At 33.1% G+C, this 72,089-nt stretch overlaps 5 protein-coding genes and 1 long non-coding RNA gene across 8 annotated transcripts in view; 1 reads left to right on the forward strand and 5 right to left on the reverse strand.

The window, feature by feature from the left end:
- LOC114388338 (translation initiation factor IF-2, chloroplastic-like) overlaps window positions 1-562 on the reverse strand; it is a 9,598-nt gene extending 9,036 nt beyond the window's left edge. The window contains exons 1-2 of one of the 2 annotated variants that reach the window (XM_028348761.1): window positions 370-562; window positions 1-283 (exon numbers count right to left, since the gene is read on the reverse strand). The exon at window positions 1-283 is cut by the window's left edge and continues 1,330 nt beyond it. In XM_028348761.1, the coding sequence (XP_028204562.1) occupies window positions 1-173 (173 nt within the window). In that variant the 5' untranslated portion in view covers window positions 174-283; window positions 370-562. The other variant, XM_028348760.1, reaches the window with a different exon arrangement.
- Window positions 563-15,349: 14,787 nt separating this feature from the next.
- On the forward strand, window positions 15,350-22,688 carry LOC114386475. 2 transcript variants are annotated; one of them, XM_028346491.1, is made up of 7 exons: window positions 15,353-15,557; window positions 15,734-15,935; window positions 16,023-16,143; window positions 17,137-17,483; window positions 17,605-19,357; window positions 19,762-20,012; window positions 22,255-22,688. In XM_028346491.1, the coding sequence occupies exons 1-7, from the start codon at window positions 15,475-15,477 to the stop codon at window positions 22,324-22,326; spliced, it is 2,829 nt and encodes a 942-aa protein (XP_028202292.1). In that variant the 5' UTR covers window positions 15,353-15,474; the 3' UTR covers window positions 22,327-22,688. The 2 variants fall into 2 exon arrangements, with proteins under 2 accessions (XP_028202294.1, XP_028202292.1); XM_028346493.1 differs by lacking the exon at window positions 19,762-20,012 and having other exon boundaries at window positions 15,350-15,557; window positions 22,255-22,359.
- Window positions 22,689-24,174: 1,486 nt separating this feature from the next.
- LOC114386764 lies at window positions 24,175-28,807 on the reverse strand. The gene is made up of 7 exons (XM_028346806.1): window positions 28,606-28,807; window positions 26,864-26,980; window positions 26,500-26,562; window positions 26,358-26,405; window positions 26,224-26,277; window positions 24,591-24,645; window positions 24,175-24,468 (listed from the first exon to the last, which is right to left on the reverse strand). The coding sequence occupies exons 2-7, from the start codon at window positions 26,951-26,953 to the stop codon at window positions 24,425-24,427; spliced, it is 354 nt and encodes a 117-aa protein (XP_028202607.1). The 5' UTR covers window positions 26,954-26,980; window positions 28,606-28,807; the 3' UTR covers window positions 24,175-24,424.
- Window positions 28,808-35,156: 6,349 nt separating this feature from the next.
- LOC114387523 lies at window positions 35,157-40,788 on the reverse strand. The gene is made up of 2 exons (XR_003661334.1): window positions 40,648-40,788; window positions 35,157-35,682 (listed from the first exon to the last, which is right to left on the reverse strand). It is a non-coding gene; the product is annotated as an uncharacterized LOC114387523 (long non-coding RNA).
- A 3,722-nt stretch (window positions 40,789-44,510) lies between these two features.
- LOC114387907 (dnaJ homolog dnj-5-like) lies at window positions 44,511-51,088 on the reverse strand. Its single transcript, XM_028348165.1, has 9 exons — window positions 49,799-51,088; window positions 48,357-48,486; window positions 47,483-47,991; window positions 46,990-47,070; window positions 46,741-46,845; window positions 46,142-46,255; window positions 45,955-46,038; window positions 45,802-45,873; window positions 44,511-45,342 (listed from the first exon to the last, which is right to left on the reverse strand). The coding sequence occupies exons 1-9, from the start codon at window positions 50,117-50,119 to the stop codon at window positions 45,073-45,075; spliced, it is 1,686 nt and encodes a 561-aa protein (XP_028203966.1). The 5' UTR covers window positions 50,120-51,088; the 3' UTR covers window positions 44,511-45,072.
- Window positions 51,089-69,544: 18,456 nt separating this feature from the next.
- Window positions 69,545-71,216, reverse strand: LOC114386436 (cucumber peeling cupredoxin-like). The gene is made up of 2 exons (XM_028346440.1): window positions 71,014-71,216; window positions 69,545-70,137 (listed from the first exon to the last, which is right to left on the reverse strand). Exons 1-2 carry the CDS (start codon window positions 71,183-71,185, stop codon window positions 69,812-69,814), a joined length of 498 nt encoding a protein of 165 aa, XP_028202241.1. The 5' UTR covers window positions 71,186-71,216; the 3' UTR covers window positions 69,545-69,811.
- Between the last annotated feature and the right edge of the window lie 873 nt (window positions 71,217-72,089).

Consider the following 72,089-nt stretch of genomic DNA (forward strand, 5'->3'; position numbering starts at 1 on the left):
AATGACACACAATGCCATCTCTTTCTCCCCCTACAGTTCCCTCTTGAAAGAGAGACCCTCCTCACCATAGAATGGGCCCTTCCAGATGAACTCACACCCATGAGGCTCCCCAAACTCACTGGAGAAGCAAGAGAACTCATTGTTCCCTGCACGTTCCCCACCAAAATTAACATATTGAGCCCCACCTCACTATACCAAAACACTAGAATGTTCCAAAATTAAAGTATCTTCTAAAACCTCATCAATACCCCATTACACCACACACTTCAATTAAGAACTCAACCTACCCAGAAACAAATTTCAATCAAAAGTAACAAATAAGAGTAATACAAATACTTCTGGCCCAATAGAACTAAAAGGGTATGGTACCTCAATTCAAAGACAGAAACTTTGGATGTCAAATTGAGGTAGAACATGCAAAAGGGAACTTGTGAGAGAAAAAGAGAAGAAGAAGATGAAAAGAATGAAGTCAGGAAGTGATTTTGTGGCTATAGAAAGTGATGAGTGGTAGGCTTATGGCATGTGTTCGGAGGGGCATGTGTGGATGGTTTTGTGCCTGTCGAATTGTGTATGTGATAAGGCTTTTTTTTAATTTTCTTTTTTCTCTTTTTTCGTGGTTTTTGACGTACTTCCCTCATACAAGGCAAATTAAATTAAGCATACGTTGGAAAAGGTTTCTAAACCAAAGATATAAAACGTTGTGGGGAGGGACACGTCCACTGTCGTCGTGATTGTGGAGATTAATTATTAATTGTTATTATTTAGAGTTGTTAAAATTCCAATATTAACGTGAATTTCTTTTATCAAATTGCGTATATTAATTGAAGTGTTATTATCAAGTAGAATGACTTACACGTCATTGGCTGTAATATAAAATTAAATAAATAAAGAGTTCTTGTAATCATATATCTATATAACTAATGCAAATTAAAACCATAATATTGATGATTTATATGAATATTAAGATTAAGATTAGGATTTGGATTGCTCTGTTTATTTTTTTATGAATTAAATGGATTCATCATTTAATATAGTTGATAAAAGGAAAAAGATTTAACTTGAAAGCTTTTTTTTTCCTTTTGTAACAAGGAGGCCAAGACCACTACAATCTAATAGTATGGGGTAAAGACACCCCAATAAAATCCTGTCATAACAGTTTCATACAAAAAATAGGCGATTGGAAAAAGAAAAAAAAACAACCAACTTGAAAAGCTTAAAATTCGTATATGAACAAAAAATAATTTCTCAAATTGAAGAATTGTAACGTGAGGCCAAATTGAGTTGCCTTGTAACTCATTTAAAATTTGGCCAAAACTAAACTTGTTTAATATGTGGCTTATAATACCTAGAAAAATGTATGTGAGAGCTTGTAAAAAAAAACTTGAAGTGTCATCTCCACGGATAGGGGTGAGCAACAGTCGAGTTCAGACAGTTTCAAACCATAAACTCTCAACCCAAGGTAAACCAAACAAATGAAAATCCAAATTGAATCTAATTGTTTGATGCATGGATTTGATTGGGTGGTGGGTCAATCAGGTTACGAATGCATCATATGGGTATATGTGGGTTGTAATCTTTGGAATGGTCACCTTGACATTTGGTGAAATAGATCAAAGAAGAAAAATCAACAAACATCACATGAAAACTCTAAAACCCCAACCAAATCAAAACTTACGAAGACTCATACCAAGAATATGAATGATAAAGATGAAGAGAAAGAATAGCTAAAACATGAAAGCATATAGCCTTTGTTGAAAATTGGTTGTACTGCCTTTTTCTTGGTAACGTAAAAAGAAATGATGGTGAACAATGTTAGCCACATTTTTCGTGTGTTCGAGATTATTCGTGCTATCTAATTTGTCTACACTTTTGTGAAGTATAGACAGATAAGAAGTACCCCACCTTTATGCATGTTTTTGTGTGAACTTCTATAATTGAATGCGTAAAAGAAGAAAAATGAGTAAATAGGCATTTTGGTCCCTGTCTTTGTAGTCATTTTGTATATTAGTCCCTATCCTATTGAAATGTAAGAAATAATCCTTATGTTTGCATAAGTCTTGTAAAATAGTCCTTGCCATTAAGTTCGAAGGCAACGCCATTAGTGAGGTGCATTGTTGGCAATTACAGTGCCACATAGACTGTTGTGTTGACTTTGTTCTTGAGGTTCACGTTTGGCCCATTACGGGTCACTGGACTTGTGTTGCGGCGGCGCCACGAGGCACGAACGAAGCACCATGCGCCATGAGGAGGGACTTGTAGATCTGGATGATGGCCAAGCCTAGCATCATCCTCACGTACGCATCCCGAACCCACAGCACCATCTTCTTGGGCAATGGGATTTTCCTGATTCGGATCTTGGGTGGGAGTCTGATCCTCCACCTCCAAAACCGACCCTTCCCGATTCGGGTGCTCCACCCAGTTCCTTCTCCTCCAACCCGTTTAGTATTAGCAACTCAAAGTCAATGAGGAATAGATATGTTGGTGATGGTTTTGCTAATGGAACTGGATGTTTGTTGGGTCAATACTTTTCATCATAATAATCAAGATTAAATAAGAGTATTTCTTTTGTTGACATCATATATTTACAATTATGTTGTTTCTATTTTTTAAAAGGAAATGTGATGCATGTGAGTAATACTCTATGATATAATTCTTTAAAAAAATCGACTTTATGTTTCTCATTTTTGTACTTTAGCATCTACATTGGCCTTTTTTGCTCATATAAAACGCCAGCAGCAGGTTATAGAAATAGAAATAATAGTATAGCCCTTATAGTTTCTCACATGTCTATTAAGACAATATTAATTTGACGTTCTCCATTCACGTTTGACCATTTTCTTCTGGTTGTGGTGTTCCTGGCAGCCTGCATAAAGGATGGAAAGGAAGCATATGGAAGTGACTGCTATATCAAAAGACATGATCAAAGGAAATTTGTTATGATTGCCGATAAGTAATAGAGCATTGTAAAATTCAAGTAATTTTATTAATTTTCCTGAAGTCTTTTGAGGGTGTCAAATCACAAATTACAACGTCATCAACCTAAAGGATTCATGACTACCAAATTTATTTTCAATTCTTCCCCATTTTCCTTCATCTATATAATATGGTAGTCATGTTCAATTATACTTAACATTTATTGTGTCAATCTAATGGCATCCTTAACTCAAAATGCAGGAATCATTGGCCCAGTTCTCATTGTTGCCTTCCTGGTTGCACTATTTTATCTTCTTAAGAGGTCAACAAAACCAGGGATGTTTGACACAGAGCAGGCTTACTATCAAAACATTACAATCGCCAAAGCTTGTAAAACATGGGTGTGTTGCTTGAGATTATCTCAGGCTCAAATCAGTTGGATTCACCAACATTGGCCTTACAGTATATAAGGGCTGGAAAATTTGAAGAAATTATAGACCCATTTCTTTGCTATGATGAATAGCCACATTATCGGCAAGAGCAAATGCAAATAATTGCAGATCTTGCTACAAGCTCCACCCAGTTCCTTCCTCTGCCCTCACTCCCGCCTACGCTGCCAACCCTTGCCATTTCCTTGATGCACTCAAGGTGTTCGACGAAATGCTCCAACCAAATGTGGCATCTCTAAATGCTTCACTTTCTGGCTTTTCGCGAAACGGGCATCACGGAGAAGCTCTCCGGGTGTTCCAACTCGGTCACTATTGCGTGCATGCTCGACGTTCCTCGTGTGGGTGCCAACCACGTTAAGATGATGCATTGCTGCATGGTGAAGTTAGGGGTTGAATTTGATGCCTATGTTGCCACCTCACTTGTAACTGCGTATTGTAAGTGTGAAGAGATTGGCAAAGTACGTGAACGACAATGGTGTAATGGCAGAAGTGATCGAAGATTTTGCTGAAGCTTTGAAGCGGAAGGAAGATGGAAGAAATAAGAGGTTGGAGGAGATTGGTAAAGAGGATATACATTTGAACTAAGACTTGCCACATGGTTTGCTAACATGGATTCAAATTTGCCCCGTCATGGACTAAGACTTGCCACATAGACATTTGGCTAACAGAGGAAATTGGATTTTAACAGTAGGGACTTATTTGCATAACGGATGTAAAGATAGAGATTATTTTTTACATTTTAATAGGATAGGGACTAATATGCAAAATGACTACAAAGATAGGGACCAAAATGCCTATTTACTCGAAGAAAAAGTGTAGAATGTAGATTAAAAGAGTCACACTAAATGAAGATGGAGTGACGTGATGAATGAATAAAAAAATGGTGTGAAGTGAAATGTAGAGACGATGAAAGAAATGAAAAATGATGCATGGCAAAAGGCACAAGACTCCTTTCACTTTTGTCATGAATGTGTCAGCTTTGTGAATCCAATTGTATTCATAATCAACGTCTTAGATTGGATTTTATACAAAGTTAAGGAATTCAATGGCTATGCTTATTAAAATTTTAAACGCAACTATTTAGACAAGTGTGTGTTTCAATGGGTTTGTTTTTTCAAACCCGTATTCATCTTATATAAGGGGTGGGTAAACGGGCTCAGGTACATGGACCGGCCTGCAGGACCCACAGTCCGTACGGGCTATGGATCAATTTTTTAAAAAAATTCATGGCTATATAGGATTTTAGGCCCGTCCCGCATAATCTACGGGCTATGCAAGTTTGACCCGCGGGTTCACGGGTTGGCCCACAAACCCGCAACCACCAATTAAGCCCAACCCAAACCCAATTAATCTTATAAGCTGGTCCAAAATTTCTTTGCATTTATGTTGAATATTTATTTGGTTGTGTTAAAACTTTTGTAATTAAGTATTTGTTAGAGATTTATTAAGACTTTTTAAAAAATACATATATAATTGAGTGTAATTGACTATTTTTTTAAGAGAAAAAAATATATTTATTTTAAAATTGTATCCAAAATTTGGCTTGCTTAAGCTAGCTCAGTTGCTTTAGAACTCTTCAAAGTTCTCATGCTTCAATTATAGCGCCTCAAAGCATCTCTCCAAAGTTTCCTTCAAAGTGATTCCTTCAAAATGAACCAGTTTGTTTGATCCCAAGTGCATTAGGTGACATGAGAATGTTTAATCACTAAACCAACTTAATTGTTGGAAATTTAGTGCTAACTAATTCATGTTAATTGCTATGTTTTCATATTATTATACTTAGGGGTGTCCATTAATTTTGATTTCAATTAATGAGTATTTATTTCTTTTGGCAAAGGGGTGATATAGTCATTAAGTTAAATTGTATTTTGATTCTTGCTATATGAAATTAATGTCCTTTGGTATGGTAGATATGCTTATCGGGCAGCTATGTTCCTTATATTTTGATATATGAGTTGTTGTTATCACGAGGTGAATTAGAAAACCTTGACCACTATAGAAAATTTTGTTGTTGATTTATTGATTGTTGAATATATTCAAGTGTGCATATATGTTAGTGTTTGGGACATTCCTTTTTCATTGTGTTTCAATGTCAGTGTCGTATATTCAATTTATTTTTTCGTTGCTTAGAATTTATTACTATTCTTCATTTAGTTGAAGATGCTTCAATATATAACATATATATTAAGACAGTTTAAGTACAAAACATGTTCGGAATGCAATTAATTAATGTATCACCAGTAAGGGTGCTCTTTGGTGATGCATTTGTCTCTTGATTGAGTCATGATTTAGGATAAAATAAAATTGATTCCTATGCAAGAATTCTCATGGGTTGTTATAAGTCGTTACCACCCAAGTGAGACCACTTGTATTAGTTTATGGAAATTTTTTGTAGCCTGAGGAATGCTTTTGATTTTTTCATGTCATTGTCTGCCCAAAGGGGGTTGTCACATGTCTGGGTCAAAAGTTAAGAATGGATGGAGTTATTGGAGAATGCACTAGGATAAGGGTTGTCCAAAGGGAACAATTTTCTGAACTTTGTCTGTACTCATGGATTAACCCATTTGAGGTGTTGACCTAGGCTATGATCTTGGTTTATGCATTCTACCAAAGGGGGATGTATTATTAAGTTATATCTTGTCATATTGCATGTTTGGTGCATTCATGTTTTGTATTAATAAAAATTTTTTGGTAGAGTTATTGTAGAACAGATTGGGTTAGGGAATTTGTTTGCCCAAGTGGGATAATTTTTTTAATCTAGTATATACTCATGGATTAACCCATCTAAGGTTTTGGCTTAGGCTATAGCCTTGGTTAATGTATTTAGCCCAAAGGTAAATGTGTTATTATATTGGCCTCATCATTGATAACTCCTTCCGTCTTACACTATATCTTGCAATAATATATATGTTCATATTAACTTTTTGGTAGGTAGTAGTGGTTTTGAAACCCATAACATGAAGAATATACTTTATGTACCTTCTTTTAAAGGAGTATTATGGTAAATGTGGTGCCATGGGACAACGTATGGGATCATTTATTACATACTCATAGGATAGTAGAATATTTCCTTTATATTCCATGCTTTGGAGTCTTTAGCGATGTTGTATGGTCGAAAGGCATGACTGCACACTCAAGGATATGACGAAGAACACTAAAATTGTGGAATATATCATGAAGCTCATGTTGGATCAAGTGGTCTCGAAATAATTAAGAATGGGGGGTTGAATTAATTATGAACGTGTCTTGACTAATTAAAAATTATCCTTCTTAATGTTATTAGATTCAATTAGGCTTTACTACTAAGTTATGAGGAAGTAAAGAACAAAAACAATCACTTAGACAAAAGAAAAGCGGAAATAAAAGTACACAACGAAAAAGTAAAGAGTATAGGGAAGAAGAAGACAAATACAAGATTTATACTGGTTAGGCCACAACCCGTACCTACGTCCAGTCCCCAAGCAACCACCGGTTCTTGAGATTTCCAATAACCTTGTAAAATCCTTTACAAGCAAAGATCCACAAGGGATGTATCCTCCCTTGTTCTCTTTGAACAACCAAGTGGATGTATCCTCCACTTGAACTGATCCATAAGAGATGTACCATCTCTTGTTCTCAATATTACAACCCAAGTAGATGTACCCTCTACTTGTACCACAAAGGATGTACCCTCCAATGTGTTAAGACAAAGAATTCTTAGGCGGTTAGTCCCTGAAATCTTTATAAGGGGAAACAAAAGGTATCTTAGGCGGTTAGTCCTTTGAAATCTTTTGTTTAAAGAGAAGAGGAAGAATCAAAAGAATTTTCAGGCAGTTAGTTCTTTGAATCTTTTGACAAGAGAGAAGGAATGAAGAAGAAGAATAACACAAGTTTTTTGTCAATGAACTTTTCTTGAAAGAGAAAGTATTAAACAAAAACTTTTAGAAAGATGAAGAGAAATGAATGAAAGAAATTTGTTATGCATTCTTTGAAATTCGTGCCATGGTCACATATTTATAGTCATTTAATGACTCAAGTTAAAAGTTGTGACTCTTGGCAATTTCTTCAAAACTAGTCACTTCAAGAGTTGTGACTTTTGTGAAAACTAGTCACTTAAAATTTGTGACTCTTAAAAAATCTTCAGAAAACTAGTCACTTTAAGAATTGTGACTTTTGGTAATTTATTTTTCAAAGTAAGTCACTGGTAATCGATTACCATCATAGTGTAATCGATTATACATCAACAGATGTGACTCTTCATGCTTAAATTTGAAAATCAAAACGTTTAGAAACACTGATAATCGATTACACAAGTTTGAAATGATTTAAAAATATTTTATTACAAGTTGTGACTCTTGAAATTTGAAATCTAACGTTTTAAAACATTGGGTAATCGATTACATGATTATGGTAATCAATTACAGCATTGTAAATCAGTTTGAAAACAATGTTGGCTACTGGTAATCGATTACCAGAGAGTAAAATTCTTTGGTAAAATTTTTCTTTTGAAAAATTCTTTTGAACAAAATTGTGCTATTCAATAGTTTTTGAACAATTCTTTTAATACTTATCTTGATTGAGTCTTCTCTTGATTCTTGAATCTTGAGTCTTGATTCTTTACTTGAATCTTAAATCTTGAATCTTGATCTTGATTCTTGATTCTTGAAACTTGCTTGACTCTTGATTCTTTGGCATCATCAAAATAATCTTGGAAGACATTGCTTCCACAGATCAATGTAGTAGACTTTATCATTCCATCAAATAAATTAATGTTGCTTTAACAAATATTATTTCTCTATTGCTACATAGCCCTAATAGTAATGTTGCATATATTATCCTTGATTAAATTTACATTTCCTATTATAGATGTGGGTAATCCTTGAGTTGATGATGTGGTTGACTTTTTTTTAAATGGTTGAGGTTTTGCAACCTATTTAGTTAAGTATATTCATGCAAAAAGGTATATTAGACACATGAAGTTTGCAATTGGTGATAACCTTATGGTCTATCTTAGTGAGGATGCATATGAGATTAAGATAAAATTGATATAAAGAGTTATTAAGAAGTAATTTCTTGCCCTCAATCTAAAATGTGAAAGTGTAGAATGACTCAATAGGTGTAGTATATGTTAGTTAATGAGATATGTGAATTGATTGAGAAAAAAAAGTCATATTATTAAGTAACATTGAGAGATTTTAAGGTAATACAAGTCACAGGGTCTCATGTATACATGCAACAACATGAGGATTTCTATATTGATGACAACGAATATTTTATTTGTGAACTAAAGAAGTTAGTTTATGGTTTGAAATAAGGTTTTAGATAGTGGTATCTAAAATTTAATGATGAAATAACTTCCATGGGGTTTAGAGAGAATAAAGTTGATTAGTGTATATACCTTAAGGTCAGTGGGAGCAAATGTATCTTCATGTTATATGTGATATATTGTTGCCTATTAATGATCTTAGCATGTTGCACAAGACAAAACAAATGTTGATTGGATCCTTGATGTGAAATACCTTGGCAATAATTCTTTTGTATTGGGGATTAAGATTTACAAGGATATATCATGTTGTACACTAGGGTTGTCTCATAAGGCTTGCATTGATAGATGCTTAGAGAGATTTAGTATGTAGATTTGTAAACCCAAAGATGTCCAATCATTAAAGGTGATAGATTCAAGGTCAATGTCCTAAAAATGTAATTGAGTGAGTAAACCTTTTGGAAGTGTTTTGGGCAGTCTTATGCATACTTAGGTATGCACTAGGTTTGATGTCTTCTTCCTACTTGGCCTTCTTGGTAGATACTAGTCAAACTCTAGGAATGATACTAAGAAAGTGACGAGGTGCTTGTACAAGACCAACGAGTATATGCTTATATATAAGAAAGTTGATAACTTGGAGATCATGGGGTACACAAATTCATATCTTGGCAACTTCTGGATATTTCCTTGTGATGGTCAAAAGTGTGATGTCCTGTAAGAGTAAGAAACAAACTCGTGTTGTGTCTTCTATTACGCAAGTAAAGTTAATTGCTTCCTTTATTTTTGCTACTCATGTCGTTTAGTTGAGGAGTCTTGTGATGGGACCTCACATAGTGGACTATATTCCTAGGCCATTGAGGATTATATATGATAATGGTGTTGTAGTGTTATACACAAAGAACAATAAGACTTCTAGTGATTTTAAATTCATGGAATTGAACTTATTAACTATGAGAGATCTTTATAAAGACTATGCCATAGTTGTTTCACATGTAGGCACAAACTCCTTGCTAACTGATCCCTTAACCAAGGGACTCAGGCTCGTGATTCTTAAGAGACAAATAGATAATATGAGCATTGTGAATTCTTTTAATCTTATAATGCTTGGTTATGGGAGTATGAGTAATATGTTATTTTCCCATATGTTGACTAATCTTTCAATTCTGGGCCTTTTTTGGTGATATTTTCATTTTATTTGAATTTTATTATTATGTACATCAGTGTGATAATATTAAATTTCCATGTCATTAAGACCACTATGTCGGTGGTCAACACTAGGATTGAAGTTGTGGCATAATAATGTGTTGATAAAATCATTATGCTGGTGGTCGACACCAGGATTGGAGTCAAGACATAATAATATTAAAGCTTGATGTCGTTAGGATCATTGTGGCACCGATAATCAACATCAATATTGGAGTTGAAATATAATGATATTAAAACTTGATGTCGCCAGAATGACTATGTCGGTGGTCAAAACCAAAATTGGAGCTAATGATGCAAGCTCCATTGGAGCATGTAGGCCTAGGATCTTCTTCATCAATGGATTCCTTTGCTTCTTGGAAGATGAATGACGCCACTTCAAGGAGAAGATGAGTCTAGAAGAAGCTCACCACCATAGGAGGCCATGGATAAGAGCTTGGAGGAAGGAGATGAATGAAGGGAGAGGAAGAGAAGAGCACGAAATTTTGTGCTCTAAATGAGCTTTGAAATCTGAATTTTAATATTCAAATGATCAAAGTTGAAAAAAAATGCACACACATGACCTCTATTTATAGCCTAAGTGTCACACAAAATTGGAGGGAAATTCAAATTTCACTTGAATTTGAAATTGAATTTGTGGAGCCAAACTTTGGAGCCAAAATTTCACTAATTATGATTAGTGAATTTTAGTTATGGTTCAGCCCACTAATCCAAGATCAATTCCAAGATTTTTCACTAAGTGTGCTTAGGTGTCATGAGGCATGAAAAGCATGAAGGACATGCACAAAGTGTGACTATATGATGTGGCAATGGGGTGTAGTAAGCAAATGCTCACCTCCCCCTCTAAAATTTAATTGGATTGAGCTTCCACCAATTCAATTAAATTTATTTCCAACCACACACATCAAATATCCACTTAGTGCATGTGAAATTACAAAACTACCCCTAATACAAAAACTAGTCTAGGTGCCCTAAAATACAAGGGCTGAAAAATCCTATATTTCTAGGGTACCCTACCTACATTATGGAGCCCTAAATACAAGGCCCAAAAATAATGAAACCTTAATCTAATATTTACAAAGATAAGTGGGCTCATACTCAGCCCATGGGCCCGAAATCTACCCTAAGGCTCATAAGAATCCTAGGGCCTTCTCTTGCATCTCTGGCCCAATCTACTTGGAGTTTTCTATCCAATGCCCTTGTGGGGTAGGATTGCATCAGCTAAGGCATAATGATATTAAAGTTTGGTGTCGTTAGAATTATTGTTTTGGTGGTCGACACCAAAATTGGTGCTAAGGCATGATGGTTTCTTGATCAACCATGTAGGGCTTTCAAGCATTTGAGAGATTGGGGACTAACGAAGAAAATGATAGTATGACTGTTTAATGACACTGGCATGTTGTTTCCTTGCTACACTCCACATTGATGACTAATTGATTAAATATGTAATATTTGTAACCACAAAAGGTATTGCATCAATGAGGGATGCAATTACTGTCATGATTTGGTGTTACATGGCTTTTGTTTAATAAAGTCTTAATTAGGTTTTGTATCTGGGGATCATATGTTTTGTGGTCACATTATGTTGTTAACCTGATAGTCATTTTCAAAAAAAAAAAATAGAAAAATTAAAGATACACAATTAATTTTGCCTAAGTGGGAAAACATTAGAATTTTTTCATAAATTATTGTGGACTATAATTAATTGTAATATTTTGTTTTGTAAAAAATTGGCTATTGTGATTTATTTGATGATACTCAAGCCCACAAATAATGTGATAAATTCTTGACGGGTCTTGAACACGTAATTCTAATTAGTGTGGGAAACAATATGGGCCTAATCTCTAGATCGATGATGGGAGGTGTCTAAGATTAATAAATAGTGTGGCTAGGTTCCTTTTGTTGTCACAATAATCAATTGTTCTCTAAGGGTTGTCCTATTGAGAACTTTAGAATGCAGAGCGTGTGATCAAGCAAAGGAAGACTTGACTACTTGATTTAAAGGATTTATGTGACTTAGACAATTTCGATACTTCCAATAATGTCTACAACAAGTAATTCTAATTTGTGTTATTCTAAATTCATGTAAAGTATGTGTTCTTGGAAATGTTTTTCCTTACAAATTGGTCCAAAAGTTTTTAGAATTTACTAGAATATTTTGTGATTATTTTGGTGGCACATGTCGAATCTATTATGGTGCAGGGACAATTTTGTTTTGGGTATTGTTTATGCTAATTTAAGAAACTTAAATCTTGAATCATGAATTGGTACCTTTTTCCCTATTTTTTTTATATATAAAGGATGCAAAACCAACCTGGCCCCAAGTCCCTAACTCTCTTTAAGCTAAAGAAAAATTAAGAGAAGAAAACTATGCCTAGGAGACAATAATTTCCTTACTAGTAAGTTGATATATTGAGACCAAAACTGCCACTAATCTAAAATAGATTAGATTAAATCCTTTGGTGAGTCTCTAAAACCAAGTCCTAGTTTCATATACAATTGGTTTCATTCAATTTAGAGTTTCCTAAAATTTTTCGTATTTTTTGTACTAAAATAAAACATAGGACTATTTTGATGTTTTGTATCTTTCTAAGTGAATTTGAGTCTTGAGCTACTTGAGATACAACTCTTGAATGATTTCCTCTTGAATGCTAGCTCTTTTGATTTTGTTTTTAAGAAATCACTATACAAATACTCATGCTTTAAAAATTTGATAAAGATCTTAATTAAGGATGAAGAAAAATATTTGTGAAAAGATAGATATTTCATGGATAAGGGCTTATCTCTTAAAACCCATCTCGTGTCCTCTCATTGTGGTTGCTAGTAAGTACTTAATAATTAATCATGAATCATGTCATTCCACGACTTAATGTACACCCCAGGCTAGGTGCCACATCCAGGCTTAGCGCCACCCCATGCGAGATCCTAGGCTTAGTGCCACTCCAAGTCTCTGGGTTATTCCACGGTTTAGTGCCAAAGGTGTCATATAAATACTATCATTTGGTACCCGCATGTATCATGCATTAATCACAAGATAATTATTGATTGAATGTATAATCATGCATAGCATTCATATTAGGTGACTAACCTCTATTGAATGATTGGATACCCCTATGTGTGATGGATGTATTTTGTAACTAGATTCTATTATTCCATGTTGTTGATAAATGTGATGGCAATGCTTGTAGAATGGTATTGGTGCTTAAGGTGTTATGGTTGGTAGAAAATTAATTATGCTTAGAGAATTATGACCATGAATGATAATAGTGACTCATAACTGGATTTCGTACTATAGCATAACCTCTTAATGCTATGATAATCTTTGTGTGTTACCATGGTGATTAATGTATTATGCTTGATTTAAGTTTGACTAGAGCTGCTAGTTATTTATATGGAACCTAGTGATGGATGAAAAAGTATTATAAGCATGTTGCCATAAATAGCATTTTATTATTATTCTAATTATGTGTATGTGTGGGATTGCTATTAGAGGCAATGTCATTCCCCTAGTCACTAACTTAACTTAATTGGAGGACCATCACACATTCAACAAGACAACAAGGTACACAATCACTACTCTTCGGTTTGATAAAAACAATAATAAAGAATTTTCTTTTTCTGAGGTCATTCAATTTTAGAATTAAATAATAGAATACAAAATAAAAATCTAGCAAATAAAAAAGGTTTTTTTCTTGTATTTGAATTTAATTTTCAAGATAAATTTGGTGATTAAAATAAAAAGATTTCTTTCTTTCTTAATTAAAATTATATTTGATTTGATTGCAAATATTTGTTTGATAATTCATCAACACATTTGTTTTTTTTTATTATTTATAAGTTTTGATTAATTAATAGTATGTTATTTTTTCTTTGACTGATATGGGTTTTAGATAATGTTGGATACAAATGTCAGATAAGATGAATCCTTTATACTTGTAAATTTCTTGAATTTATATTTAGTGATTTTGAAGAATAAAATTTACATTGTTGTCCATACAACAAAGCAATAATGATCTACATTGGTCTAAAAAAGTTATATATCATCACTTAATCATAAGTACAAAAAAAGAGAGAGACTATGTTATATGAGAGTATCATAGATAAATGGTGAATGAATACAATAAGACAAATGATGATGATGATTAAAATAATGTAGTGACGAACATGGTGAAATGTTCCATGACCTTGGAGAAGTATTAATATTGAAAGCATTATAAAAAGTAAGATAATAAGTTATATAATTAGCATAAATTATTTTATGATGTTTTGAATATTGATAACACTTCCAAGACCATGTAACATATTATGAAGTCCATCACTAACAATTGTTCTAATCATCATCTTTATCATATTGATGAGAATCATTCACTACTTCTCTATGATGTTCTCATAAAATATAGCATTTATTTATTTTATTGTGATTATGATCAAGTGTTCATATATAACCTTTTGAGACCAATAAAGATCTTTATTGCATTTTATGTATGGACAATGAAGTAACTTTCTTTCCTCAAAACCACCAAATGCAAATTTAAGAAATTCACTTTCTAACATGAAGGAATTTTACTATCAAGAATATGTATCTAACTCTTATCTTATTGCACACAATGAATTTGTCAAAGCAAGTTGATTAAAGAAAAAAAAATGTTTTTTTTAATCTTATTGCAAAGAAGGTGTGTAAGATAACAACAAATAAATGAAAAGTTTAACAATATCATAAAAAGAATGAATGAGAGTAGATGTTTCACCAATAAATTTTTCAAGAAATTGACAATTAATATATTAAAAATGAATCTATATTTCTTATAAACTGAAAATACTCTTATTTATTTTTTATATAAAAGATCAAAATACATTTTTATTTTTGTATTACATTAAAAAAAACTAAAAGCAGTAAAAAAAAAGAGAGTTCAAGAACTAAAACTGAAAACTTAAAAAAATTATGAGACTAAAACAAAAAAACTCTAAACAAATACCTCTGAATATAGAATTATATAATAATTAAAAATTGTAATAAATGTTTTGTATAAAAATAAATAAGTATTTTTTTAGCATGTGAATTAAATTTATATTTATGATAAATAATTTATATTATGATACTATAATGTTATTTTAATTATTGATAATTTCATTTAAAAATATATTAAAAATCAAATTAGAACTAAATATATTAAAAATGATAGATTAAGAGAGACAATAAATTTTAAAAAAAAATTCTCTAAACATGTTTATTAAAGAAAAACTTTTAATGGAAAAGATTAATATAATAGTGTAAGATCATTCATATATATGAGAATGATTTATTCAAGAAAGAAATCATATTTAATGATAAATTAAGATACACCCATGATTTATAACTAAAAAACAAACTTCTAAAAACACTCTCATTAAAAATAATTATAATAGTTTATTCTAATTTATATATGCAGAGAAATTAATGTAAAAATGCATGAACAAAATATAAAAAAAATAATAATTAGAAGACAAAAAAATAAAATAAATTGTTGACGATCCATCCCCACAAGCCGCAACCGCAAGTGGGAGAGTGAAGGGAATTTATTTCCTACGTTAATAACGTGTTCCCGAAGTTCACACTCAAACAAACAGGGGTTAGAACTTGGAAGCAGAAGAAAACGAGAGAGAGAGAGTGACTGAAGAAAATTGAAGATGAACGAAGATGGCGTAACCTCTGCGAATCTCAATCCCTCTCTTCCCAAACCACCCTCTTCTCCTCCAACTCCTGCTGCCAGGTCTTTCTCTTTCTCTCTCTAGGGTTTCTCACTCTAACCTCTCTCTCTCTCTCTTATTTTGCATAATTAATGTTAACCGTAACTCGATTTCAAGCTCTGAAATTTTTAGGGTTTCGAGTTTTCGCCTTTTCCCTTTTTAATTTTCCACGTATTAATTTACTTTTTCTTCCTCTCAGCTCTGCGGGGGCGTCGTCGCCGGCGTTTCCGGCGAACGCCGGCAACGGAGATGCTAGCCGGCGCGACAAATCGAGCGCGGATTCGCACGCGGTTCTCGGTTCGGTGCTGCTAGGGGCTTCGGTTCCGTCCTGCCGGCCCTGGGAACGCGGCGATTTGCTCCGCCGGCTTTCGACGTTCAAGCTCGCCGGAAAATTGCCCAAGGTTGGCTTCTTTATGGTTGGATTATGCTGGAAAATGATGAGGTTAAGATAATCGGGGAAAAAATAATTGAGCTTGGCCATTTTGCAGGTTGCTGGCTCATTGGCTTGTGCCAAGAGAGGTTGGGTGAATGTTGATGTCGCTAAGATTGAGTGTGAGATATGTGGTGCCCAGTTAGATTTTGCTCTGCCTTCAGCTTCCTCTTTTGAAGGTGAGGCTATTATGGAAATGATAATTGTTAAAAAAGAGTGTTTTAGTGTGTTCCTAGCACTCCCCTTGTGTAAACTTGTGATGGCTATTTATTTGGTGTTCTTTTTAATGCTGGGGAATGGGGATTGTTGATTCTGCTAGATTACAGTCCAACTCGAAGCTCTGTTCAGTGTATTATATTAATGTAGATTGGTGTATGTGTTAGTCGTGGCGAAGAGTTTGTGTAATTTTTGTAGGACAGGCGATGTAATGTTTGTATGCATGTTTTGTGTCTGGGGTGAGGTGATTTCGGTAACTGCTTGCAGTGTATTGTTTATTTGGTTTTTAGCTCAAGTTTTATTTTTTTGGTTGTTAACTCAATTGGTTGTAATGGGCTATTCTGGCAGATAGTTTGCCATTATAGCCGAAGATGCTTGATTTGCATGACTGCATGGATGAGCTCGCTCTAATTTGTCAATTTGAGTTTTTTCTTGCGAGTTACCAATAGAAATTGGAATGGAATAATATCAATTCGTATAGGCACAGAAGAAAGGGTTCTCTATTGAATAAAACCTTATACCCGAGATAAGGACAGAGAACAAGGAAAGGCCGAAAATTTTACTTGGTACTTTTGAACAAAAAATCAATGTGATTTATTTTGTACTTCTCGCTTAATGAGTGAACGATCATGTTCTATCCAGTTGATCTCATTGAAGAGACTTTCTATAAGGGTTATGGGGAAGCTTGTTAGGCATTAGAATTTCAACTAGATAAATTTTATTTGAGGTTGCTATTTTACCATAATGTGTATTTAGTAATTTGAACCTTTTATAGTGTCAATTCTAGTTAATATTGAATTAAAAAACCACACACTTCCTTCCTTCTTTTTGGGTAAACTTTTTTTTTTAAATCTTCTGGTACTTCATCATAAGCCCTCTTTGTCCTGACTTTTATACCACTTGATTTGATGCTTCTTTCTGGGCCTTGATTATTGGTTCTCATATGTTTGATGAAGCTGATGCCTCCAGTGAAGAATTTTCTGAACAGCTTGATAGAGGACACAAAACCACCTGTCCTTGGAGAGGCAATAGTTGTCCAGAAAGCTTGGTGCAGTTCCCTCCTACTTCACCTTCAGCTCTAATTGGAGGTTTTAAGGATCGGTGTGATGGACTCTTGCAGTTTTATTCCCTCCCCATCGTATCTTCATCTGCAGTTGAGCAGATGCGGGTTACACATAGCCCTCAAATTGATTGCTTACTTACTCAATTGCAAATTCAGACTGCTGGAGAATTGGGCTGCAGATCAGAAAATGCATGTGGAATGGGCTTAACTGGTGAACAGGCTCCTCATCCATATTCTCATGTAAGATTTTTTTTGATATGTTGTTTTATCTTAATTATTTATCACATATAAGTGTATTTTTGCTAATTTGGCCTTTTGGTTTTATTATTTCCATTCTTACGTTAATTTTCCACTTCAATAGGCTCAAAAGCTCATAAGTCTTTGTGGATGGGAGCCACGGTGGCTTCCGAATGTGCTTGACTGTGAAGAACAGTCAGCTGAATCTGCTAAAAATGGTTACAGCTCTGGTCCAGCCAAAGGCTCTGCACATGATCCAGCTCCAAGCAAGAAGGAGTATTCAACTTCGTCCAGGAAAGATACTGGGGATAATGATGTACTGGGTTCAGAGTTTAATTGCGAATCTAGGTCACCTTTGTTAGATTGTAGTTTATGTGGGGCCACAGTTAGAGTGTGGGATTTCTTGACTGCCCCTCGTCCAGTTCATATGACTCCTTGTGGGATTGATACCCCTCAAACAAGCAAGAAAATAGCATCAACACGAGGAATAAGTGCAGCTAGTGGTATCAATGAATGGGCTACCACTGATGGTGTTGAAAAAGAGAGGACTGGCGACCATGATGAGGCTACAACATCTGATAAAAGGCAACTTGTATCTAATAAAAGTTTAGATTTAAGTCTTAGAATGGCTAGTGGGCCATCCTTTTCACCAATAAACTTGACTTCAACCTCAGGTCATGTTCAAGGTGCTGGTGAAGGGAAATATTTAATGATTGGTCGGCCTTCTGGAAGCGAGGTTGGTGACCAGGCAACTTATTATGAATTACAAGGCCCCAATGCACACAAACGCAAGTTGGATGATGGTGGAACAACAGATGACAGGCCCCATCTAAACATGCAACAGGCAGACAGTGCTGAAAGAACTGTAACTGACTTTGATAATAATGAAGTCATGGGTAGTCAACAGTATTCAGCTCGCCCTTTTAAGCGTGCCCGTGATACTAATGTATTGGAAACATCCCAGTTTCCATTAAGAAATTCTTCTGATGTACCTAGCCATTCACTGGATATTCAAATAGAGCCAGATGCAAACACCACTAACCAGTTAAACCCAGGAAGGGATCATGCTATCGGCATCCTGTCTACCAGAGATTCTGCCCATGCGTCTTCTATTATTGCAGTGAATACGGTTTATCAAGGTTCAGATGATGAATCAATGGAAAGTGTTGAAAATTTTCCTGTTGATGTTAATAATAATGTAGTCAATTTCCCTTCTGTTGATTTGAATGAAACATCTGAGTTAAATCAAGCACAACAGAGTGTTTGTTTCCAACCACTTTTAGAAAGGGCAGGAGGGGAGACAGGTGTTAGCAGTTCAAATGCTTGTGGGGAAGTTTTGAACACCGAGATATTGACTGCACATGCTAGAGATGGACCTAGTTTTGGTATTAGTGGGGGAAGTGTGGGCATGGGTGCAAGTCATGAGGCTGAAATCCATGGAACTGATGCCTCAGTTCATAGAGGTGATAGTTTAGGTGATGTTGAACCAATTGCTGAAGTGATTGAAAATCAGGGCCAAGCTGGTGAATTTGAGCCTTCTCATGGACTTACTGGGGATTTTGTGCCTGGGGAAATGAGTAGGGAAGATCCTCAAGGGGATAGTCAAGCTGTGGTGTCTCAATCTACAGCAAGGGCTGATAGTGGCTCAAAAGTTATAGCTTCAACTAAGGTTGAATCTGTTGAAAGTGGTGAGAAGACCAGTAGTAGCATGCAGGTGCTAGGCCTTGAAAATGGTGCCCATCCCTCCCTTTCTTGCAATGCTGTTGTATGTTCTGCTTATGAAGTATCCAAGGAAGAAGTTACTCAGACTAGGAAGGCATCTCACATTGACGATGGTGCATCTCATGAATCAAGCCGTTTAATTACTGATGTTATGGGTATGTCTGATTTTTATTTTTATTTTTTTAGTTCTTTTTTTTTTTTTCCATTTAACCTTGAAGATGCTCTTCCCTCTTCTCCTCATTCACTCTGATGCTCAATGTGACTGGTAAAAGCTGTTACTCTTTTCAATTTTGAATGATGTCATCGTAATATTAATATATTAACCAATTTCTCTTCTAATGATGTAATTATTTGATATTCAATTGCACAAAGCTATTTGACTATTGAAGTATCCTGAGGTCAATTACAAACATCATAATAATATCAGAATGCCTTATTTCAAATTGTCTAATTATTGTGCTGCGAGGAATAACTTATAGATAGAGCCATAGGGGGACAAAATGGGAAGGGAGGGGGAACTTGTTGTGCATTAACTAATGCACTTGGTTCTAATGATCAGGGACTCCTTACAGAGACAACAGTAATGGGGGTGTTGAATTTGATCCAATCAAATTACATAATGACTACTGTCCTTGGGTGAATGGGGATGTTGCTGCTGCTGGTTGTGATAATCCCTGTTCCAGTTCTGGTGTGGGTAGTGTAGCTCTATGTGGCTGGCAGCTGACTTTAGATGCCCTGGATTCTTTCCAGTCTCTTGGGCATCTTCCTGTGCAAACTCTTGAATCTGAATCGGCAGCATCCATGTGCAAGGTTTGTTCTGTATGTTTCACTGTCATATTATCCTTGATTTCATGGAGAACATTTTATTTAAATGTTGATATTTTAACGATTGTTTCCCATTTTCAAAATCCAAACAGTCCTTGAATAGTTGAATTTATGATTTAAAAAATGATTCTACAAGATACAACAACAACAACAACAACAACAACGCCTTATCCCACTAGGTGGGGTCGGCTTATCTCTTATTCTACAAGATAGATATAGATTTTATTCTATAGGTTGGAAATTTTAGCCAATCATAGGCAAGAGATGTACCCTATGTTAGGATGAAGAGAAAGAAATTTTTGAAAGTTGAAATTTTCTATTGTTTGGTTAAAGTGAAAATTACATGAAATAAGAGATAAAGGAACAAAAATTTCTGCCAAGTTTTCTCTCCAATGAAAATTTCAAAATTTCTCTCTCCTGTCATCGGAACAGAGGGGTAAGGAACACCAGAACATGTGAACAAAGATGCAGAACATAGTTAAGTTATTGCTTATGTTGACATGTTTGATATACCAGGATTCTCATATCATCATAAATCCTAATCTATAAACCAGATACTCTGAAATGCCAAAGTATAGGTGTCATGCGTGTCTTTGATACTTACACACATACAATATGCTTAGATACATATCCAAGAAGTATCCTCCTATTTTTACTTTTACCTTTAAATTTTATTGATACACTTGGGTTACACACAAATACATAGAATAGGACTAGAATTTTATGGCTCTTATATAGAGCCAATACTTCTTTTGAATAGGACTAATATGTTTTTTGTGACATTCTGACAATGGATAATGGATTAGTCTTACACAAAGTAGTCAATTGCTCCCACTATCGCGGGAGGACAGAAGTGGAGTGACTCCCTGCTACAACTGAGGCACTTGATGCAGATGCCTGGTTGTCATGGTTGCTGCAGTGTGATTCATGAAAAATCGCAGCAATATGCAGGCTTTACAGACGATTCTCCGTTTGTGCCATTTCTGGACATGCCCTGTGACTTGTGCCACTGCTGAACTGGCTCTGTTCTGCAATTTCTGGTGTGACAATGGTTGGGTGAGTAGGAGATGCTGGCTTATGAGAGAGAGAGAGAGAGACTAGCTTTTTTTATTGGGCAAGAAGGGGTGACAACAGTGGGAGAAACTAGAAAGTGGCTATAATTTCTTGGGTCAGAAGGAGTGTTTGGGCATGCACCCAAATTGGGCAACTCTCCATCCCAAATAGTCCTACAGTTGGGGAGTTTTTTTTTTTTTTGCTGTTTTTTTAATTATTAATCATTTACTAACATTATTCTATTTTAGTGCTATTAGATACTCTAATATTTTAAAATTTATACGAAATATTAATACATAATGATATATTATAGCATAATATGTGTGTGTAGAATTTAGAATAGCAGTCAACCTGCTATAGTGTTTTTGGGTTGCTACTCCAAACTGCTATCTGCTATTGGCCACTATAGTCTTACAGATATAAGCGGTATTCTTTGCTTCTCAGTGGTGAGCTGTGAACTTCCTAGAATTTTGAGAACTCATGTCATGAGGTAGAGCCGAGAGAAGTACTTGGCTAAACATTTAAGTTTTGGATTTAATGCCGGGCAAGGTCTCCAACCATAGGCATGTCTTGATGTGACTTTTTCTAATGTCAACCTTCTCACTGTAAAATGTCATGTATTAGGAGGTGCCACCTTTGACAGTGCTTAAATATATAATGTTATTTGTTATTTATATTTTAGAATTTTGTTTACTATTTATTTTGCTGAGACCTCTTGGGCCTTTTTAAGACTTAAGATTGTGGTTTCTTCTGTTGTCTATTATAGATTTGAATTTCATCGTACTTTTATTTTCAAAAGCTACTAGATATGATGCAAAAGAAATTGCAATGGAATTATTCAACTTATTTAAGATGTTTTCTATATGTTGGATGTGGAAATTTCATTTACAGTGCAAGCACTAAGCAGCTCACTGTAAAATCAGTAGTGACATATTCAAGTGTTGCTATCTTTGAGAGCTTTTTCGACTATATTTGTTGGCTTGGAATTTAAGATTTTTTTATGTACAATACAAGATTGCAGTTTCTTCTGATAAAGGGCTCCCAATTTTTCCATAAAGAAAACCATTTTGATTCTGTAGTAAGGCTTGCAATTTAATGGTGCAGCATGCTAGATTATATTGTCTTGTTGGATGTGTGGAAGATTCCTGCCTCTTGACATATATGCTTCTTGCAGGGTGATCGGTTCACTTCCAGCCAGAAATTGTTAGCACGCAACTCCTATGTAAGAAACCATGGAAGAAACTGAGATCTGTATGAAGTTGTCAAATGTTTTGTTGAGCTGTTTCTGAGAATGAGTATTATTCCTACATCGAGTTATGTTTTTAACAATCAGATGTCTATCCATTCTTGTTTTTTTTTTTTTTTTCTAAAGTCAGTTTTGATTATATAATTTTTGCTTTTATTATATTGGATTTTGGATTGTATTGTTAGTTTAATAAAAATATCATTGGCTCATTGCCTGAAAAGCCTCTTTGAACTGTAGAAAACTGATATTGGATAATAGAGAAATGTTAGCTAGTGATGAAGTAACCTTATTGCTGCAACTTCCAATGTAATATTGCAGATTTGCAATCTTGCCTTAAATGGCCCGTAGGATATTGTGTTCTATTTTGGAGCCTGATGCCTTTCACGTTTTTCAATCTGTACCATGGTTTGAATATCTTGTTGATGCTAGCTAATACCCTTTTTTAATGGTTAGCATAAAATTATTTGTGCAGCAGCAATAGAAGACCTCATTATACATTATAAATAGATCAATAAACCAAGTATCCAAATTACTAGCTTCAAATCTGTAATTTAATTGAAGATGCTAAATCATGTCAAATATTTTGAAATTAGCTAAAATCTACAAAATGAAATAATGTCATGCTTCCCATAGTTAAATTCTGTGTGTGAAGTGTTAAGCAGTGTGTGATTTGTGAAATGATGGAGAATCATGCTAAAATAGAACTGAGTCAACAGCTTGGTCTAATGGTTTCCACGCAGTGAAAAAGTGCTGCACTGTAAGTGCTAGGTGATTGCTCGTTGCTTTTGACCGGCAAAAAATACTATGTTTGCAATAGATGTAAAATAGAGAAAAAAAAAGTAGAAAGATGAAAACGTATTGCTTGAATGGATGAGAGTAAGAAAAGATGAATTTCTCTTGTTCAAATGAACGAAAGAGTGTTGATAAATAAATTGTATAAAAAACATTTTATATTAATTAAAAAAAATTAGATTTAACCAAAAAAGTAAACTTTCTAATATATTATCTTTTTATTATCTTTTTTTGGTATAAAAATATTTAAAATTTGAAAATACAAAACAAAGACTTAAATGGATCATGACATATTTCTCCATAATTAAATTTGTAATTTAATTGAAGATGTTAAATCATGGCAAATATTTTTTAATTTGATTATATGCAATTCGAAACTTGATCACATTTAAAGTTTCTTGTTGCTATCTTGTAATGTATTTGTTCCTATCTTGTAATGTATTCTTTGAGGTCCTTTTCCCACAAACCGAGGTGTGTTGAGCTGGGAAGAAATTTGCATAGCTAATTAAAAAGTTGCCTGAACACTAATTTTTTGCTCAAGGGAAAAACTTTAGTCCATAATGCTCATTATCAGTCTAATTTATACTAAAAAAAAATCACTCCAATACCTACACGAAAAAGTTCTTAAGTAACTCCTAACCGTCTAAAATCGTTATACTATTAAAGATTTGACCTTGCATTATTGTGGAGACATCTAACACGTATCACCATGTTTGGAGGTGAAGATGCAACTTTGCAATGATGACACTCCATTTCCTTGAAGGAAAGAAGAATGGAGAGTGACTGTACATGTTTGTTTTTCCGTTGAAAGTGCAGTAGCGATCATTCCAATGCATAAGTTACCAGGGAGGTCTTTTGGAAACGTAGGTTAGAGGCCGTTGAAGGTAACACAAACATGTACCAGTTTTTTCATGTAGAGACTAAAACGAAAAATAGTGTCAAGTGTAAACCAAATTTACAGTTAAATCTTTTACTCTTTTTATTCTTCTTATCTTGTACAGTTGTACTGCCTTCCTAAAAAAAAAAGAGACCAGGGTAGTTTGGGAGAGAAGAGAGTAACACAAATCATAATCCCAAGTAAATGTCTATTGTGTAGGTGTAGATCAAATCACTTGTCTTGTGCTAATATGAATACATGATAAGCTTCCTTTATTGTTGAAAAGGACAACAACACATGGCAATTTAGTTAGTTAATGAATACATGATAAGCTTCCTTTATTGTTGAAAACAACAAAAAGTGATACCTACTCACTCAGGGCAGGAATGAGAACAATTGTCAGCACATCATCAAAAGACTGACTACTGCTTACTCGTTCGAAGGCACATCCTCGGCTGGAACACTTCCCCCTTCTATGATAAGGACAACAAAACATGACAATTTAGTTAGTTAATTAATTTTGAAGATGCTAAAGAGAAATATTATAAGTTCAGCCATCTTAACTGAACACTGCACGCACCAAAATCAAACATACCTTCTCCTGAAGGAGCATATGGAGATTTCCGGTAACGTGTTTGCTGCTGCGTCGGCTGAAAAGCAGAAGCAAGCAGAAATTTGTCATGCACATTACATGAAAACAGCAGGTGCAATTAGATTTATTACAACAAAATTTTATCCCACGAGGGTGAGTGATTCATGTCTGGTATATTGACGGTTTTACGTTGATTGTCGCCTAACAACCCACAGGCCTTTTCTTTCAAAAAAAATAATCTGATCATAAAATTGTTTAGACAATTTTTAATTAAAAACTACTTTTTCTAAGAAAAAAAATTAAATAAACATGCCATTAATTTTGTTCTGCTATGAAAATTGCATGGGTGTTCATGGATATGGATTGCCCGTGAATCCGAATCGATCAAAATCAACCCAAACAATTTGGGTTGAGTATTTTTTTGTGATTGAGCCAAACCCAATTCAACCCATTGATCCATTAATTTGTATTAAATTATATATATATATATATATATATATATATATTTTTTTTTTTTAAAATAAAAAAAATAAATTACTATTATTATCAAACTTAGTAATTAAGCATGAGACCATCTTTTCTTTTCTCAGTTCTCACAAATTCACTCAGCCACTTTAACAAAATTAGGATTTCAACTCCCGGCTGGTTGTAAAACATCTATGTTGCTTTTTAATTTGTTTCAAACTATTTTAGATTTCGTTGAAGTTTCAGTTGTACTACTCATTTGACTATTTGAGTACATTGGACTTTTCAAACTATGCTGTAATAGTTTTAGTTTTTGGGTTTCTACGCTTCGCGGGTGTGGTCCTTGAACTTGTTTATTATATATCAATTTTTAAACCATGTTCAACATAATCTGTTAACCTATGTGATGATGATAACAACAATGCAATTCCTCCCCCGATCGTTTCTTCCACTATTTGACAACACGTAACAAATATAAGTAATGTATTCAATATTTCATTTAATAAAAAATTTAGCTTATAAAAAATATTGGATTTGAAAAAATAACAGACAAATTTAAATACTTTGATCCATTGATCTAACCCAAACCATTTACAAACGGAGTTGGTTTGGGTTAGGTTTTAAATATTTTTCTTGGGAAGCTGACCCAAAACAACCCATTCAAATTTGGTTGGGTTGGGTCACAGATTATGTCAAACCCAACCCAAACCCAACCCAAACCGACCCGCGTACACTCCTAGAAAATTGGAGGGATGATTACAGATTTGATGCTTTCACTTTTCAACAACCGGTAAAGAGGGCGGGTAAGGGACAGGGGAGGCTATGGAGCAGCAACTTTTATGATGGTAAAGAAGTCAGTGACTAAGGCATCATCCACTGGATTTTGTAATCCTAAATTTATTACCTATCTATTTTAATTGTAATGCAAAACAGTTAACATGAACAAAGCCCTTATATAGCAAGTGCTGGTCCAAACAGTTTAATTTTCTTGAGACAACCAATTGTTTTCTCTCTGTATTAAAGCAGCAAATGATATATAACATTTTCAAGAAACGGTCTAAGACCATCATCAGGTAGCACGCAATTCACACATCAGAAGAACAACTACTAATAAGCCATAGAAAACAGTGTCACTATATCTAGATCAGATAAGAGAATATTGGTTAAATACCTGTAATTTAGGCCGAAGAGCTTCAAGTGGCCCCTTAGGCTTGTCTCCGCCTTGCTGTTACAAGTGAGAGCACAGAAAAATGTCAGAAAATTCAATATAAGCAACCATTACAGAGGTGTGGTTTCCAGAAGTACCTTTCCAAGTGCCCAATCCGCAGAATCAAAGTAAGCACGCTCATGGTCCTAGCATAAAGTTGAATTTTAAATGAAAAATCAAATGATTTCCTAACGTAAGTGACAAACAAATTTACACACAGAAATATGCACATGCACGCACCTTAGATATGAGTGGCGGCTTTTTGGGCAGCATTCCTCCATACTTTTTCTTTACAGCCTCCTCCTACGAGGTTCATAAACTTGTAGGTCACAAAATAAGAAATTCTTTTGGCAGTAAAACAACCTCGTAATCTCATAAGGGCAGCCTAGTATGCGAGGCTTCCACCTGAGAGGATCTGGGGAGGGCAGATGTACATAGCCATAGCCTTATCGTACATGTGGAAAGGATATTCCCAGGATTTGAACCTGTGACCTCCACTTCAAATGGCAACAAACTTACCACACCCTTACTAAAGTGATTATCTCATCCAAAGTGAAATTTAAATTTAAATTTTAGCATGCAAAAAGGCAGATCTCAACACCACCTGCTTTTGGGATGATGGCATGTTAGCTGACTTATCAGATGCATTCACGTCCATCTGTCCTAGATCTTTGTTCTCCTCTATGTTAGACATGAGGTCCTTTTGAGTGTAAAACTGCAGCTGCAACAATAGGCCATGTTAGAAGAAAAATCTCAGTTGCGCAAAATATCACATTTATAAATAAGTTCCACACTCTAGCAATGGTTAGAACTTAGAATACATAAAACTCTTCAGACTTCAGAGTGAAAACATCAGACTCTAGCAATTAAAACAAGATTGTTTCTTTAGAAGGGGAATTCGAACAAATTACCAATGTTGTCATACATGCAAAGCATCACTATCAAACTTCATTAAAAGGTTGTGCACAAGAGATATAAAGTAGAGCTAGGAAAACCAAAGACAACTCCCTGTTGACCCATTTCAAGAGGCATAAATGATCTTCAAATGTATAAGGCGACCAAACCACACACCTCAACAAAAGGAAAGATCTCTATGAACAGTACAGCAAACAAATATCTCGTCTAATTCAAAAACCCACAACTAAGATCAGTTATACATGTAGTACAGACTATACAGTAGAGAGATTCAGTAAATCAGTTCAAACCCTTAACATATAATCAGGAAATTTGGTTTGCAAGGCACAAGTGAGACAGAGAAAACATTGGCTGGAAACTTCATTAAACCTACCAAGTCAACAAAACGCAGTGCTGCTTACATTAAGATGAACTGGTAATAAATGCTTTGGAAAATCATAACATGCCATCATCCTCATTCAAGTCTAGTCATGTGATTTAAAAATTAAAAACAAAGGAGAAAGCAATCAAAGTTTACAAGGAAAACACAAGTCAATCTTTAGGAAGTGAGATTCTAACGATTCTACACAAGTTTCTTTCATTTTATTTCACCTTGTTTTGCTTCTCCACGTTGGTATCCACACTGCAAGGGAGACAAATGTAGAGACACATATCCTAATATCCTAATCAAAAGTAAAGGACTTAATGCTTCCTCAAAGAAAATCTGCCTGGCTTACAAGTTACAAGTGATCCACTTTAACTATAAATTTATAACTAAGCGTGGCTAATTGGGCACAACCACAAAAATAGCCGAATCATTAAATCAATCCAACAAGGTAGCAAAACCCATTAGCTAACTTGCTAGCACACACCACCCCACTCATCAAATGAAGCAAGTCAAAAGCTTTTTGTGCAAAGTAACACACACCTGAGCATTAAATAAACTGTCCGAAAATGTTTTTTTGATAATTTGATTAGAAGGCCAACTGCTCTTAAATAAAGTAAATTCCAAAACTACTACATATACCGTTAATTTCTAAAAATAAGGACCAATGATTTCCATACAGTAAATACAAAATCAAACACAATACTATTTAATATTGTCTATACAACAAGTACTCTATTCAGGCCTATCCTCAGAGATTCGGACATAAATATTGGTTTTTGTAGCTCAATAGTAAATAACTCCTCAACCCAACAAAAATTCTACAGCCTCCATCTTCCCTTAATTGTACCCGGTGGGTTGAAATCATTGCAATTAAATCATCAAAGTTAAATGGGTATTCAGCAAAACCCAAAAAGATTAAAAATTTTAAAAGAAAAAACTAAAATTTATAATGGAGTGTGGAAAAAATGGAGCAGCTACGAAACTGAAAAAAAAGGGGGCAGAATATGAATATGAAGATCAAGTTGAAGAAAATGGAAAGAAGAAGATCTAAAGTAGTCACTCACCGGAGCGCTGGGGCCACAACCGTATTCAGCTGAGCTCCGAACGGTGTCTCTGCTCTCTCTCTAACTATGTCTCTCTTTCTCTCTCTTAACTATTAGTTTGTTGGGTTTTTCTTTCCTATCTAAACTGGTTTTTTCAATTTAATGTTCTAAGTATGCTATCCTTTGAGTAGAGTTCTCTATCCTTTGAGTAGAGTTCTCTTTTCAGCATCCGATTTCCCATCTTTGTTTTATTTTTTATTTTAGTTAAAGGAGTCGGATTGGACCAACCCTTGGTTTTTTTTTTTTCCTAATGTTATTATATTAAATTTAATTTTAAAAAAATAATTTTTTTATATTATTTAATTTTTAAAAAATAATAATATTTTTTGTTTAATAATTTATTTATAACAAAATAGATTATAAATAAAATATATGAACAATATTATTGCCAAAAAAATTGAAGATGAAAATATGTTGGGATAATTTTTATCTGTTGTGGGATTTGTCTTTTTTGGTATTCCATTCAATTTCTTCGTCCACTTGTTGCCAACATATTTCACATTTATTTCTAATATTCCATTTAATTTCTTCGTCTATTTTGATGGGAATGCGAGATGTGAACTCAGACAATTCTTTGTACTTCTCCTTGGATCATACCCCACTGATCTCCTTTGAATTTTTGTCACATTTTCACGTGCTAGTAAACCACCAAAGAAGTTTTCGTAGGCGTGATGTTCAGTAAAATAAATAGTAGCGACACATAGTTCATGAGATCGATAAACATTGGTAGATTTATAGACATCTATTATGTGAGAACACACTAAGTGTTTAGCATTATATTCTCACCATAATCACAATTTTGGGATTGTTTGTAACATGACCCTAAACCTTACAAAGGGCTTGGGTTTGCTACAATAAATGTGTGGTTGTGTCTATTTGTTAACAATGTGTCTATTTGATTATTGTTGACGACTATTTATTGCCTCAGAGGCGACCTTGGAATAATGCAAGCATAAGTTTATCATTGCTTGGGTTTGTCGACCTCTAGTAGCAAAAAGTGTTTCGAGGTCTTGAAGTATGTCTCCTCAACCAACGGTGACACTAACATGTATCTTGTGCATATAAATGTGGAATTTGTAGTCATGTGTCCCCAATGTTTTCCCTCATCGAAGCATTGTACCCAATATTTTGTTGGGTAACTGATCAACTTGTTCAGCTGCACTATGCTTATTCGCACGGATATCCCTAAGATGTCGTCAGTGCATCTTCTCCGTGTACGTGTACATGTAAATATTCAATCAATTTAATATGTCTATGAAATTTGAATTAAAATATAGTTTAACAAAAAAAAATAGTAAAGATTTTCAACCAACCTGCATGAGTGGTTTCTTTAAATGTTACTTTGCGGAGTAACACGCCTTCTCAAAATTCTTCAAGAAGAACCCCACACTGAAGTTGTCTCTTCTTCTACGGGGAAGATATGGTTAACATTGTCTTGTGCTATAGCCATCAATAATGTGTCAGCATACTTCCCATATGCCATGTACCATTTGCTTATACGATGAATTTACAGAATACAAACCCATTAATGCATGAACTGAATGACCAAAAGACACGTTTAAGTATTTTTTTGGCAGGTATCATTTCTCCCTATTCAAACACCAATATTATTTGAGCAGTGGCCACAATCATATTGCAAAGCTCCTATAACTTTTGGTCGCTTGAAATATGATTCTTCCTCGTTTGCATGAATCATCTCCAATGTTGTTTGCTTTGCTAAGCATATCTTTTTGTAGGATAAAGTATAATTCATGAACGTTTTGATCTCTGTCATCAATGTTTTGATGTAGACTATTGGGTTTATTTTGACAATGGGTTGGATGATATGCGCTATTACGTGTTTGTCGAATTGCCTATGATTTTGTCTGAGCATTGGTGCGAGACATGTGTGCTAACATCGTATACTTTTGATAATTCATTTCTTATGCGTCTTTGAATTGCATGCACCTAAGTTTCATGTATAACCATTTTCATGTGATTTGCACACGAAGTTTAACATTTTTTGGTCAGAATATATTGTTTTGTAGTCAAAATAATTTCTGATGTATTTTTTAACTGCTCGAATACATTGTGCTCTTTTATCGAATGACATGCCAACCTCGAGTGCACCAGTTGGTGGCTGTACACGGTCTTGTTGTTGAATGAAATGGTGGTGATCAATCTATTGTGGTAAGTGGTCAAGGTTCAACTCCATTAGACACCTAGGTTTGTAACGCCCGAAAATTTTGATAGCTGAAAATAAATGCTTGATGTATTTCTTGTGTTATTTGATTATTTGATTAATTTGGATTAGTTGAAGTGTTGTGTGGATTACCCTTGTGCAACTGCTTGGTGTGGATGTTAGATTATGTGGAGTTTGATTGATCAGTGTTAGAACCATGTGATTTCGAGATTGACCCAAAACATGTTTCAGTAAAATCACGATCTCAGACTCGTTAATCGTTGGATCACCTTCAAACTTGGACTATAGTTTTGCAACCCAAGTTTTCACATTTGAACCATTGGGATTTGTGAAATAAAAACTTTGGACACCTCACTTAGCCTAACTTGCTCACTAAGCACAATTTCACCCAAAGGAAATAATTTGCTCAACGAGACCACCTCACTAAGCGAGACTTGCAGACAATAAATAAGTCCATCAGAGGTGAAAAACATATTTTTCACCTCTCTCTTTCTCCAAACTCTCACCAAACCCTGGAAACCCTTCCTTCACCACCCATAACCATCCGTGGCTGCCACGAGCCATTGTCGTTTGCCGTCAGACCACCGCATAGAGAGGAACACTTTAATTGGAGCAAAATCTTCAAAACTCAACTTAAGAATTCGATAGAGAACAGAGCCTCCAATCCTCTCTTTGCAGTTTCTTCAAGGTAACCGTGATTTCTATGTTTTCTCCTAATTAGTTTGAGCTTTTTTTTAGTATCTTTTGTGGTTTGGTTACTCTTATTGGATGTTTCTATGTTTCCTTTGAAAAATCTTTGAAAATGAGACATTGTAAAAGTTGCCTTTTTATAAAATTGATTTAGTTTTCGTGATCTTCGTTGAACCTCAGTCACAATGGCATGATTGAAATTTCAAAATGACATTTCTTTGATGTCGACCCCAAAACACCACTTTAGCCCCTTTTAAAATCAAATGAGTATTTGATCCTGAATGTTAATATTAACCTTGTCTTTGAAATCTATACTAAATTGTCTTTCATTTGGTATATAGAGTTCTACATTTGGACCAAAGGACGCAAACCTAAGAGATCTCAGAACAACACCGCGAAGATCTAACAGAGATATAGATAGGTGAAAGGAGTTTATGGTTTGTTTAGAGCTTTTGATACCATATTTGGGGTCAAGGAACCCAATTATGAGGTTGTATGATTGTCCCTGTTCCATGCTGGTTTTTCAAGAAAAAATGTGTCTTTAACTAATGGGATGTGATGTATTTGTTATTGAGAATGATGTTGTTGTTTTAATTATTGAAATTTTTGGGAAAAGTCTTAATTACAGATTAGACTCTACCCAAAATTTTATATATGTCCTTATATTTACTTATTTATCAAATTTTAAATGGGCATAAGAGTTTGCCTTGTATACCATAGTTCTTCTCTTTAACTTAGAATTTTTTCTAAAATATTAGTCTCGTGGTATTATGGATTGTTATTGTATGAGATTTGTGTTGTCTGAAGACCTAAAAAATGTGAATCCCACACATGAACTTATATGCATATATGTGGAATGAGATTGTTGATGTTGATGATGATATTGAGATGAGATGATTGTTGATGTTGATGAAGATATTGAGATGAGATGACATTGATGTTGATGATATCATCATGATGGATGTATGTTGTGTATGTATATAAGGGGTGCAGTAATCAATTGGATATCCCTTGAGAGGGAATGAGATTGGTTTAAAAAAATTTCAAGCATCTTTGGAGAAGAAAGGAGATTGCTTAGGATTTTTAATTATCCACGATCAGTGCATTGATGATATCCATGTTTCATACTTCATAATTGCATGTAAATAGTATAAACTTTGTTAGTAAGTAATTGTGATTTTTCATGAGGAAACATGCTGATACTTAGGGACATATGACTCGATTTGAAACTCCCCTAAGACTCATGCTGATCAACATGAGGGGGGGGGGGGGGGGGGGGTGGCCTGTGCACTACAGCTTGACCTCAAAAGTGGTTGCCTAGTTTTCCCAAGTGAGAGTGTCATGAGGACATGTGCAGGCTATTTCCTGAAAAATGGTACCACATTGCATTTAAGAGTTGAGTCAGATGCATGCATTATTCTAAGCATAATCGATTTGAATTGTGGAAAAAGTTGATAACTAATTTGTTAAATGTATGTTAAACTGATGAATTATTGAGAATGATTGTGATTATTGTTATTGTTCTCTTGCTAATCATTGTCATCTGGTGTTTGCTGATCTTTTATAATAAACTCACATTTGCAATTTTGTACCGAGTGGTTGGTACCTGTGATGATTGCAAACCTTTGTTCATGAGAGCAGATGAGCAACAATAGGTGATGTTGGAGGGAGATTCTTTTGTTGAAATAGTCAAGCCGACATGATAATATTGAAATTTATTTTGTGAGAGTTATGTTTTGTTATCAACTCTTCCTTAGTTAGTTCCTTGATTCTTTTTGATTGGGCATGTAAATCCCAAGTTTAGATACATCCAAAAACTGAATTATGTTTTGACATGTGAATTATGTATAATGATTTAATATATGTATGTATGTATGTATTTAGTTATGTATTTGTGCATTGTTTGGTGAATGTATATTGCGAAAAATTTACCCTCATTTTCATAATCAAATTAAGGGAATTTTCACTTAAAATTGAAATGTCGCGTTTAGAGTAGTGATATCGTAGCGAAAAAATGAGTCGTTACAAGGTTGGTTATATTGCAACAAGGGTGACGTTGGTACAAAAACACCCTCGTCATCGTTTTGGTCATTGTTGTGATGAAACAACTCTTGATCCTCATATTCACTAAAATCATCCATGCTTTCTTTGTGAAATCGTATGATGGGATCTTCATTGGTGATGAAATCTTCATTTGGGTTTGATGTTTGTGGTTGTTGTGATGGGGTGATGTTGTAAAATATTATGATGAATGATAGTTTTGTTGGTGAAAAGAGGTTTGTTGGGCATAAAAAAACATTTTGGGATAATAGTTGTGGGTATAAAGTATAAATGTCAAAGACGTCTTGTGTTTCAAGATTGTTGTATGACGACACAAGATCATTGACGTCAAGGTTATTCTACGATAATGGTTGTGGAGACGGTGGCTGTGGTTGAGGAATAAGCTCAATAACATCGTACAATTCGACGGAATTCAATTCTGGATTTTGGACAATTGTTTCCAACATGCTTCTAAGATCATCATTGATGTGTAATTGTGCTGAAATAAAACGTGTTTAGCCATGATGAAATGATATAGGGACATGATATAACAACTGAACAATTGTTTTTTTAGATTCCTAAGGATGGAGACATTGGTTAATTTTCCGAATCAATTGTGTTAACGTAATAAACCTACTTATGTATAGAAATATTGGGTTTGTACATGAGTCTGCCCATCCATGAACCAAGTCGTCTGTAATCCGACCATGGTGGTGAATGAAAATTAATATTTCTTTATGTGGAGCCATGGATGGTGTTTGGGGGATGCGAGTAGGAAGGCTATGAGAGTTAGAGATAGATGTTACATTTGTGGGAAGACTATGGGAATTTAATTAGATGGTTTGGTGGGAGAGTTAAGTATGAGAGTTTAGGGTTTATGGTAAATTAGGTAGGAGAGTTTAGGGTAAATTATCAACACATTAATGTGGCTGTCAGTGTATATGAGTGAACAGTGTGCACCTGCACACATCACAGACAAAAGATTGTTCGTTGCATCATGTTTAGCTAGATTGACAAGTGTACCAATTCGTTCAAGTAGTAATTAAAACGGTAAGTCCGAGTATCGTGTCCACAGAGAATTTGTTATACTTAGATGTTGCATATTCAGTTTGTAAACACTTTCAATTGCAGTAAAATAAAGTAGAAGAACTCATTCATGTTTCAAATTCTTGCATTAATTTTTCTAAACTTAAAAATGCATGACAAGACAAACGCAAAACTGTATAATAGAACAAATACCAAGATGAAAATGTCGGAGAGTATTCTACTAAACTTTCTCTTGCATAAATAAATAAGTTTTTCTCTATTTAATATTACTCTAATGTTCTTGCACCGTTAAATTAATGTAACCGTAATTCCTTATGTGAAAGAGTCTAGCCCTCCTAGTTTCGTTCTTGATTCCTCAACAAACTCATTCTAAGCAAGTTGCACTATGCAAAAGATGTAATATTTACTATATTACTGCACACTATTCCTAGAAATGCAGACTTCTAGTTGCTCTACCAAGTTTTAAGGAATTTAAGCATTTTCCAATACTCAAAACCTAACAAAGCATATAAATAGGTGATTAAGCCACAAATATGGAAAATAAACACAGATAGAAGCAGAGAACACTAGCAATAATATTAAATAGATAGTTAGAGTTTTTACATCAAGAGTACTCAGTGGAAAAACTCCCCAACAATGAAGTGTGTAGCCCTCCATTAGCAAGGAGGACTCAATACAAGGGTAAAAATGATGTAGGAATGAAATGGTAAAGTAAAGATGTGAAGAAAATGTCTTCTCTTCAGCCTTGGTGCCTTGTTCCTTCCTTCCCACGTTGCTTAACGCTTCATTTCCCCTCTTTTTCCAGTGTTTTAAAGACTTTTGGGCTTCTCAGCTTATGAAGGCGTGCTCAGCGAGCATGTCTAGCTGAGCGAGAATCAGTGGTTGTGCGCTAAGCGCGAGAAGAGACAACATCCTCGCTGGGCGGGTTGGCTGCGCGCTGCTCTCTGACTCAACATTCTCTAGGATTTTGTACTCGCTTAGCAAGCTGACTTCCTCGTTAAGCGGATGAGCCTTGCTTAGCCAATCTGACTCGCTGAGCAAGCCCTTTAGCAGCATTTCCAAATCTTTTCTTCTTTAGCCTAAAAATCCAAATAAGTTCAACATTAGTCATCAAAATGGGATTTCCACTGTATAAATTCACACAAGAATAAATTATTTACAAATCTCACAAAAGAAACCATAAATTAGAGGTACATTACTACTTTTTATCCTATTTTTAATGCATTTAATACTCATGAATATCAATTAACACATCATGACCTCACTTTTCTGCATCGCTCATCGATTCCATGCGAATTATTGAGATTTGCATTAATGCGGTTGTTGGTGCATGTGAGTGAATAGTGTGCACCTGCGCACATCACAAACAAAAGCTTGTTCATTGCATCATGACTCTTAACCGCACTGCATCTCTCACCGATCCCACACAGATTATTAACATATCCATTAATGCAGTTGTGGTTTAGTAAATGATCATATTATTAAAGTAAATTGAAAATAACAACTAAAAAACACATAGACGTAACATCATTATCTCTAATTGATGACTGTATTGTGGTGATTATGTCTGACAACGTCATTGTTGGATTCAACAATATCGATTTTGTCTTGTAACCTTTGGAAACATCACTTGAACCATGGATGATCTCACCATTGATATAAACATACACACAAATTGGCTCTGAACTCATTTTACTTGCTCTCTCTATTTTCTCGCATAATGTGATTTGATACAACTATGTAAAGTCTATGGTGATATGATGTCTTTATATATACAATCAATCACGGATTTATGGTTCACGTGATTTGGAATCTCAATGCATGACAGTAAGACAGTGGTGTTAACGTGCCTTGAAATCTAGAGATCTTAGAATAAGAAAAGATGTAAACCTACCACATCAACAAAACAGTGTTGCTTACACTAAGATGAATTGGTAATAAATGCTTTGGAAAATCATAACATTCCATCATCCTCATTCAAGTTTAATCATGTGATTCAAAAATTAAAAGCACAGGAGAAAGCAATCTAAGTTTACAAGGAAAACATAAGTCAATCTTTAGGAAGTCAGACTCAAACGATATTACACAAGTTTCTTATCATTTTATTTCACCTAGTTTTGCTTCTCTACTTTGGTATCCACGCGGCAAGGGTGAGAAATGTAGAGACACATATCCTAATCAAAAGTAAAGGACTTAATGCTCCCTCAAAGAAAATTTGTCTGGCTTACAAGTGATCCAAGCAAACTTGCTAGCGCACACCAACCCACCCATCAAATGAAGCAAGTCAAAAGCTTTTTGTGCAAAGTAACATACCTGAGCATTAAATAAACTGTCCGAAAATGTTTTTTTTTTTTTTTATAATTTGATCGAAGACCAATTGCTCTTAAATAAAGGAAATTCCAAAACTACTACATATACCGTTAATTTCTAAAAATAAGGGCCAATGATTTCCTTACAAGTAAACAACAACAACAACAACAACAACGCCTTATCCCACTAGGTGGGGTCGGCTACATGGATCAACTTCCGCCATAATGTTCTATCAAGTACCATACTTCTATCCAAACCATTAATTTCGAGATCCTTTTTGATAACCTCTCTTATAGTCTTTTTGGGTCTTCCTCTGCCTCGAATTGTTTGTCTTCTCTCCATCTGGTCTACTCTCCTCACTACAGAGTCAACCGGTCTTCTCTCTACATGCCCAAACCACCTAAGTCTATTTTCCACCATCTTCTCTACAATAGGCGCTACTCCAACCCTCTCTCTAATAGCTTCGTTTCTAATTTTATCCTGTCGAGTCTTACCACACATCCACCGCAACATTCTCATCTCCGCTACACCTACTTTATTCTCATGTTGGCTCTTGACCGCCCAACATTCTGTTCCGTACAAAATCGTCGGTCTTACCGCAGTCCGATAAAACTTTCCCTTTAGCTTGATCGGTACCTTTGCATCACATAACACCCCCGATGCTTTTCTCCATTTCATCCATCCTGCTTGAATGCGATGATTCACATCCCCTTCAATTTCCCCATCATCCTGTATTACAGACCCAAGATATTTAAACCGTGTGACTTGAGGGATAATATGGTCTCCTATTTTCACCTCTGAGTTAGAAACCCTCCTTCTTTTGTTGAACTTACATTCCATATACTCCGATTTGCTTCTGCTTAGGCGAAAGCCATGTGTTTCTAGAGCTCGTCTCCAAGTTTCCAACCTCTCATTCAACTCTTCCCTCGACTCTCCAAGGAGGACTATGTCATCTGCAAAAAGCATGCATCTCGGCGCTATCTCTTGGATTTGTTCCGTGAGGACATCCAGAATTAAGGTAAAAAGGTAGGGGCTAAGGGTTGACCCTTGATGTAAACCAATTGTGATGGGAAAATCGTCTGACTCTCCATCCTGTGTCCTAACACTAGTCGATACCCTATCATACATATCTTGGATAGCTCGAATATATGCAACCCTAACCCCTTTCTTCTCTAGAGCTTTCCACAAAATCTCTCTAGGCACTCTATCATACGCTTTCTCCAAGTCAATAAAAATCAAGTGCAAGTCTTGTTGGGCCATGCGATATTGCTCCATCACCCGCCGTAATAAATAAATCGCTTCCATGGTCGACCTTCCCGGCATGAAACCAAATTGATTCTCAGTAACTTGAGTCTCCTTTCTTAATCTCCGTTCGATCACTCTTTCCCATAATTTCATGGTATGACTCATGAGCTTGATTCCCCTATAATTTGCACAATTTTGTATATCCCCCTTGTTCTTATAGATTGGCACTAACGTGCTTCTCCTCCATTCCTCCGGCATGCGTTTTGACCTCATAATTTCGTTAAAGAGTTCGGTGAGCCACTCAAGACCTCTATCTCCAAGAGTTTTCCATACTTCAATAGGTATGTTGTCTGGCCCCACCGCCTTACCATTACTCATTCTTTTCAACGCTTCCTTTACTTCCTGTTTTTGAATCCGACGATAGTACTTATAGTTCCGGTCCTCTTCTCTTGTGTCTAGACTGCTAGAGTCATATTCATATCCATCATTAAATAAGTTGTGGAAATACGCCTTCCACCTTTCCTTGATATCTTTTTCATGCACTAAGACTTTGCCTTCTTCATCCTTAACACACTTTACTTGATCCAAATCTCTAGTCTTCCTCTCTCTACCCTTAGCAAGCCTATATATAGATCTTTCTCCGTCCCTGGTTCCTAGAGCTTGGTATAGTCCGTCAAAAGCTTGGGCTCTTGCCTCACTCACCGCCTTTTTGGTTTCATTTCTAGCTATCTTATACTTATCCCAAGTTTCAGAATTTCTACACCTAGACCACTCCTTGAAACACTCCTTTTTTACTCTAACTTTGCTCTGAACATTTTCATTCCACCACCACGATTCTTTACCCCTAGGTCCAAAACCTCTAGATTCACCCAACGTCTCTTTAGCCACTTTAATAATCTCTTGGGACATCTTGTTCCACATATCATTTGCACTTCCTTGTGATTGTCCACACCAACCCTCCCATATCTTTTGTTGGAAGATTCCTTGTTTCTCACCCTTCAAGTGCCACCATTTGATCCTTGGTGCTACCAGAGGACTTCTTCTCTTTGCCCTATCTCTAATTCTTACATCCATAACCAAAACTCTATGTTGGGTAGTCAAGCTCTCTCCCGGGATAACTTTACAGTTCAAGCAATACTTCCTATCAGACTTCCTGATAAGGAAGAAATCTATCTGAGAACATGTCCCTCCACTTTTGTAAGTGATAAGATGTTCCTCTCTTTTCTTAAACCATGTATTGGCTATAGAAAGATCCAAAGCCTCTGAAAACTCCAAGATGGATTTACCCTCCCCATTCATCTCCCCTAGGCCAAAACCCCCATGCACCCCCTCAAAACCTCTAGCCACGCTACCTACATGTCCATTGAGATCCCCTCTTAGGAAAACTTTCTCTCCTTGGGGTATATCCTGAAGTACCCCTTCTAGATCCTCCCAAAATTTTACTTTAAAGTGTTCTGCTAACCCAACCTGAGGTGCGTACCCACTAATAACATTAAAGGTGTCCTGTCCCACTACCAATTTTAAGACTATAATACGATCTCCTACTCTTCTTACATCCACGACATCCTTCTTCCACTCCTTGTCCACAATAATCCCTACCCCATTTCTTAATCTGATTTTTCCCGTATACCACAGCTTAAATCCCGAGCTGTCTAATTCTTTTGCTTTTTCACCTGTCCACTTAGTTTCTTGTAGGCACATAAAATTGATCTTCCTCCTCACCATAACATCCACTATTTCCATAGATTTTCCAGTAAGTGTGCCTATATTCCATGTACCAAAGCGAATCCTCCTGTCATGAACTAGCTTCTTTACCCACACCCGTTCACGAAAATGTGGGAACCCTTGCTTACTTTTCACTACATCCGGGCGGCGATGCAGCGGCCCTTGCTCTTTTGACACTGTACTCGAGCCATACAGCGCGTTGCTTCCGGGCAACTACCTAGCATTCACATTATTACGTAATTGATCCATGTCATAGAGGTTCGACAAAGTTTAACGTTGGCTGTCGAAAGCCTAACACAACCCTCTCCTTTTATCCAGGCTTGGGACCGGCTAAGAATAGCAAAGCTACCCTAAACAGGATTGATTTCCTTACAAGTAAATACAAAAAAAATCAAACACATTACTATTTAATAGTCTATAACAAGTACTCTATTCAGGCCTATCCTCAGAGATTCTGACATAAATATTGGTTTTTGTAACTTAATAGTAAGTAACTCCTCAACCCAACAAAATTCTAAAGCCTCCATCTTCCCTTAATAGTACCCGGTGGGTCGAAATCATTGCAACTAAATCATCAAAGTTAAATGGGTATTCAGCAAAACCCAAAAAGATTAAAAATTTAAAAAGAAAAAACTAAAATTTATAATGGGGTGTGGAAAAAATGGAGCAGCTACGAAACTGAAAAAAAAAAAAGAGGGCAGAATATGAATATAAAGATCAAGTTGAAGAAAATGAAAAGAAAAAGATCAAAAGTTGTCACTCACCGGAGCGCTGGGGCCACAACTGTATTCAGCGGAGCACCGAACGGTGTCTCTTCTCTCTCTCTAACTATGTCTCTCTTTCTCTCTCTTAACTCTTTGTTTGTTGTCTCGGTCTCAGATCCCATGCTCTTTTACATTCTATTATTTTTTGTCTTCTTTTATTTGCTTAATTTGATTTTGATCTTTTTCTTTTGTTCCATTATTGTTATTACTTATTAGTATTGTTTACTTACCAATGCAATTTTGTCATATAGAATGGTGTATTGCGATTAAAGAATTATTTTACTGTTTTCTAACAATTTGTTGATTACGCAACATGCAGTGCACGCAATTTTATATGGGTACGAAAAAAAATGAAGTGTTAGTTGTATTCATATTCATATTTTTCCTACCAAGGTGTTAGCACACTCATGTAAAGTCACGTATGTTTACACGAGTCAAACGATTTATTTAAGAAAAAAATTATATTTGATTTTTATCTAGTGTAGAATTTTCTTTATGAATTAACATCAGTCAGGTACTGTGAGATTAATTTAATCTCTAATCTAATAAGTTGGATAACATCATAGTCTTTAACTCAGGAAAAAAATATATTCATATGTACTTTTTTAAGTTTGATTAAACCTTAATTATAAGTTTTAATAAATAATGTGAATTAGTTAAGTGAGAAAATAACTTATAATTAATATTTTTCACAAAACTTATAATTAACTTTTTTTAAAAAAACTTATAATTAAGGCTTTTAATTAAGGGTATTTAATTATAATGATAAGATTTTAAATCAAGTTTTTTTATCAAAATTATTGTCAGTAAAAGTTAATCTTTTTTATATAAAAATTTTTATGCAAAGGAGATGATATCCCAGTCTAAGACACTATGCATCAAAACATTTGCGGTATTTTTTTCAAATCTTATAATTGGTTTACTCTGATGACAATTATATAAGTAATAAAAAATTAATTGATAGGAAAATTAAATTTACTAATGATACACAAACATAGTGACCAATAAGCCTTAGTTAGTTGGAGTGGTACTAAATTTATTTTCCTTAAACAAGGTTTAAAGTTTGAACTTAATTAGATTTTCCAAAGAAGATTAATCTTTAATAAAATTGATGTATACTTTGCAATAATAAGAAGGTAACTAAATAATGCAACCACAAGCTAACAACATTTTCTTATCAAAATAAGTATTTATTTTAAAAGTTAATAAACTTATTATATATGATAGTTTGTAATTAGATAACAATATAAAACCTTTTTGCATTGCCAATACATAATTTTTTTCTCAAAAAAATATTAATATTTTCTTAAACTTTAAAATCATAATTAAGTAAAAAATGAAAAAAAAAATCTAAAGATAAAAAGCTAAAAAAACATGGAGGGAATAGTTATTTGTCAAATGAACATTTTGAAAACAAAATAAATGTAGTTTTCTTAAAAAACAATATAATTTAATAAATAATTAATATTAGATATTCAAAGTCATTTCTCTAGGAAAATAAAAAAATTACGTTTCATAATTTTTATACAGATTTTACTAATGAGTATTCTTAAAATACTAGCTAAAAATACTTAATATATTTTATTAAATATTTTACCTTTTATAAAAAAAATCTATTAGAAAATAAACATATACATCCATACTTAAAATTAGGAGTGTTCATGACTCAGTTTAGTTCAATTTTTCATAAAAAAAGTCACCCAAATCAAATTTATAAAACATAAATGATTTAGTTTGGTTTAATTTTCATTTAAAATAAAGTCTGAACCAAACCAAACTAATATTTTGTAGTTTGATTCGGTTTGGTTTTTGTGATTTTTACTAAAATGTTATTTCATTAAAATTTATATACTTTTTTTTCATCTATTAAATTAAATTAAATTACATTATAAAATTAATAACAATTTATGAAACTTATTAATATGTTAAATATTCTACAATAAAAATCTATCAAATTTTCATTTATTTTAAACCAAACATATCTTTAAAAAGTCATCTAAAAAAGATACATTGTTTAAGTTTCATATACATAACACTATAAAATAATATGAAATTCAAGTGATATACACATAAAACGTATAATATTAAAATAATATAATTGTTAGTATAAGTATTGTGGTTTGATTTGGTTTAATTTCAAAATCACAAATCACAAACAAAACCAAACCGATCAGAAAAAAATCATTCCAACAAATCCAAAAATTTGATTTGATTTTCATTTTTTAGTGGTATTTACAATGTTTCTTTTATCTACATGCGATTATCAAATGCGTTAAATATCATTTTAATCTTTGCAATTTAATATGTTTTTTATTTTTAGTCTTGTAATTTTTTTAACCTTTACATGTTTATTTTATTTTTAATCCTTAAAATATGTTAAATAACACTTTTAACGATATATACTTTGGATCCTTCAAGATAGCTTCAAAGAGTCTTGAAATCCTCATGTTTTCTTGTAGCAAAATTGTCCATGTTGTGATGACTATTCCCTTGATAATGTTAGATTAAATAACACTAAATTACAAAAACTAAAAAATTATTTTGTTCTTAATAAATTTAGATAATGTTATACGTACAAGTGTTATGTAACCTAAAAATATATATTCATGCAAATGTTAAAGAATTTCCACCAACAACAGATCCAATCCAATGCATCAAAAGCACTTCGATCGATCTGTTCAAACCGACGGAATGATAAACCAAGCAGATTTCTGGGTCATATTGAGTCACTTTAACCATTTAAAATTATATTTAATAAAATCATTACAAACATTATTTACATGCAATAATATAATTTATAAAAAAACATGGGAAAATATTATAAATAATTTAACGAAGGTAGCATAATAATAAACAACTTACACTCACCATAATTCAAGTTTTCATAATATATCATATTAGTTAAATTCTATAATGTAGCATATTAGTAACATTCTTTTTCTTTCAAAATTCCTCTGAAACATATAAATCTGAATCAGAAAAACAATTGAACTTGGACCGTAGACAGGATTGCAGATTTGCAGTGAAATAAAGAATGGGTCTTATTTCACATGACGTCAGTTCTATAATTTTGCTGAACGGATGCATATTTGGATACGAAAGGCTGGTCTAGTCTAGTCACTCACTAAATGAATTATAATAATTATTTTATTTTATTTTTCAAAAATATTTCTTAAAAAGAATTGGTTCCCAAACATGTCTTTAAGAAAACCAAGTGGGAGCAAGGAAGGAAAACAATTATTTCTTAAAAACAACAGTATATTGAATTTAAAAACATTTTCTATAAAAAAAATCGTATTATATGATGAAACTTACAATGATAACAATTCAACATTATATTTTAAAATTAGACCAATTGAATAATAATGTGAATTCAAAATTGTGAAAATAGCTCAATAACAATACCTAGTCTGATGGCATTATACACTTTGTCACCATGGTAGTGCAAATCTAAAAAGGAACTCATACTCAAAATAAAAGGAGTATAGAATCTCCCTTGCTAACACACTTGTAGCTCCCAAGATAAACTTATAACAAACAAATTCTACTTTTGACTTCTTTTTGAAAAGAATATATGCATAAACGAATATATTCTCTTCCCTTCATTTGTATTGCCGTATTGTATTTGCAAGTTGCAACGAACAATCCCCAAGTTTCTCTTTTCAAATACCAAACCAAAGCATCATATACTTCATTTTCTATGATTTTGAATCCACTAGACACATAATATCCTAAAAAAATGAAATTACAAACATTATGGAACAACCCATCATTATTTGTTTTGAGAGTTTACCAATCTCTATAGGTGGAAGCACTACCAATCACATATGGAAAGCACTGTGTTTCATCAGATCCCTCTTCTATTAGCTCCAAGGATTAAAATTAAGAAAAAATTTCTTTTTTTCTTTTTTCAAAGTCATGGATGTTACATGGTTCTAAAATGAATGCTGATAATCAAGTAGTCATTTACCAAATGAGAAATTTTTATTTGCCGTATGTACAAAGGACCAAAAGTAGGAGTCCTTTCCTTGGTAACCCTAAAAAAACCCACCTTCTAATGAATGTAACAAGAATACACTAAGCCACAGATCCATGTCAACCAGCTCATGCTGGATTCTGTAAACCTGAACGAGCAAATGAGCAATGAGGGAAAAACCTAGAAACCAAGGTTCTTTTGAACTTCTAATACCTTAGTACATATATGGGATGTGGTTAAGTAACTTGCCAACCTTGGTTCTCTTCTCATAATTTAACCCATGGCTCTCATCTATCTTTGATAAGGCATCTTTTTGAGTGTTGCTAGTCCTTGCTACTTGTTTTGATATCAGCAATGCATCCATCACTTTTCTTATACAAAATGTTTAACTCCATCAATCCCTTGAGGACATGCAATGAAATATGAATTTTCCCAACAGACTTCAAGCTTCAGCACGATGTTCTTCTCCATTGCTTCTTCCCTTTCTTTTGATGCAATTTGAATGGACTCCAACTCTTCCTGCGTTTAGAGGTCTCGCAGAAGAGACCAGATGCCAGAGCCTGCTCAAGCCACAGGTCAAATGCCTCTTCATCTTCATCCATCATTTCAGCATCAAAATCCCACGGGAATCTACTCGAGTTGCAACGTTGGCTTTTCTCCAAGCCAACCATGTTTACATGGAAACTCGGTCGATGGGTATTTGGCCTGCAAGCCATTCCCTGCAAGAAATAAAATAAGCTGTCAGGTACATAAGTGGAGTAAAAAATGATGCTTTTTAATCATGATTTCTCTATTTTTAGCACAGAGATAACCACTACCTTACATAAGAGACCAAAAGAAGGAACCCAATGAATTTTTATTGTCAGTATAAGCAAGAATTCCTAAGTTTTCACTCTTGATAAGATGTTTAGGATTTCTATAAATTTGTAATGTTCACTATCAAAAATAGCCAAAATGCAATCAGTGTAATTCCAATCAGTTGGAATACATCAAAGAATTTAATGATTCTCCTCATTACTGTTCTTAACCATCAACCTTACATTTGCATGTTTTGCCTTTTCTAATGGCATGATGTTTTGATTTTCTTTTTCTCTATTTTTGAAACTTTAGATTAAGCGCTAAATCGGATAAAGATGCATTGTATGTATGCCAAAAAATGCTGTCAGGAGGACACTAACCTGACATATAGCCCATTCTGACACATCAAAAATTTTGCTCTCGGCACAAACAAAAGCACGTGGAATCTCCACCTATGAAGACATGATCAAAATTCAGAAACTAAATGTAAAAAATATAAGATGAAGTCAGGAAAATTCTTTGCCATGAGCAACCTTTTGGGGCCTGTCAAAAACCAAAGACCCTTTATATTCAACCCATCCATCTCCATCCTTGGCTTGATGAAACTGACAGCAGTCCTGTTTCCAGAGGAGTATTGAAATTCAGAAGACAAAGTAAGCATACAATAGAGAGAAATAGGAAAACATGTAATACTCAATATGTAAAGGAAAGAAATCAGACCTGACACCATCTTGCTTTGGCCTTGTTCCTGTTGGTGCATACCCAAATATGTGAATTCCCACACTTGGTGCACTGTATTCGTCTGGATTCTTCAGAACGATAATCAGCATTATCCTAAGGAGAATACATTACATGTATCATCACTATTTTGTTAATAAGTACTTAAAAACATTTTAGAGATAATGGTTCATATAAGAAACACGAACACAGTAGATCAACAAACCAACATATTAAACTTCAAAGCATCCAATTAGAATTTTATATGATTTGACTTGGACACATATCTTTCCTCTATTAACAATCTTAAGGAATTGAAAGAACAATTTTGAAAAATCTAGTAAATGTAAGAATACTATGTCTGAACAAATAAAGGAGCAGCTTAATTATCGCAATTTATTAAGGAACAATTCTTTTGTAAAAAGAGGGTGAAGAAAACTCTAGGCATTTAGAATCCATGTCCATAAATTTAAAAACTACCAAAACATTCTCGATTTCAAAAATAAAAAACTACAACTTATAAGACGTGTGGACTAAATATACACAGAACCTGAGAAGAACATGTCCGTCATTTACAATTACAAGAATATCATTATATTTACCTGATGTGAACTACTATGGGATCTCTGGCAGACACTCTTAGCCATGGATTCTTCTTTTCTTAATTGCTCATCATAGTCTCGCTTCTTTACGGAGTCAGAAAGAACCTGGAAATTTGATATAACTTGTTAATAGGAGAAACCAGTGTGAGTGAAAATTATTCATGTTTTATACATTATATATCAAATATGCATTAAATGCTTATCCATCAACTATAAGAGAGGCTCTGCAGCTTATACATCGAAATTTACCTCGTATGCGCACTGAAGCTTCTTAAATGACTCACTTGCCAAAGAACTGCCCATATTTTTATCAGGATGAACAAGCATAGCCTACATCATTAAAGGAAAAAATGGGAATATTCCACATAAAACATCAGATGATCAGGATATAAGAGGTGTTTTTTACCTTGTTTTCAAATGATGTTTTAACTAATAATAACAACAACAAAAAATCATCATTTTGTTTCTGGTTTTCAAGATTGAGAAGCAAATGGTGAATACAGAAAACAAAATGAAGACATGGTGGCATTTTTTGTAATTAATAAACGAAATGAATGAAAACAGAAAACAAACCAAACACTCTTTAAGTAGGCTAGTAATCACATTATAAGTTAAGTCCTAATGTGATTCCTTATTCATTGCAATATGATACTGCTTAAACACATAATAGCAGCCTAAATAAATATTTTGTAACATTGAAGTAAAATAAAATAGACAAAGCAAAAGAAAACTAAACAAATACCTTTTTCCTGTATTCCTTTTTCAAAACAGCGGCATCAATCTTCTTGTGGCGGCTAAATCCAAGGGCATCATAATGATTCAGACTCTTGAGGATCCTTTTCATTTCATCAACCGAGCTTGTTGTTGTTGTTGTTGTTATTTGCTCTTTAACAACTTTGTTAACAGAAAGTTCTTTCTTATTATCAACAACTGCTGTGGTAACAGCAGGTTTACTGGATGATTTACATGAATGCAAATTCTCAGATTCATCAGTAGGGATAGGATATTCACACTCTTCAGAGAAATCATCTTCCACAATTGTTTCTGATTGCTTTTGCTCTTCAGAATGTGAACTCTCACTCACATTATCAAACCATTGGAGCAGAAAATTCAAAATGTCATTAGAGAGGAATGCAAGGTTAATAGCAAGAAAAACACCCAGCCATCCCACTCGTACTTGAACACAGTATATAGCATATATAGTTCCAATTAATACCACCAGGCGTGCATGATTTAGGGAGAATAAATAACCTGCACTTGTATAATTGAAAACAAAATTTCAGGATTAAAAAAGGTAAAATATTCAACTAAGGCAGCAAGAATAGGAGTCCTACATTGCCCTTATAGAATGTCGAATGAATTAATTTTTATGCCAATGATAGCCAATATAAGAGCCTCTTGATTAGAGGAAAATTAGTGAAATGAGGAAAGAAAATAGGGCAATGGTGCGGGATCATAAACACAACTGAAAAAAAATCACCATAAGTGTGAACAGATTAATAACAGTGTATACATTACAAGAGATATAGAACAATAGGCAGCATGCCTCCTCTCTTTTATTCCGATCATTAGGAGGATACATCTTGTAACACAAAAAACAAGAAGGAATATCATACCTCCAACTACGAGTAATGTCCCGGTTATCCAGAAGTTAGCATACATCCACAAAATAAGGATGGCAAAAAGGCCCACAATAAAAAGCCCAGGAGTATAACCCAAGTATTGGACAGCTACTCCAGCAACACCCTGAAGCATTCAAATGAACTGTGGGAAGCAATGTATAAAATTTTATATGCAAAAATTATTTGTAACTGAATTGAACTGAAGCAATCAAATACTACAGAATAACTATAAATACAAGTCCCAACTTAAGATGGTAGATCACTAATGAAGTGCAGCGTTCCTCTTAAACTAAAATTTAAACCAACGTCAAATTGCCAACAGAACCTAGAAGCTGAATAATGCAATTCACATACACACTGTTAAAAGCCAGGTTTTTGTGTAAATGAACATGTTCATACAATGAATTCAAATAAAGGTAAAAAGAGTTAGTAATTTTGGAATAGAATATTAGATGGAAACAATTAGTAATTATCATGTTTAGCTCAAGCCAGGAAAATAAATAATCCCCAGTTATACCATAATGCTTCTCTTCCTGTCATCATATGCAAGTTCTACATAAGGCGATAGAGACTCTACCGGCAAAAAGAAATTCCATCAATGTGTTCTTGTAAGGTAGATCAAGTAGTAAGTGCTCAAATTCATATTAAAAAAATCTACCATAATGTTTTCAACCCACTTTAGAAAAAATAAAAAAACATTTTCCCCTAGAGGGAAATTAAATTCAATGCAACTGAATAAACTCAGAATCAATTGACTTTAACATCTAGATAATACTAACTATCACATCCACATTGTTCGTTACTATCCCAAATTTTGAGAGTCTAGTTTTAATAAAAAGCAACACCATTCTTTAAAGCTTGAAACTTATTTCTATCATAAAATTCTTATAGAGCATTCCAACATTTTTAGAATTACTATTAAAACCCATAGTAAGCTCCATGTACCAAGCTATAATTTAGAATGACCAATAAGATAGTTGTAAAAGCCATCCCATCATACCACTAAATGATAAGCTAACTGCCACTACTCTAAAACTGGTATCCAACTGACGTATGCAATAGCAATTACTCAAGGAACAGCTAAAAGTAAAAATAAGGACAAATTACACTTAAACCCCCTAAGTTTTAGCAAAATTTGACCCGAAATTCTTCCCTTTTTTGGCCATATGCAAACCTCCTTAATTTATAGAACAACATAGCACATACACTTTCTGCTAAAACAGAGCTACCTAACTTCATATGCAGTTATATAGATCGAGGGAGATCAAAGTAATGTCAAAAAAGAGAGGGGCAACCAGTGTAATTTCATTAAACCTCAGAAGAAGTGGGTGTAATTTTCCCTAAAAATAAATAACTGGATAACATACATAGACACACAGATCAGAAACCCAGAACTGCAAGAATGGAAATTTAGACAGGTTAAAACAAAGACATACCATGCTAACAAGCACGTAAACCAAGCAATACATCGAAGTCAGACTCAGAAAGCAGCTCCACATTATAAGCAGAAGCATCACTGGACCAAACCTAATGAAGGACTGAAAGCCCCTCAGAGCAGAGTCCTTCCAGAAAATCACTGACAACCTCAGTAAGCTCCCCAATCTGGAGCAGCCCCTGCACACCATAGGCCAATGCCGTTCAATGAACACAGCAGTCCTATCTCTGCACCATGTCACTGTGGTTCGAGCACGCCAGCCGGCGTCCTTCTGCGATCGAAACCATTGCCAACACTGCTTGAACAACCCTATGTCCTCCATCACCAAGGCCTCCTCAAATTCCCCAGAATCTTGGTGAAACCTCACTCCTATGACTACAAATGGAACCTCATATCATCATTCCTAACAAAATAACAAATGGCTAATGCTATTGATTCCCATCACCATCGATCCAATGCCCCATATATCCAAACCATTGTGACCCTAAATCATCAATGCCATCCATAAACAAACCACCACCCTGATCTACCAAAATTCACTAAATAAATGAAATAAATAAGGCCTGCTACTCCAACTCCCTACATAAATCCACCAAATTCACGGGTTTCACAAGTCCAATGGCTCCTCATCAAAAAAGGGAAAGAAGAAAAAAAAAACACAACCCCCACTATTGATAAGACCAAAAGAGAACATTGTGAGAGTCCATGAGAGCACTAAATACAATCACGTTCAAAAGGGGAAGAGTAAATTGCTTCCAAAATAAGCTTCCAAAAAGCAACCACTGTTCACAGAAGCCCCACAAAAAACATAAAAACACACAAAGTAATAAGAAGATAAAACCCCTCTCTTTTTGACAAATTTAATGCGACGACCACCCCTTTTCTGTTTTCCACGCTCCCACTTCAACTCACTCCAGCCTCGACGACCCTTTAGCGGGTTCAAGACCTAGCACTACAGAATGGGGGCGAAAAACACCGAAAGGAACGAACTTGAAGGTGGCCCAGTAACCATGGAAACCCTAAAACAAAAGGGTATGAGCCATTTGAGGAGAAGATCAAAGTTGAGACTCTGAAGCACCGACGGAGAATGAGGAAAAGGGAAGAAGAAGGGGTTATTGGGTTTTTTTTTTTGCAGAGGAGGGAGAAAACCTTGGCTTTTCTTTCTCTTTTTGATTTTTCGTTTAATGAGTAACTTTTATTCCTCTCGTATTGCTTGTGATAAAGAGAGAGTTTGTAAAAAGTTTCAAAAAGTTTCGTAAAGGGTGGAAGGAGGAGTGAGAGAATTGTTTTGTTGCAGAGGAGGAGAGAGAAAGAGCGAGAAAGAGAGAGAAAATTTGACATCATTTTTTAAATATTATTTATTTATTTCTTCTAAAAATATTAATTGGCTTGCTTTGTGGATTAGGGCTGGAGAGGTGTGTAATAATGAGGTAGTGGGGTCCATCACACAACAATTGAGTTTTGTCATTCTGTAGATTTCATTCTTAAAACCTTTTCTTCAATTAAAAAAATTAAGAAAATTAATTGATATTTTTTTGGTACAATACGTTAGCTTTTTGTTACAGAAAACTACTAATTGATTTAAAGTATTAAATTGTCAATAATGCATATATATTTTTAAAATTTTAAAATTATTAAAATTTCATTCTATTAGTTCTGTTACTTAATTAGTTAATATATTTGCAATCAAAATATTTTTAAAAAAGTAATTAATATAGTATATAATTTGAAAGTAATCCTGTAAAAAATTAAGGTAAGTTTTCCAAAAAAATCTTATAATAAAAATTAGAGGTATTAATGTTAAATCATATGTAAATTGGAGGAATACTATTTATTGATTGACAGATGGTTTGGTTTTAGAAAAGAAAACAAAAAGATGATTTAAGTATTATTTTTTAAATGTAGCTAATTTGAAGGCAATTCGAATTGGATCATGAAGTTTTTTTTTATATTTAGAAGTATGAGTTATTCTTATTTTTATATATAAATAAAATAAAATAATAAATGAAAGGAGAGATTTTAGCAAAAATATTATAAACATACACTTGTTTTCTTTTTCTATATTATTCTTTTCTCATTTGTTCTTATTTTTATATCATATATACCACTTATATATCACATTTATCATTTTCTTTTTTCTTTTTTTCTTTTAATTTGTCTAATATTCCCATTTCAACCCACCTTATTTTGGAATAGATGTTTATCATGACTGAATTTCAGTAAGCAACCAAAGTACTACTATAGTTGTGATCTAAAAAAAAAAAGAAGACACTACAATTATGGTGAGGAAAAACATGTTCTTACCATATACATCAAATTTCCTCAAATGCTTACTATGCCCTTAGATGCTTGTTTGTTATCATAGATGCTGTGTGGGGATTGAAGAGCATAACAAAACTACTACGTCAACTCTGAAATTACTAGTGGCAGTTTGGAAATTGCAGAGCCACTAGAATTTGTCATTACAAATCTGTTAAATTGGTGACACTCGTGACAATATTTGCACTCATTGTAACAATCACTGGACACTAGTAGTCGATGGTGTCGCTGTAGTGGAGTTGGTTTTGTTGGTTGGTGGTCAAGCCTGAGGTGTTGAAAGAATTTGGTTATGTTTAAAAAATAATAGTTTAAAACTTGTTTTATTTAATCAGCTTGTTCTTCTGTCCAAAGGTAAGAATTAATCTTTAATTTTAAGATATTGAGATTTTTGTCAGAAATTAAACTCATAACTACATACTGACAAAGTTATTTATCATCCATATTAATAGTTTAGAACTTGTTTTTGTTTGAATGAAATATAACTAAACTTGTGTTTCTAAAGATGAAATTATAAAAATATTAGAATAATGAAGAAAACTACTCTTAAAAAAAAACTATGATAAAAATGAAGAGAAACATGATCACGTGTTATGAAGAGGTAACCATGTGAGTTAAAGATCACGTGTTTTATATATATATATATATATATATATATATATATATATATATATATATATATATATATATATATATATATATATATATATATATATATAAAATATGTTTTATCTTAAATAGTCTCATTTATTTTTGTAAATATAATAAAGTCTAAGTTTAATAAGACTTATTTGAAGATAAGTCATGACTTTTTAAAAGTTTTAGTTTATTATTTTTTGGGTTAGATAGATGTGTTTTTAATCTACATGGTCAGACATTAATCATGTTTATTATACACATGGTTGTTGCTAATTCAAAATTTTTTACATAAATAAAAATTGAATACAAATTTTTTTGTTAGATAAATTATTCTCACAAATATAAACGCGCTTACACATTAAGTTAATCCTTTGGATTTTGATTTTGAAAAGTCTATTTAAATGTTTATTACGTAACTAGGCCTTTTAAATAGGTTGTTATTCAACTGATTTTTAAATAAGCTAATAATATTTTAAGTAGATAGCTAAGACAAATTGCATTCATACTATCTTCAGCTCAAAGTATTATAGATTACTACTGTGATAATAATAATAAATAATAGTAATAAAAATATTTTTTTTGTATTTAATTAAAAAAGACTAAGTTTAAGATTTTTTTAATAGCTTTTTAACTAAATAGACAATATAAATCACATTCACACCCCCTTGAACTCAAGTAATATTGCATCTAATATCCTTTTTTTTTTCTTTTACTTTGCGTAGACCGGCTTAACTAATAGATTAGGCAAAATTTGTGTTATAAATTAGGAGAAGTTTGTGTTAATAGAAGGAATACATAGTGTTGTATGTTGTTATATAAATTAAAGGGATTTATGTAAGGTAAAAAGGGAAAGGTATATCAAGCATAATTCAATAAGTTTAAGGTGTGTCAATGTAATTTCTCCTTTAAAAAAGCATTAGCCTAAATATTTTGTTAATAACTTTAACTTGATCTAGGCTTAATGTCGGTCAAAGCATAGACCCCTCATAAGCCGCAAAGACCAATTCGATTCCTAATGGCTTTTTAAAAAATAAAAAAGCTACTCATAATATATAGTAGTATCAATTATTGTCCAAAATTTGGTTGTGATCAAGTATATAGAAAATATTTTATCGAAAAAAGAAAAAGTCCATTTCGATAATCTCTATATTTTGAAGAAAAATAAAATCTTCAACTATTAATTATGAGATGTCCGTATAAAAGAAATGACTATATAATTATACATTTACATGTGTAATCAAGTTAAACATATGCCATTTTAAAATTATTTTAAGTTACACAGACAACTCACTTCATTACCTACTGACAAGCCTAAATTAAAAATGGTCATTTCTAAGGTTTGATCAATAGCTGATTTACTGACTTATGAAAAGAAACAAATGATGAATAATATGAAAATATGTTATCTGAGATACCCACTAACTATTAGCACGCAAAATGGTCATTTCTATGTTTTGATCATATTTGAACATTGGGAGAGAGAAAGGGAACATGGTAGCTGAGTTTAACTATTGGGTAAGTAAGGAAAGAGACAAATGATGAGCAACATGGAAATATGTGTTAGGTGAGGTATCCACTAACTATGGCAAGTAAGGAAATAAATAAATGATAAGTAATATGGTAAAAAGATAATGAACATTTAAACAACAAAAAGAAATATCTCTGCCTATGATGCCTTGAGTAAAATTCCTTTAACTCACTACAACACACTTCTAATTTTTAATTAGTGCAAATTTTATGTAAACAAAGTAAAAGTTTTCAACTCACATTTACGATAATCTTAAGGTCCAAGAAATTAAATCAAATAAGTATTAAATCTAAGGGTATATTAAAAAACAGTCTCCTCAAACTAACAAAATATATGTTTGAATCAACCAAGTTAAACATGATTTATACACAATTAAGTGCATGTACGTCTAATTTGGTGGTGAAATTAAATCATGGTGAGTCAAGTCAAATTTGGTTTATATAGCAATGTTACCAGAAAACTGAAAACATTTTGATCCATGTCGAAAATATTTTAGGAGGTCAAGAACATCTTGGTCCATAAGAATGTTCCTGATCCATTTAAAAATAAGACATTAAGATGCTCTATTCATCTTATTGGTATAATTACCAAATAAAATTATATTAAAAAAGGTAACAATCACAGGGATAAGGTTCATGGATCCCTTGGTTCCAATTAAGGTTTGTAAAAAAGAATTACATTTGCAAGATAAAAAAAAACTGTTGATTCTCATAAAATTCAAAATTTTGAATGTAGTCTCTATTTTTATATTTTGTGAATTTTATAAGAATTAAAAGCATGTTTTTTCTAATTTTAGGATATATATATATATATATATATATGTATATATATATATATATATCAAAATAGTTTATTAAAATAAAAAATATATATATAATTAAAAAAATTACATATGGACATTTCATTAAAAAAAATACATGCATATTAAAACCATTTTGTTAATTACACATCGAAAAGTAATTTTCTTTGAGTATCCGAACAATAATTTAAAAAAAAAAGACTTAAATAACATATATTATCTAAACAAAAATCATATTATTTTAAACTCACTTTTTATATATAAATTCACATTCATCCAAAATTAATTCTATCAACACACACAATCAATCAATCCACATCGTGCTCCAAATTCTTAGAGTCTCGTGTGATCCTTTTCCTTTGAATAAAAAGAAGTGTACTAATATTCTATTTGATCCTTCCCATTCCATTGAATAAATAAAAAAAGAAGTATAATTGTATAATAATATTCTATTTAAAGATCTTGTTTCGATTAAGTACGGTTCTAATTCAACCTATACGTTATATATCCAACCTAATATGAATACTTGTAATGGATATATTTTTTTTACTGGACTTGTAATGAATATTTAATATATTATAATAAAGTATTGTATAAAATAGTTAATCCTATATAAAATTATTCACAACAATATATATATATATATATATATATATATATATATATATATTGATAAAATTAATAATTACTTATATAATCTAATAATTGTATTAGTACAAGTTTAATTAAGTTCATATAATTTAATTTTCAAATAGTCCCTCGCAGCCAATAACGTGCAATGGTAATTGTATAGGTATATTATCTCTCTATATATATATTGATAATTGAGTTTGTCTTCATGTTGATATAGATGTAGCTCACATTTGGAATCTTGGTACATGTCAATCACTATCAGTTATCACTTTGTAAAGTGACTTTCATTTCATCAACTATTGAGAGTGTCGTGACACATCTCTAATTATAATTAAGCACCTTCACATCCCCAAAGTACATAAATTCTCAAGTGATCTAGAAACATAGGCTGCATTAATTATTTGTTCCATAAACAAAATTTCCTTGATGTTCCCCAATCATATAGAGTAGCTTTGATCAATAATTTCCAAAAATTCAATGGTTTTTACTTCTCTATACGGTTGACACCACCAAAATTAAAGACACTGATTGTAACCATACTTCATCCTAGAATTGGTGGAGGAATTTATTCTCTTATTGTGTGTCAGTATCCTCAACTTAACTTAAGAAAATAGTCCTCGTCACCCACGTGATCTTAAGGAATTTATTCTATTTGACCTTTTTTTTTTACTTGAGGTTTTGGCTAAACAGTTTCATTCAATAAAATGAAAACCAAACTAGGAAGCACCATTAGTTTTGTATCTTCTCTTTTGTACTTCATATATAATACAAGAGTAGTGTTTCTTGCACAAACTTTATTTTTTAAATATTCTAAGTTAGATTCATTTGAATCCTTAAAAAAAAAGGTATAATACCATCCGAGTTTTATCCAATAGTTTGCACGGACTTTATTCTTACATATTCTAATGTAGACTTTATGAGAGGCTTGCTTGTACAAGTATAATTATCCATAATAAAATAAGAGTTAATTTAATTACATTGTAAATATAATTCTCTTTCACTATTAAATAATTAAATATTATCTTAGATATAATTTTAAAGTAATTATTCTAAAAATTAACAATTTTTAATTATATGAAAATCTATGTTTAGATAACAACAGTGCATGCCATTAAATTCATAAAATAAAACAAAGAACAAGAAATAGAAGCAATAGCTATTGAGGGAAGTGAGATGGTGGTAGCTGGCATTCCATCTTTGATTCCATTACAACTTACAAGCCTTGAAGACCCAAATTAGGAGGCACATGCTTAACAAAGTTGAGTTATTTAAAAAAAATGCCACAGCACATTATTTAACATTGATTTCCATAGAATTGCATATTGTTTAACATTGATTTCCATAGAAGCAATATTAATTAGACGATGCTTAATGCATATTTTTTAGTAATGTCTATGTTTGTTTCTTAAAAAAGGTTGTTGCAACGGGAGATCTCCGTGGTGTTCAACCATATTTTCATATGAACATCTTACCCTAGTGGTTAGGTTATTTATTATGTACAATGATGACCTTAAAAACTTTACCAAACAATTATCCAAATCAAATGGTGAGATTTAAGGACTATTTGATTGGAGAAAATATTTTCTGATTACTCTCTCACTTCCTCTATCATTTTCTTTTTTACTCTCTCTAAATCTTCCTCCTAAAATGGATGGACAAATAGTTTAAGTTATGCATTCAGTTCATAATAGAATCGTTGTTACTTGTATTTGGCTAAAAGGATTTCATTTTGGATTTTTCAACTCAATTTTATTTGCGATTGTTCCATGACCTGACCATAGCTGTAATTCAAGGTAGGCATGATCCGCATAATTTTTTTTTAATGAGTTTCTACTAAATTTAATGTTTTTAGGGGATAAGTACTTGTAAATCTCATGTTGAAGTTGACAATGGCAGTAAGATCCCAACTGTTAAATTCTCCAACTACGGTCCCCTGAAGCCTCCTTTGAGCTTCTTCCACCCTTTGTAATCAAGGATGAGTCATCCCAAGATCCACTACTACAAAAAATACAATCTACATCGATTATTTTAAACATACTACGTCGGTTACACAATGTCGTTGTAGCCTATGTCGTAAAAAACTAATGCGTCTACGACGACGGTTAAGCACAATCGTCTTAGAATGTACTGTGCATTCTAAGACGATTTTAGGCTACGATCATCTTATAGAATGCAATACATTCTAATACAATCGTCTTAAAATGTAATACATTCTAAGTCAGTCACTTTAGGAGACCGTCTTAGAATGTACTACATTCTAAGACGATTATCTGTATAACCGTCTTAGAATGTAATTTTTTATTGAAGCCAATTCTCTATATATAAAGTAAATACTAAGGTTATCAAGTATGAGTGAAACACATCAAAATAAAGCATTTTCACCAAAAATTGCAATTAAGGCAAGTAAATACTAAGGCTATCAAATAAGTGCTGCAAGCTGGGCCAAACATGTTTGTACCAATGCCTTCAAAATTTTGCCATTTTATTGAAGATGAAATATGCATGTTGCTTCAGCAATGACTGCAAAAGACAATAACAATATTTGTAAGAAAATGAAACTTCTAAAGAAAATTTCAGATATCAAGTGCTGCAAACAGGAAAAATGCAAAGAAAATTGCAGATATGAAAAAAAGAATTGGTTCACCAGTAATAAGGAAAAATTGAATCTTTTTAAAATTTTATACTATACATTCTATGGTTGTACTTATCATGAGTAATAGTAAGCCATATTTTTAATGTGATTGCAACCATGGCCAGAATTTTAAAATATAATACACAGATTACTTGGTACTCTATTTTCCCCAAGGATAAGTTAATCTTCTAAGTTGTAATTGTTTGGTACACTTCTAAGCTGTAAGCTAATCTTACAAGGATAAAGTTCCCTTGTCATTCACTTGGTACTCTATTTTCCCCAAGGAAGCTGCATGCGTTCATCACTAAATTTAGTTATAATTGGCATTATTAGGAATATGCTGAAGGATAGAGATATGGGTACAAATTCAAAAGCAACATCTACTGCATACCCCATATGGATGTTGATGAAGATAATGGAAGATCAATGAATTCCAGTACTGTAAAATCAATAGAGAAGGTAGAAAAAAAAACCATCTGGGAGCTTAGGTGCTTGAATTATTGCTAAGTGCGACATGATAGTCAGTAGCTGAAACCATCATGATTCGTGGCATTGCAGGAAGAAGAATTCAATAAATACAATAAAATAACAAAGGCAATAAAATAACTTTAGGAAATTTTCATTACTAGCAAAAGACTATACCGAAACACATATGTACTAAACATGATTAATACAAGAAAAAAAAGGCCCAGTAATGAGGGAACAAGAAGAAAAAGAAAAAGTTTAGATAACAAAAAAATAGGGCCCAATAATAAGGCTGGGTCTTTCTTTTGGATCTACTTGAGGTGTTCATCGGCTTCTCCCACAGTGAGCTTGCCTGAATTACATTCCCAATTTTGCAAGTATAGATTAATTAAAGGATTTTAAAACAGTTATTTGTGATAAAAAATTCTTGTGATATTCAATCTAAGACTTTTAAATAACATAAAGGATAAATGATCATGGTGGTCCGTAAATGTGTAAATTGAAGTCAATTTAGTCCTTGAAAGAATGAAAAATCTGATTTAGTCCATGAATGCATAAATACGCACTGCAATTTGTCCTGCTAGAACCATATATATATCATAGAAAAGAAAATTATATAGACCTTTATAGAAAATAAAATGAGACTTACATAGAAATGGATGAATTTGCAAGTAAGGATTGATACATGGGGTCCATTGAGAGCCTCATAAGGAACATTATTCAACAATATAAGATACATATGGCTAACGAGGTTATTAATGCTCGATTGTTTGATCAAAGAACAACACATGAAGAGAGACGTTTGACTTTGGAGACATTATTACATGAGGAAGAAAGGTATCAAGAAACTACTTTTCAATGTTCTGTCACTGCAGGAAGTAAATGGCATTATTGCCAGGAGTAAAGACGAAAATGAAGTGTTTGATCAAATGGATGATGAACTTGATTGGATTTAGGAGATGACACGTTATGAGCAGGTGCCTAAGTGGCTTCGAGCCAATACAAGAGAAGTAAATATATGTTGCTATTGGTGCTCTATCAAAAAGGCCATGAAAGAATACCTTATTGGGTGTCAGTATGGGCATGGAATCAAGTGAATTTGGTTCTGAAAGGAAAAAAGGGACAACCCAAAGGAAAAAAAAAAGCATCCTAATTATAAAGAGTTTGATGATGAAATTTTGGAATACTGTGAAGTAAGTTTTGATGAAAGAAATGAATATGCACATGAAGAAGAAATAGGAGAATTTGATGATGATGGGTATAGCGTGGCTCATGGAGCTCAGACTATTGATAAAGATCAATTGGAATATGGGTTGCTTTGTGATGTTGGATATGAATTTTCTCAATCTTTAGAAACTGCTAGAAATAATCATATGGTTGAAGAAGCTGGCTCCTCAGCATTGTCCTAAGACAGTGAAGGACTGAGACAGATAGTATCACCATCACTCTCCTCTCACAATTTTGGTTCCCTCTTTGCATTACATGCTTCGGGTTGTTGTATGTACACCTGACATGTAACAGTTGGTGGTATGCTTAGCTACTTTTGAGGGGACAAAATCCTAATTTAAATTTCCTTGTAACCACACATTTTGGTTTGAAATAACTAATTGGCAGTTGAAACTTATACATTGTAATCTTCTGAAAATAATTTTAAGTCATTTATTTAATTTTTTTTAATATTTTTTTGTTAAAAGATTACATCAGTAGCTATTCTAATATTTCTAACATTAACATTTAGTGTCCTGCAAGAATCGGAAAAATCTCATTATAGCTTTATTATTCTCAAACAAGTAGTACAATTTAACTCATATATTACCTTTTGTTGTCTGTTCAAATTGATTATGTGCAAAAACATCAACAAGTGTATCGGCAATAATAGTTTGAGTCTCAGTTGCCTTGTCTACAACAAGTGGATGTAGCTTACATTTAACAAAAAATTAACAAAGTTAATTAAAACTTAAAAGGGGAATTTTTTAATATTGTAGAGATCAAATGCAATGAAATTATTTTTAGAGAAGTAAAACGATTATAGGTCAATATTTATTAGGTTTAATTATTTTGTGGGTCCTCATACTATTATCAATTTTCATTAGGTCCTTAAAGTTTTTTTTAATTGGTCCCTCAACTTTATTTTTTTTAATTTAGGTCATCCCATGTAATTTCCATTATGAAACATTAACTGTAGAAACCTAATTAGAGGTACAAATAATGATCTAGTGTTTTAACTTAACAATACTACTATTAAATGACTATTCTGAAATGAATATGAAAGAAGGGTGAGAGCAGTTAGTAGAAAAAGCAAACCTTGTGCTTTACGCCATGTATATATCCTTGCGGATTGTTGTAACTGCTGCCTTTGCTTTTAATGCCTGCAACAACTGTGCTTGTGTGCTCCAACTATGAACTGAACCTTCCCACTTCACCTTAATTTCCCTGCTTGCAATCAACAAACATATATGGGTTATACTATAACAAACATACTTTCAAATAAAAAGGTTTTATTTGAAAGACATGATGTGAACCGCAGGTAGGCCACCTCACGTTTGACCCTATAGTAGTGACATGCACAACCTATCACTATGCGCTTTCAATTATTTTCAGCTACCTGCCGTAGACTTTTAGTGTAGTGGATGACATTACATTTATAGCCAGCTAAGCTAAAACTGGTTTAACTTAATGATATTTTTAATGTTGTTAAGGGAAAACAAAGAAAAAAGGCGAGTTTGGTACATATATAGGTAGGGTGCAAGAAAGAGGAAGCAAACATAGATTTTGGGTGATCAATTCTGTTAGAAATGGTTTGTGCTTTTGCCAATTTTGTTATTTCCTTTAGTGCTCTATTACTGGATAGCTCATTCTGTTATTTTTTATTTTGTCTGCTCCAGCGTTGTTGAACTGACAAAATGTGATTGGAAGATTTTTTGGACATGTTTATATGTTGGAATGATATTTTATCAATGGGAGATGCTGGGTTTATGCTGGACTTTGTTAAGTTTCTCAATGCAAAGTCATTCGAGGTTCGTGAAATGGCAACCGAGGCACTGTCTGGCATGGTTATAGTGCCTAGAAATAGAAAGAGGTTTGTGCAGGATTACCATAACATAGCCCTTCTTCTGTAGTTGCTTGATCTAGAGGAGGGGAATTCAGGTAACAAAAACTTCTTAATCTCTATATTGATGTCCTTAACGAGTTGCACTAGTGGGAGGAAAAAGATTGTTAGTTCTGGATATGCCAAAAACATAGAAAAACTTGCGGATGCTGAAGTTTCTTCTGATGCTAACAGACTTGTCAAGAAGTTATCCACAAATCGGTTCCGCAACTTGTTGACTGGAATCTGGCACTCGTGAATGTAATTCAATTTTTCCTTTTCTTCACCCTTTTTTTAACTGTATATTTACATAAGTGTCTTACAAGTTTTGCTAATTTGTGTTCACATTCTCCATATGCTTTCTGTTTTACTATTTCATTGGCCTTGCTTACCACCACAAGAGTAGCACAACTTTATGTTGAGAGATTGTAACCAAGTGTAGTGATACATGATACCATAAAAGCCTTGTTGTAGATTTTCTGCAGGATACGCTGCCATTGCTGTTAGGCCATTAGCCATGGCAGATTGTACCAAAGAAGTAAAGAATTATATTATGTTATATAAAAAAAAGAACAACAATGTAATTACTAGTTACATACAATTATTCTTGTTTCTTAATTTCTCATTCACCTACCTACCTTAGTTTTATTTGGCAGTGTTCCAAAAATATTATAGTGTATGCTTTTGTGTTGTGCTACCACATGTTGAAGAAATCAATCCTTGGCAAGCATGTAAATAGTGTAAGCCTTGCTTTTTCTCTATCCAACATTATATATACAAAAGATAGTGATAGATGAAGTTTCCATCTGTATTGCTTTTCCTTGTAGTAAGGCAATGTCTTTTGGCTATAGCTACTTCCTAGTTGTTAATGAACAATGTGAGCACGTGGCAATTGCCAATTGTTCATATCATGTTGCCTGAGAACTCTTGAAGATAAGAGAACAAAATGAATCCACATCATTCCCCCTTTGTTTATTCTTCTGTTTTAAGTGGTTTCAAGTTATAAAATACTATACTAACATGGGGAAAGTGCAAGCTCCTAAATCTGGGTAAAGGTTTATGCACTTGGATTCCGTGAATGAGTGGAAATCTATCATATATCATCTTGGTTGTGTCGTGGTTGCACAATGGAAATCTATCATATGTCCTAATGGCCCAAATGTCCTACAATAAGGTCAGTGTTGGACATTGGGCCTCGCAAATATGAAGGCTCTGACAATATGCATAACATAAGTAGCACAATGGATAGAGGTAACATTTTTTGAAAAATAGAAAATGAAGGCATTTCATTGATAATATTGTTGTACATACAAGTACCAATAGTATGAAAAACTGTGAGTCTAGCATGATATATTGCAGGCTTTGCGAGAACATGAGCTGCAATATTATCATGTTGACAAGTATATAAAACCAGACTCAAACATGACCTTAAGCCTATAAAACCAGGCTCAGACAATATCATCCTACTTCCTACCAACCTTAATCGGCTCTTACATAAAACAAACTTAAATAAAAAACAACCTAAACCACTTACAATATACTCTAAAACCTTCTACGACCACTAACTTACTAAAATAAATAATAAAATCATTTCCTTATGCATGTCAAGATAAATGAATCATTTATTTTTTGTCTCCAAATTTTGACGATGTTGATATGAACTACGAAGGACACTTAACATGGAAAAACAAAAACCAGGAGTAATGCATCATTTAATAAAATAATTAATCCAACCTGCAATTTGCTTTGCTTCTGAACCCTAAATTGGGGCTGAGCTTCAGTCAGGTTATGACCACGGCGAAGCAGCACGGGAGACGTCGAAGTGGCCTGGGGTTGATGGACGATACGATTCACGGGAGAAAACTAGGGTGTAGACGCGTCATTCTCTGGGGTTGGTGGACGATAGGATTCACTAGCTAGTGAAGGTTGCGTGCGAGTCAATAATGAAAAGTAAATCAATAACTAAACAAAGACAGGTTTTATTTAAAACTGTTTTTGTATAAATGCAAAAATTTACAACCTTGCCATTGGTTAAACGTTTACACACTATTTAAAGACGGTCATCTACAAACGTCGTCGTTGTGTTCGCATTTATTACAAAAATGCCACCGCCAATCATTCTAAGACGGTTGTTTAGAATCGTCTTAGAATCACCGATGTAGATTGTGCCTTTTTTTTAGTAGTGATCACTTTCCCAGCGACTTCACCTCTTGTTATCTCTAATTGTTGATAAAGGTTTTGACATTTGACTACATGGCTTTTCATGATGTGATGTTGTTGGTTAGAGTACAAACCCCATATTGTTAGTTAACTAAACTAGTTAGTCCCTCGTGTCTTGCATGGGTGAAATTTAATACTAATAATATATAAATATAAATAATTTTCTATAATATGAAATATATCTCCTTTCATATATTTTTTAGACCTTTTTTCTCTTAACATTAAGAATGTAGTACAATTTAGATTCATATAGATGCATTTTCATTAAACATGAAACTTTTTTGTTTGTTTTATGAGGCACTTCATCATTGCTCTTTTTAATAATTTTGAGGATGACAAATACCTTTATATTTTTTCTAGTAGTGATTCTATGTCATTTACAAAATCATGCATATGTTAGTACAAAAGCTTGGGCACAATTAATTAATTTTATTTTGTTTGTAATATCCAAATTTGATCAGCCATATCATCCACGATATAATACAACAACATTAATCCAGTTAGATGATTTGTATTGTAATAATCAGTAGGAGAATTGCACAACAAATAGACATTACAATATTATTATTATTATTATAGAGAAAAAGATTACTATTCAAAATCAACCATGAGCATAAGATAAGATGGTGACAAAGAAAGTAGATAGGATACAGGAATAAGTAAAAGGAAAAAATTGTTCAAAACACACAACGGGTTAAAAAATGATTTATTTTGCATCTAAATTATATTTGAATGGGCGATATATTTTAGATGTGTACCTGTTGATGAGCTCTTGAAGCATGAAAAAGATTCCATGGTATTTTCAAACGTGCGTGCAACTTAAGAATGTATTTACAGCACACTAAATATAATAAATTTGTGATAAAATTGAAACAACCATCTTATCTTTTAAGTCATTTTAAAATATTATTTCTTGATATTTTTTGTTGCTAACCATTTAGCAATTTGAAATTAGAAATAATAATCAAAGTCCAACTTGTGTGTAACAACTTTTCAAACCAAATTCCAAACATGAAATCCTTCGATTTGTTTCTTTTCTTTCATCAAATATTCTAAATTATTTATATTTTTAGTGCTAGCAAAAAATATAATAATATTTCACTTAGGAAATTAATTAATCATTTGATCACATTAAATCCTCTAATTTAATTGATCATCAAATATTAAAATAATTTTCTTAATAGAGATTATAACATTCATTTGTATGTGATCTCATAGGTTCAATATATTAATCAAGATAGATATCTAACAACATTCCTTAATGTCCCAATAACATAGAGTAACGTTTTACTTTCAAGAACCATAGTATAATAATTTCTTCCATCTTTACAGCTCTGAGTTAAAGCTAGAATATGATCTCAGTGTCAAACTCTTATGAGTTAACTTATAATGACTTAAGAAACTCATTTCTTCTTTCATTTAATTTTCTTGGTCAAGATATAATTTTATTCATAGAATTCAAACTCATTATAAGAGTTGGTAGATTTCTTCTTAATTAATCATTAATTCTATAAGTATTTAATCATATCCAATATCCATTCAACAATTGTTTTAAAACATCAGGTGTTTGGAATCAAAACATAACAAATAAACGGTTAATTAGTATGACAATTTTAAGTTAAAGAAAACTATTAAACCTTTTCTTGAAAATTTTCTATTGACAGTTTAGGGTAAATTTAATCATTCAAAAATTTTAATTGATTCAGTTCAATGATCACATTCACATGTGACTCGTCTATATATGTAAACTAACAAATGATATCTATTATTATTTATCCAATAAATACTATCACATATACATTAATCCATCTGAGTATCCTATGATCAAGAACAATTTAGATTAAGATTATAAAGAACTTGTTTCTCATTATCATAATCTCTATCATGATAACATAACTCTAATTTTAATCAAGGATTTGTCAAATTAATAATTTAATAAAACAATAAATATGATACTAAAATAAAAAATAATTCTTTACTAAAATTAATAAGAGATTGAATCTTCAACATATATATTTATCCCCGACACAACCTGATGGAAGCTATCCAATGCCCTTACGGAGTAGGATTGCATCACAACCTTCACTTGTAATGATGTTGCTTTCATTGAGATAAATATCCTGACGGGTTAATGCACCAATCCGAAAATAAAATATTTGGATTCACCATTTTAACTCTAAACCATAACCAAGAGAAGGACTTAATGGAATCCATCAATTGTATGCTGTCAAAAGTTCCCTGCTGAAATATAATGTTGTTTCTCTGTTGCTAAATCGACCAAACAACCACATGCCAAAGTAACATCCGTGATCTCTTCAGTTTCTTGCCCCTCACCAACCCTTTATGTTGGAGGTAGTGTGTTGCACTTGTGGAAGGAAACACGACTTGGAACCTTGTCCATGCATATAAAGAAGACCACATTTTTATGACAGAACTTACAAAAAAAAAGTGATCAATGTCTTCACAAGTCAAGTTACGCAAAGCATAATCATATATAATGCCAATTTAGTTGGTAATGTATCCAAAAGCAACCGCCAAGAGAAGATCAAAACTTTCAGAGCGGCAATACCAGATCAAAATAGGTATTACAATGAGTTGATCTCCATGAACATAAGTTATTATATATAGAATTAGGACGGAAAACTTGGACTCAAATAGAGTCTTAGACCAGGTTTTTCAAAACTTCTCCCATTCCTCTGAGATGATGAGTATTTTGAGAGTGTCTTGATCTAAATTGTGCAAAAGAAATTTAGTAATGTTGTACCATCATGAAGCTTGGCAAAGAGTGCAATTCCATTGGTAATCACAATCATGGGCGACATGATGGCAGTGTCAGTGTCAACAATGCAATCATGTCCTTGCTTATCGATCTCCTCATTTTTTTCTTCTCCAATTCTCTTTGGTTTCCTCCAAAACTCACGTAAAAAAAATGAAGGCATCTCGATCGCAGATGAATGGGATCTTTTGACATGAAGCTAGTGTGGTCTTCATGTAGGTAAGAATGAGTTTGGAGAGTGTAATTTCTTATTCTTCCCTTTCCAAATGTTGAGTTCATTTTTTAGGATAATTAATAATTCACTAATTGTGGAGGTGAGAGTTACAAAAGTTTTTAATATTATAATGACAATAACACAAATTGAGATTAGTTCTCTTGATTTCCTAGTAGTAATATAATTTCTATCAACATAGAGTGTAATGACACAAAATGCAGACATAGGGTCATAGGGGTTACAAAAGTTAGAAAACACGGTAAATGCTAAAGAGAGAAGTAAGGAATTGCAGTGGGAGAATGACACATTGGCAAAATATTTTGTGTTGAGAAAATAGATTTTGCTATAAATTTTCAGGAGATAATGAGATGCTAGAAGATAGATATCGAATAGTTGGTGCCTGGCTTCAACCGCCAACACAAAGTCCTAGGTCAATATTTTGTGTTGGTTGCAATGACAAGACCCTTTAAATATGGTGAAAACTTATGTTGTCATTTTTGCATAAAGGATAACTAGCTTGTCGGATTACAAGGAATTGCACACAATCTTTCCTTGGTAGAACAAATCATTCTTTTAGCAAGCATGAACTCGTTGAGCAAATCCCAAAAAAATCCTCAAATCTACTCCTGTTAGAGACTTTAATTCGCTTAGCAAGAAGTGTGTCTCGTTGAGCGACCTTGAAACACTAACACGACTTCTAGAATTATGCCATGCATGTGGTCTTTCTCTATAGCAACTGCCTTGCTGAGTGAGTAGACTGGCTCGTTGAACGAGCAACAAATATCTTTAGATCTTTAGATTATCTTCCAAATCAACTAACACTCTACAAAACACAATAAAGACTAATAAATTTCCTAAGAATTAATTATCTACATGAAACTAAAACTTTAAAGAACAGTAAATCCAATTTAAATGGGATCAAAGCAAGCAATAAAACAATGGTGGGACTCCTCTAATTTTTTGCTTTACTTTGCCCCATCCTATTGTGATCCTGATTGTGACAGAGTAGAGACTTTTACGAGTCAAGTCTTTCAAAATTAATTAACCAAAATTGTGACTTTTAATTTACTTATCTCACTTTTTTTTCTTTTTTTCTTATGAAAAAAGTGAGATAATTGTTGTATAAATTAGGTGTAACAGTAAGTGTGCACAACAATTATGAACTTTCAATCATATATATGTTAACAGTTTGTCGGATTGGTATTCTGAAGAAAACAACATTTGCAAATGTATAATGAGAGAGGAAATAACATAACAACCTGAATTAATTGTGGCATAGCTTTAATATATAAAGTGCTTTATCACATAAGTACTTCACTAGTTTATCAATTAATCTATATAAGTTCCTAATATCTAGTGAGCATAGGTCAGGAATTTTAAGTCCAGATTATGAATAAGTCATAAGAAAGACTTGTTTCTTCAGAAAAGAAGAACTGAAAGAGTCCTTTGACATTCTGATACAAACTGGATCAAAACACATTCAGTTATGGTGAATCTACCGTGTTATATTCTTCTTTGGATACTGATATATATATCAATCTGAAATCAGTAGCTGTGTGGAGGCTTTACAAAGGAATTCAAAGAACTGAAACAGAAAATAGATAGCACAGTATTTGAGAAATCCTGCACCCTCCCTCACTCTCCTCTATTTTTTCTTTATCCCTCTATCTTCTACCCTCTCATTTTTATTTCCATACAGAGGTAACAACTTCCCTCCCAGTTCCCCTTGATTTCCTCACCGAAACTGTTACATTAATCATTCCCTCCTTGAGATCTCAGCTCCCCTTGATTACTTCTCTAGCAATTTTATCCATCCATGCCCTCCTATTATATGTGCTCCTTAGTCTTACCTAATATACACCTTAGTAATAGGTGGCTTCCTAACATATTCCTATAAGAATTATCGGTGTATTTGCCTAGCACAATTAATTAAAACTAGAAGTACATAGGCATAATTCTGATATCATTTTATTTTTTGGTTTATGATTAAGGAACAAAATAAATTACAAATGGTTTGGCTTGCATATCTTTTCACATGAGTATGATTCCGTACTTTGCTAGCAGTTCAAACCAGATGGGGAGTTTAACTTTTATGCGTAGATGATCATACACGGTTTAACATTGGGGGACTTCAGGTAAGTAATTAATTACTAAATGAATAGCGTGAATTAGAGTTCGGTTAGAATAGATGAAGATTAAAAAATAAACCGGTTATAATAATTGATGCTAGATTAAATAATGTCTTCACACATCAAATATTTTCTTTTCATATCGATGCGTACGATATTTTTCCAGCAATATATGAGACAACAGATACTTTCACTTACAGTTTTTTCTTTTTAATATTGTATTTAATTTTTTTAATAATTAATAAAAAGAAAAAGTTGTAAATAAAATAAAAATTTATAAAATCTATTATCCTAACCTTTCTCTCAAGTTATAATATGTTGCAGGTAGTAGTGCAACATTTATTTATTTATTTTTCTTAAAAATAAAAAACAATACAACATTTATTGAATGACAAACAACCCAACAAGCCTAACCATTGGGATTAACCTAGTGGTGGGAGGTTGAGATAATATGCATGAGATCATAGGTTAGAACATTGATATAATCATTGTAAAGCAAGAAAAGAGAAAAAAAAACCAACAAGCCTATAAGATCAAAAGAATGCAACCATCCAAGTCACAGTCAAAGTAACTAACTACCGGGTAAGGGTGAAGAAATACACAGCCAAGCTAGACAAAAATGCAGATAAGATTCCGAAAGAGGGTGCAGGAGCAGGAGCAGGAGAAGAACCAGAATGAGACTGAACGTTGATACTAAACTTCTGACCTAATTCACAGTGATTACCAACGATGCAGTAAAAGTAGCGATACCCAATTGGAGCATCAATAGTATGTATAGACATAGCCGTCCCATTTTTTGTGACCAGGTACGTGAGAGCATCAAACCAGCTGGAATTGCAACTCTCGTAGTCAATAGTCTTCATCGTAATTTTTATCGAATGATTCCCGTTCCAGTTGAAAACTGATCGATCCAAGAACCATTGTGCACCAAAAGTCAGAAGATTGAAGCAACAATAATCATAATGCAGTAGTTTCTGTGCAAATTAACTATTAATACATTATAGACTCTTAATATTTTTATACAAACTATATGCTTTCCATTTGAGGACGAGTAGTCTTGATATAGTGGTAAAGGTGTGCTTTTGGTGATTGGTTCTTATGGGTTTGAATTTGAAAATAACATCTTTGCATATGTAAGGATAAGACAGTGTTCAATGACCCACCCTTTTCTAATTTGTTTTTCATTTAGCAAAGACTATTTTTTTTTTTTTTTGTAGAAAGGATTCGAACTCAAATACTTGGTAACAACTCATATACATTACTAAACTAACTGCACTAAAACTCATTGTTCTTTTGCAAAGACTATTATATCCTTAACACTTATTTTCATTAATTTTTATTTTTGCAAAAGACTATATCTGAACATTTAATGTTTAGTTTCTATTAGTAAGCAACACTTTCTTTTTCTGATAAAATATGTATTTTATTTTTATACTTTTAGCAAACTTAGTTTTTGTAGTTTCAAACAAATCAATTTAGTTCTTATACGTACTTTAAAGTATAAGTGAATTTAGTTTATGTGAATTAACGATCGACTAAATCTACCTATTTATTTAAAATATAGAGACTAAATTCACTCATTTTTTAAAGTATATGGATCAAATTGATGAATTAAAAACAATAGGATTAAAATCAAATTTGAATCAAAGTATCTGAACCAAAAATATATTTTGTCTTTTTTTTCCACATAAATGAATCAACTTTTAACATATTTGTTTCCGGTGAAATAAATGAATGAATTTTAGCAGGATGAGAATGGGCACTGATTAAAACTTACTAAGATTGTCACCAACGAAGAATTTCTTGGTGCTAGCCCAGTCTGTATAGAAACTCTTGCTGCTGGGAACGCTCCATCCGAAGCTGTCACCAACCGTGTAATTTGTAGCTTCAGTCACACCAATTATGAAAATCATTGCAAAAATGGAGCTCCCTATCAAATTGAAACCCATTTAATTTTTTGTGTTCAGCAGGATAAGATGTTGTGTGTTATGATTATGAGATTGTTTTGTGGTGGTGGGCTAGCTATTTATAATATATAGGCCAGGGAGAACACTGAAATAGTTAGAATATTCAAATGAGTTGTTTCTTTCTTTGGACCAAGTTTGTGTAGGGGTATTGGCTTGTTGTGTTAGAAACTTAGAATTGTTCCCACAATAATTTTGATAGATTACCTGTTAGAAATTAGTAGGCACTCTTTGACAGTCATAAATGTCTTTTTCAAATTTATGATTTTTTGTTTTATTGTAAGAAAATTTGAAGATGTACATTAATGGTGATAATGTCTATCAGCATCAAGCTTGAATCCCTGCTGCATTGCCTATTAATTAAAACAAATACTTCCTCCATCTTATTATAATTATTGCGTAAAAAAAAAATTGTCTCATTATAATTATTATTTTAATTTTTTAATGTGACATCAAGGTTAAATTACTCATTTGATTTATATAATTTCACGATTCATACCTAGTTTTTATAGTTTAAAAGTGGTATATTTTTAGTTCTTATCATTTACATTTTAATTCTCTTTTAATTCTTATAATTTGCATTTTAATTTGTTTTAGTCTCTATAGTTTGACAATGATATTTTTAGTCCCTATAATTTGTATTTTAATTATCTTTTAGTCCTTATTACAAAAAAAATATATAAAAATAATTAGTTACAATTTAATTATAAATTATCAAATATTTTTTATTATAAATTATTTTGTAATAAATTAGTTACGAATTACTTGCTAATATTTTTGTAACTAATTATAATTGATAATATTACTCTTATTTGATGATAAGGACTAGAGGGGAATTAAAATATAAACTATAGGAACTAAAAAATTACTTTCAGAGACTAAAAGAAAA

Source organism: Glycine soja, chromosome 15 (assembly GCF_004193775.1).
Source record: "Glycine soja cultivar W05 chromosome 15, ASM419377v2, whole genome shotgun sequence".
Lineage (NCBI taxonomy): Eukaryota > Viridiplantae > Streptophyta > Magnoliopsida > Fabales > Fabaceae > Glycine > Glycine soja.

Coding starts and splice junctions, on each gene's coding strand:
- LOC114386475 (XM_028346491.1), top strand. CDS start 15,475: ATGAACGAAGATGGCGTAACCTCTGCGAATCTCAATCCCTCTCTTCCC. Junction 16,144..17,136: donor TTCAGCTTCCTCTTTTGAAG/GTGAGGCTATTA, acceptor TGTTTGATGAAG/CTGATGCCTCCAGTGAAGAA. Junction 17,484..17,604: donor CTCCTCATCCATATTCTCAT/GTAAGATTTTTT, acceptor CCACTTCAATAG/GCTCAAAAGCTCATAAGTCT.
- LOC114386764 (XM_028346806.1), bottom strand. CDS start 26,953: ATGTCTAACATAGAGGAGAACAAAGATCTAGGACAGATGGACGTGAAT. Junction 26,406..26,499: donor AGCCGCCACTCATATCTAAG/GTGCGTGCATGT, acceptor ACTTTATGCTAG/GACCATGAGCGTGCTTACTT. Junction 24,646..26,223: donor CTCTTCGGCCTAAATTACAG/GTATTTAACCAA, acceptor TCTGCTTTTCAG/CCGACGCAGCAGCAAACACG.
- LOC114386436 (XM_028346440.1), bottom strand. CDS start 71,185: ATGGGTTTCAATTTGATAGGGAGCTCCATTTTTGCAATGATTTTCATA. Junction 70,138..71,013: donor CTTCGTTGGTGACAATCTTA/GTAAGTTTTAAT, acceptor TGGATCGATCAG/TTTTCAACTGGAACGGGAAT.
- LOC114387907 (XM_028348165.1), bottom strand. CDS start 50,119: ATGGAGGACATAGGGTTGTTCAAGCAGTGTTGGCAATGGTTTCGATCG. Junction 47,992..48,356: donor GACATTACTCGTAGTTGGAG/GTATGATATTCC, acceptor ATACAAGTGCAG/GTTATTTATTCTCCCTAAAT. Junction 47,071..47,482: donor AAAAGGAATACAGGAAAAAG/GTATTTGTTTAG, acceptor TTAATGATGTAG/GCTATGCTTGTTCATCCTGA.